General features: G+C 41.0%; 1 long non-coding RNA gene across 1 annotated transcript; it reads right to left on the reverse strand.

Annotated features, from left to right (window-relative positions):
• Positions 1 to 18471: 18471 nt before the first annotated feature.
• On the reverse strand, positions 18472 to 35033 carry LOC114810203. The gene is made up of 2 exons (XR_003757929.2): positions 34802 to 35033; positions 18472 to 18702 (listed from the first exon to the last, which is right to left on the reverse strand). It is a non-coding gene; the product is annotated as an uncharacterized LOC114810203 (long non-coding RNA).
• Positions 35034 to 72089: the final 37056 nt, after the last annotated feature.

Below are 72089 nucleotides of genomic sequence, written 5' to 3' on the forward strand. Positions count from 1 at the left end.
TAACAGATATTTTAATCCTCATTTTACAGATAAGAACACTCAGGCACAGAGAAGTTAAGAGTCTTACCCAGGGTCATATGGAGGGCAAGAGACTGAGCCAGGATTAGAACCCAATTCTTCTGGTTAGTTCTGATATCCTGTTCCACCTTGAACAGGTTACTTACACTCTCTGAGCCTTTGTTTTCTTATCTATGCAAGAAGGATAGTAATACTTGCTTTTTCTTACCTCACAGGGTTGATGCAAGGATAAAATTACAAAATTCTAATGAATGTATTTTGGGAAAATTTAAGTCATTATACTTGATATTCCCCTGGCTGCATTCAGCTGCCACTTTGGGGCACCACTAAGTGCAGGTTACCACTCTGGGTTGGTGGAGATTCTCTAGCATAATCAGCTGGATGAGTCCTATTCTAGCCCCTCTTACACCCCTCTGCAAGGAAGGGCATACAACATCCAGAATGCTCACGTAATCAGTGTTGTTCCAAAGATAGGCTACAGTCCTCTCCATCTCTCTGGGAGAAAGACCCTAGTTAATCAAGATGCCACAGTGATTGGGCTCCAACTATGAGCACGGATCTACACTAGGCTTTGAAAGAGTCCACCAGGAACAAAAGAAATGGCCCCTACCCCCAAGTGATTTATAATCCCTTTTAGGATCTAAGGATATAGCATCTTCAAAACACCTCCTTCCCTGAAGCCAGGTTGCCAACCTGATTTTTTTTAGCCAAATATGAACAAGGAAAAAGATTAGAATGAATGCTTATTACCAATTACGATGGTCACCTTTTACAAATCAAGCAACAGGTACAAGACAATTATAGAGATGAATCCTGGCATCGGAACAGCCCAGACCTCTAATAGGAAATGAGCTGGTTTTAGCACAACTCCTACCTGAATAAAGTGACTGAAGAGAAGCATGGGTTTGCCCCAAAGATTATTCACATTCATACGTCTAAAGTCATAGAAGAAAGAGATTAAAATGAATGTGGTAATCCAATCTCCAAGCACCCTGGTGAATAGGAAAGGTTAGTGATACAAGCCTCATCTTTAGACCAGGGAAATAAGCCACAGAGAGTTAAGTAAAATGGAAGAAACGGCCATTTAGGGTTAAGGTTAGCCCACTCCTCGCCTACTGTCTTTCGTTCTCACATCTAGTCTCCTGTCAAATCCTGCGCATTCTTCCTACATAATATTACACGCATCTGCCCCTTCTACTCAACCCAGATTGCTACCATCCATGACAGAATATTAATAACAATAATTGTAATATTTGTTAAGCACTTACTATGTTAAGAACTGTACTAAGCATTGGGGTAGATACAAGATAATCAAGTCCCACATGGAGTTCATAGTCTACGAGGGGGGGAACAGGGATTGAATCCCCATTAAAGTTCTGGATATTTCATGGGTAGACTTGTGCTGTCGAATCAACTCTGACTCGTAGCGATACCATGGACACATCTCTTCCAGAACACTCCACCTCCATCTACAATTGTTCCAGTAGTGTATCCACAGAATACTGCATCAATATTCTCACTGTTCATTCTGCTCCTCATTCTACAATCCAATCTGTACTACATGCTGCTGCATGAGTCATCCTCCTGAATTGCTATTCTGCCCAAGTTTCTCCACTCTGCAAAATCTACCACTTGGCTTTCTGGGTCTATTTTGTCACCGACCTCTTGCCCTTGACCTCACCCATGTGCTGTCTTGGCCTGGAATGCACTCACTCTTTGTATCCAACAGATAATCACTCTCTTCACCTTCAAATCTTATTGAAGGCACATCTTCTCGAAGAGGCCTTCCCCAAGTAGGCCCTCATTTCATCTTCTCCCATTACCCTCTGCTTCACCCTTGCACTTGGATTTGCACCCTTTATTCACTCTTCCCTCAACCCCACAGCACAGCACTTACGTATGTATCTGTAATTTATTTATTTATATTAACAGCTGTCTCCACATCTAGACTGTAAGCACACTGTAGGCAGGGAACTTTTAACAACTCTGTTATATTGTACTTTCCCAGGTGTTTAGTGCTCAATAAATATGATTGATTGATTATTCATTCATTCATTCAATAGTATTTATTGAGCGCTTACTATGTGCAGAGCACTGTACTAAGCGCTTGGGATGAACAAGTCGGCAACAGATAGAGACAGTCCCTGCCGTTTGATGGGCTTACAGTCTAATCGGGGGAGACGGACAGACAAGAACAATGGCACTAAACAGCGTCAAGGGGAAGAACATCTCGTAAAAACAATGGCAACTAAATAGAATCAAGGCGATGTACAATTCATTAACAAAATAAATAGGGTAACGAAAATATATACAGTTGAGCGGACGGGTACAGTGCTGTGGGGATGGGAAGGGAGAGGTGGAGGAGCAGAGGGAAAAGGGGAAAATGAGGCTTTAGCTGCGGAGAGGTAAAGGGGGGATGGCAGAGGGAGTAGAGGGGGAAGAGGATCTCAGTCTGGGAAGGCCTCTTGGAGGAGGTGATTTTTAAGTAAGGTTTTGAAGAGGGAAAGAGAATCAGTTTGGCGGAGGTGAGGAGGGAGGGCGTTCCAGGACTGCGGGAGGACGTGACCCAGGGGTCGACGGCGGGATAGGCGAGACCGAGGGACGGCGAGGAGGTGGGCGGCAGAGGAGCGGAGCGTGCGGGGTGGGCGGTAGAAAGAGAGAAGGGAGGAGAGGTAGGAAGGGGCGAGGTGATGGAGAGCCTTGAAGCCTAGAGTGAGGAGTTTTTGTTTGGAGCGGAGGTCGATAGGCAACCACTGGAGTTGTTTAAGAAGGGGAGTGACATGCCCAGATCGTTTCTGCAGGAAGATGAGCCGGGCAGCGGAGTGAAGAATAGACCGGAGCGGGGCGAGAGAGGAGGAAGGGAGGTCAGAGAGAAGGCTGACACAGTAGTCTAGCCGGGATATAACGAGAGCCCGTAATAGTAAGGTAGCCGTTTGGGTGGAGAGGAAAGGGCGGATCTTGGCGATATTGTAGAGGTGAAACCGGCAGGTCTTGGTAACGGATAGGATGTGTGGGGTGAACGAGAGGGACGAGTCAAGGATGACACCGAGATTGCGGGCCTGCGGGACGGGAAGGATGGTCGTGCCATCCACGGTGATGGAGAAGTCTGGGAGCGGACCGGGCTTGGGAGGGAAGATGAGGAGCTCAGTCTTGCTCATGTTGAGTTTTAGGTGGCGGGCAGACATCCAGGTGGAGACGTCCCGGAGGCAGGAGGAGATGCGAGCCTGAAGGGAGGGGGAGAGGACAGGGGCGGAGATGTAGATCTGCGTGTCATCTGCGTAGAGATGGTAGTCAAAGCCGTGAGAGCGAATGAGTTCACCGAGGGAGTGAGTGTAAATGGAGAACAGAAGAGGGTCAAGAACTGACCCTTGAGGAACTCCAACAGTTAAAGGATGGGAGGGGGAGGAGGCTCCAGCGTAGGAGACCGAGAATGATCGGCCAGAGAGGTAAGAGGAGAACCAGGAGAGGACAGAGTCCGTGAAGCCAAGGTGAGATAAGGTACGGAGGAGGAGGGGATGGTCGACAGTGTCAAAGGCAGCAGAGAGGTCAAGGAGGATCAGAATGGAGTAGGAGCCATTGGATTTGGCAAGAAGGAGGTCATGGGTGACCTTAGAGAGAGCAGTCTCGGTAGAGTGGAGGGGACGGAAGCCAGATTGGAGGGGGTCTAGGAGAGAATGGGAGTTAAGGAATTCTAGGCATCGATTGTAGACGACTCGTTCTAAGATTTTGGAAAGGAAGGGTAGTAGGGAGATAGGACGATAACTGGAGGGGGAAGTGGGGTCAAGAGCGGGTTTTTTTAGGATGGGGGAGACGTGGGCGTGTTTGAAGGCAGAGGGGAAGGAGCCCTTGGAGATTGAGTGGTTAAAAATAGAAGTTAAGGAAGGGAGGAGGGCAGGGGCGATGGTTTTAAGAAGGTGAGAGGGAATGGGGTCCGAGGCGCAGGTGGAGGGGGTGGCACTTGCGAGGAGGGAGGAGATCTCCTCTGAGGATACTGCAGGGAAGGATGGGAAAGTAGGGGAGGGGGTTGTTGGGGGGAGGGGAGAGGCGGAGGGGTGACTTTGGGGAGCTCAGACCTGATCGTGTTGATTTTCGTGAGGAAATAGGTGGCCAGATCATTAGGGGTGAGAGATGGGGGAGGGGGAGGAACAGGGGGCCTAAGGAGAGAGTTAAAGGTCCGGAACAATCGGCGGGGGTGACGGGCATGGGTGTCGATGAGGGAGGAGAAGAAGCTTTGCCTGGCGGAGGAGAGGGCAGAGTTAAGGCAGGAAAGGATAAATTTGAAGTGTGTGAGGTCGGCTTGGTGCTTGGACTTTCGCCAGCGGCGCTCAGCAGCTCGAGCATAGGAGCGTAGGAGGCGGACGGAGGAGGTGATCCAGGGCTGTGGGTTAGTGGCGCGAGAGCGGCGGAGGGAAAGGGGGGCGAGAGAGTCGAGATGAGTAGTGAGGGTGGAGTTGAGAGCGGAGACCTGATCGTCGAGAGTGGGAAGAGAGGACAGGGCGGCAAGGTGAGGCGAGATGCTATTGGAAAGACGGATGGGATCGAGAGAGCGGAGGTCTCTGTGATTATGTCTCCCCTCATCAAACATGTTCTCCTCACAATTAACTTTCCCCTCCAGCCGTTCATTCATGTATTCCCCTGACTTGGAAAGACTTTCCTCCACAAATCTAATGGACCACAGCTCTCCCTCCATTCAAAGCCCGCATAGAATCCCACCTCCTCCAAAGCTTTCCCTGTTTACTTTTCTCAGCACCCTCAGCCTTCAACCAGCTCTGGCACGTACAAATTCATTTATACCCATTCTCAGAGCTTTGTATATACATTATTCAGTGGTACATTCAGTGGTTTAATTTGACTACTCTTGTGGTAAATATTTTTTGTGTGCCTCCCCCATTAGAGTTTAAGTTCTTTGTGGACAGGTAACTTGCAGCACCATTTTTCTGCCCAAACACCTAGTGCAGAGGGTTTCATGGCCACTTTTTTGTAAATTAGTGTTAGATTTGTTCTACAATGGCCTTTCACTCACCTTGGTAATTTCTCCACCATGTGAGAGGAAACAGACCGTTTGTGTGTTTTTCACCCTCACAAACAGGAGAGGTAGCAGAGGGCCTAAGTGTGATCATAAGGAATTAGTCTAACAGCTGTGCCCTTTTGCTTCCTCTTCCTGGCTCTTGACCCACTCTTCAGAGACTCCTTTGGGGAGTTCTCAGCCCTGAGCATCCAGAGCCGTTTCCAGTTACTGCACTCTTAGGCCATGACGCATGAAACCAAACATGCAGTGAAACCACAGAGAAACAAGGGATTAAGGAAATGAAGCTGGGCAAACTCAAAAACGCCTTCTGCAGCACTTCTGGCAAATGGGAGGTAACGTCTCACACTCTCACCCTCCCCCACAACATCCCATAATTGCACAGTTTACTTTCCACAGTACCCAAACCATGGCGGTACCTTACTTTCTAGATGCAAAGTCCCAACTAGCCTCATTACCCACAGGATCCAGGCTGACTGAGGAGCCCGAGTCCCAGACAACTGTACTGAATCCATCCACGTGCCCGTCCCATCTTCCGCAATGTGAAAAGCCTAATGTGTAAATAATATTCTTTAAAACAGACCTCTGCACCTTGCCCACGATTCAAAGGGTTGGGGAATGAAGGACAAGGAAAGATTTAAAGACAGAATGCAGTCGAGGAGCTGGGGCTGGGCTTAGAGCAAGGAAAAGGTCCAGCTCCGCAAGCTGAGCTGGAAGGAATTTTTGATGCATGCCAGATGTCATGAAGTGCTGCTGAGCTTATAGGGGCTTCTCATCTCCGGGAGCAAATCAGTCAGATGATTTGCAACCGCTCCACCACGCTGCTCTACCCACCCTGACGGAGCAAAGCCAGAGGCCCTCCACCACTGTGGAAGGAGATTATGATAGTGGATGGAGTCACCACTGCAGGGACGAAATGAAGCTGTCTTCTTCTGTGGTAGTGAGAACAGCCCCAGAGCATCTCCAGCCCTCACAGCTGTGGTTTCATGCTCATTACTGCTGGTCGAGTTGGGAATGGTAATAGCAGTGACTAGAGAGCTGTCAAAATATGACCTGCACTGTTAAGGAAGAGAAATTGTTTTCTGAGAGATGGCTGGGAGGAGATAGAACTTAGACCATCTTCTGGCAGCGAATGAGGATGGAGACATTGTAGCAGGAGGGGAACACAGAAAAGAAGAAAGGAAATGAGGACACTGAAGGGAACAGAACTTTTCCCTGGGAAAGACTCCTGGCAACGATTCTTGATCATTCAGAAAATAAATAAAATCAGCCAAAGTCACCCAGTTTAAAAAAAAAAAGAAAAAGATTCCCTGGGAGCTAAAGAGAGGGAGTTTCATGGGACATATGGTTACAGATTGAAATTTTCAGTTTTCTCTCCCTGTAATAGCCCTGGCAGACAGTTAACAAGACAAACATATTGCAGAATGAGTCTTCTCTTCTCTTCCATCACATGATTGGTTTCTGGTAGGGTTTGGAGTCTGTTAAAAGCAAGACATGGTGTAACAAATGGTAATGTATGCTCGAGTGTTATGAGGTCGTACTGCATCTCCATGTCAGGGGCTCATAGTGTCATTCTCTGGGACACTGTAGCTGTTGAGGGAATTCTCTGAAACAGAGACAGTGTAATAGCCAAGTAACTTTTGAGCGCATGGGTCAATTCCCTCCAGATCTTTGAGTTCAGTTGATGAGTATTTTAGGAAAAGTACCAAACTTACATGTCTTTCTGTCACTGTACCTGCTGTCTATAGAGAAGCAGCGTGGCTCAGTGGAAAAGAACACGGGCTTCGGAGTCAGAGGTCATGAGTTTGACTCCCGGCTCTGCCACTTGTCAGCTGTGTGACTGTGGGCAAGTCACTTAACTTCTCTGTGCCTCAGTTCCCTCATCTGTAAAATGGGGATTAAAAGTGTGTGAGCCCCACATGGGACAACCTGATGACCCTGTATCTCCCCAGCGCTTAGAACAGTGCTCTGCACCTAGTAAGCGCTTAACAAATACCAACGTTATTATATGTGCCTGTAGAGAAAGCATCCTCCAAATCCAGGGCACATCTGAAGGAGGAAAGATTATCTATTATGTGAATAGTGGGAAATACTTGAGGTTCCTGTTTGATAACACCTTCATCACCAAATGACATCAACTAGAGGGGAGACAAAATTAAGATACCAACAGCAGGTTGGATCTTGAAAGAAAAACATTCCAACCCTGATTTCAAAGTGTCTTTTCAGGAGTAAAGGATAATACTCCAAACCTGAATTCACTGTACTCTCCTTGGTGCTTAGGACAGTGTTCTGTACACAGTAAGCACCCAATAATGGATTTATTGATTGATTCAAGACAAGACCAGGAATGAAAGAAAGAAGCAGATTTCCCTGAATTAACAATGTGCTCATTGAGATAGCCTTCTGAAGTTGAGGCAGGGTCTGTGGCATATGCTGTATCTTTTGTGAGGTTCTCTTTCCATAATGGATGGAACATACTTCCAATTCTACCTGTGCCGACTTGGAGTGCCTTTTTCCATCCTTAAACCAATTTCTTGGGGCCATGTAGGGACTGTGGGTTTGTTCATCCTGGAAAAGAGTTCATTTTGACCAACTTTATCCACTTATTTAGTGATCCTACTCAGAATGGTATTGCCCTAAAGGGTCATAGCCATTGCTATCAGAATTCCAAGTGACCATAAACTCTAAATCTGCTGCTGTTCAAATGATCGAGAGATCCCCAGTCTACCTAGGGGATTGACATGAGAGCTTTGTCTTTGCCCCTGAAGAGGCAAACAAGGGACAACAAGGACTCACGGCAACCTGGATACTACTTCTTTTTAATTGTATTCATTAATGGTACTATGTGCCAGACACTGTAGTAAGAGCTGGGGTATTCACAAGTTAATCACTGGACACATTCCATGTCCCGTATGGGACTCAGATTTGCATGACATAGTGGATAGATCACAGCCCTGGAAGTCAGAAAGTCATGGATTCCAACTCCAGTTCCACCATATGTCTGCTGTGTGAGCTTGGGCAAGTAACTTAACTTCTCTGGGCCTCAGTTACCTATCTGTAAAGTGGAGATTGAGAGTGAATCCTTTGTGGGACAGGGACTGTGTCCAATGTAATTAACTTGTATCTAACTCAGCTCTTACTAAAGTGCCTGACATATAGTAAGCACTTAACAAGTACCGCAATTATTATTAATCCCCCTTTTTACAAATGAGGTAACTGAGGCCCAGAGAGGTTATGTGATTTGCCCAAGGTCACACAGCAGACAAGTGAAGAGCCTTGACTAGAACTGAGGTCCTTCTGACTCCTAAGCTCATGCTGTAGCCACTAGGCCATGATGCTTCTCTGCAGATCATCAAGTGCCCACTCAGGCCACAAAATTCTGGGAAATCCTAGAAAACCTACAATGTCCCTGTTACAGCAGTAATTTCCCGTACCACTGGGGAAGTTACCATGGAGCCAGGTATGTATTTTTTTTGCTTCTTTGGGGTGTTTATGTTTTTGCTTCTTGTGTTTTGTGTTTGCTATTTCAGATTTGTTTTAGACCATGCCTTGTTCTTCTGTAATAATACCACCTTATGTGTATATAGCCCTTTTTATTTTTCCAAAGTACTTTTTCATTGTTATCCTCATAATATTCCTTTGAGAAGGGGATCTTTTTACAGATGGAAAGAGCACAGGCCCGGGAGTGAGGGACTCTGGGTTCTAATCCCAACTGTCACTTGCTTTGTGTGTGACCTTGTGGCAAGCCACTTAACTTCTCTGTGCTTCCATTTCTTCATCTATAAAATGGGGATTTAATACTTTTTATCCTTCCCCCTTAGATTGTGAGCCCTAGGAAGGATGGGAACCATGTCTGATCTGCACATACTCAATCTAACCCCTCTGTTAGTACAGTGCTTTGCATATAACATATGCTTAACACACACCACAATTATTTCTATCAGATGAGGAAAGTGACTTGCCCAAGATCACCCAGAATAGCAGTAGAGGATCTGGAACAAGAAACCAGTCTTCCTAACTTCTCCCTGTATCTTTTCCACTGGCCACTTTACCTCAAATTCTAAAAACTTAGTTCATTCCTTTGTAAACAATGGATGCCAGTTAATACTCTTGACTATCTGAAGTCAAACTCCACTGGTATAAAAAGAAAATGATGGACCTCAGTTAAACAGACATTTAATGCAGCTGACAAGGAACCTCTCTCACTCACAGTGGAAGAATTTATCTTCTTGTTTAATAAAAACATGCAATAGCACCTTTTCATCTTACAGGCACTTAGCAAGCATTAGCTAATTAATCCTCAAAATACCCTTATGAGGGGATTACAAATGAGGAAACCGAGACAACGGGTTAAGTGACTTGTCGAAGGCCACAAAAGGAGTCAGAGAAAAGATTAGAACTCAGGTTGGGCTGTCTTTCCCGCCTGTGGTCATGCCACTTTCCTTGTCCCTGCAGGCACCCCAGGAGATAGCTTCCCTGCCTTCACGCTTGGCCGGATCCACACAAATGTACAGACAAGCCCCATTATCTTCTTCACGTCTTGATAATAAAGTGAGTATTCAGGAAAAAAAAAAGGTGAATGCTTTAACTCTAGACATATTTACTCCAGTGTCAGCGCACAGACATAGGAACACCAACCCAGTGTGCTGAAACATTAAATTGCACAATGACAAAGGGCACGGTTTGCGTCTTCAGCTTTTCCTGCATTGTTTATTTTCTGGGTGATGATAGGAGCATGGAAAACATCACGAAAAATCTGTAAACAGTTTGGGCGCTTGTGAAAGCCTTAGAAATTTCAACACAGCTGCAGTCAGCAAACAGTTTAAAGTTACTGTTGTCTGGACTGAGGCAGAGAGCTCTTACCACTGTTTAAAGCAAAGGGCTGAGGATTTTGAAAAACAAAATTAAACAGTAGTCACCTGCTTCAGTTTGTTGTCTTTTGTCATTTACCATTGCTGGAAGGAGTATCAGAATTATTTACCTGTCAGAAATATTATTTCACCAAGATGAGGAAGAAGTTTTAGCCTTAGGTTGACTTTTTCTTAAGCTATGGAAAATGTTTGCTTTGTTTTCTCTTCTAATAAGCATCCATGTACGAATGTCTATTGGTTTAGAACCTGGTGCCTTTAAGTGTTTCCAACTGATTGAAACTCCCAAAAGCTGAGCTCGGTTTAGTATAAAGTGACATCCCACTAGGAAATCAAAGATTTGCCTTACAGGTTTGCAATGAAGAAATGAAAATTACAAAAAATAAAATGGGAAGTGTGGACACAAGGCAAAAATATCACTTGATAGATTGTGAGCCCTTCGTAGATCATGAGTGCCTCAGAGGGCAAGAGCAACGTCCAATTATCACCTGTATACTCTTTCCCAGTGCTAAGGACAGTGGTCTGAACACAGTAAGCACTTAATAAATGCTATTACTTCTACCATCACTATTTCAATCCTAATGGGTTGACTGTGTTCCAGGATCTCCTAGTTAATGTTAAGTGTGGTTTGTCAGCAACACTGGTGCAAATGATAACTGTGGTATTTGTTAAGTACTTACTATTATACTAGGCACTATACTAAGTGCTGCTGAAGATACAGAATCATCAGGCCGACACTGTCCCTGTCCTTAAGGGATTCATATTTAACTCCATTTGGCAGATGAGGAAACTGAGCACAAAGAAGCTAGATGATTTGCTCAAGGTCACACACCAGGCATGTGGCAGATCTGGGATTAGAACCCAGGTCCTCTGACTTCCAGGCCTGTGCTCTGTCTATTAGGCAACAAAGTTTCTCAAATTACAGAAACAGGATTTATTTTCTATAGTAGGTATAGAACCTTAAATGTAGTTTGTCTCCTTCGCCCTGTAAGGCAGTCAGCCTAAAGCCTAGCTGACCTTTTGGACTGGTTTCCTACCAGTTTGTCAATTGGAGCACAGTTGGATCATTTACTGCCATGGTAGCAGAAGTTGGTGATTTGAATTGAGGTTCTACTTTTCTGATAAAAGTCTTCATCTACGTATAGGGTTTTCCAGGCATAAATTGTTACATCATTAGTATTTCCTCAAAGTTATTGTGGCCCATAGCATTGTGCTAAGCCTCTAAGAGGTTATCATTTGCGTGTTTTCTTTTGTGTGGCCTTCAAGAACAAAGTCACTTTATAGCAGCTTTTAAGCCGAACCTATTGCCGTTACTGAACCCATGGAATGGTGCAGTGTTTCCTGGATCTATTAGAATATTTACAACCAGCGATTTTCATTCTAGAGTACTATCAACTCGGCTTGAATGCCTACATACTAGAACAAACAGAGTCATAAAATTGCAAGCAGTCAGACGGCACAGGAAAAGCAGAGGTGAGAGTTGCTTGGGCCATCTGGCAAAGGGGCTCCCTCCGTTTCTCTCATTAAAAGTGAGCAGGCATCCCGAAAAATATTCTCTATTCTCTTTTGCTCCCCCTACTTCCTCTGACAGCCCGTGGCACGCCAGCATATGAAGGCGGCACATGACGCCATGGAGGAAAATACACGGTTCTCAATCAGGTCCTCTGCACAATGACTGATGCTTCTCGGTTTCAGGGTTGTGCTACTCCTGCCATTAGCTTGATTTATGGTGCTATTTTCAAAGTTGACAACTAATGGGGAAAAAAAAATCATCATAAGAGGAATTCTTCATGTATTTACCTACCTAGTTTGCTCTCTGATGAACCATATCATCTGGATAATTCTTAAAGCACTCTTTTAAAGACACGGAGAGTGGGATCTCAACATCGATCAAATACAAAGCAATCTGTCACGAGAAGAATGTAGAAGAAAGGAAACTGAAGTATGATCACACTGTCAACAAGGTTAATTTACTACACAGCCAACCTTTGTTATGGTGATTTGATGACTGTAAAAACAGGGAAAACCAGAAAATGGGGCATTTTGTTTTTTTAGTCCTTCTATAATTTTAGCAGCTGTGTGACTTTAGGCAAGTCACTTAACTTCTCTGTGCCTCACTTACTTCATCTCTAACATGGGGATGAAGACTATAAACCCCACGTGGGACAACCTCATTACCTTGTACCTACCCCAGTGCTTAGAACAGTGCTTGATACATAGTAAGCACTTAAATGCCATTATTATTTTTATCTAGACCATAAGCTCATTGTGGGAATGTATCTACCAACTCTGATGTAGTCTCCTTTCCCAAGTGCTTAGTAAGCACATAGTAAGTACTCAATAAAAGTGACTGATCCATTGATTTAATTTCCCAAATATGATCTATTTCCAGCAATGCTGCTTTGGACAATGTGATGAACTCAATCCTGTCCTACTTGCTAAACAAGCCCTAGCAACGTAGTATCCCTCTGCTGCCTCTTCCACTTCTGTTTATTCAAAATTAGAGCCATAACATGAGAGTGATTGTCTCTGCTATGTCCTCCTAATGCCTGATGCGTTAACTCTTGGCTACTGAAGGCCTCCTGGGCTCGGGGTAAAAGAGGCCTCTTTTGCCCCTTTTAAATGGGAATAGGAGAGTTGAGAGCTGTCTAGAGAACTGGGGGCCCTGTTCTTGGCATGCTCCAAATATATAACCTTTTTAAGGTTTATCCAGCTCAGAGCACACAGTTGTGTGTGGGAAGAATGTTTTTTCATCCCTCCCTAATTGCTCCATTCGTATACAGGTCTGTGGAGGTGACAGTCTCAATAATGCTCAGATCTATCCTGGCCCCCCTGCATCCCCCTTGCTTAATCCACTGTCGGTCTCTTATCGTCTCCTTTCAATTATAAAAATCTGACCCACCTATGACCCATTCTTCTCAAAAAAGACCTAAACATTTCCACTAAACACATCTTCGATAAGTGACTCACTTTGACCACACAACTCCATTCAACACAATTCTTTAATAGTTCCCCAATACTTGACATGTCAGAAAGTCAAAGTATTACCCAAAAAGTATCTGTGTACTTTCACACTTTACCCTATTGTCCTTTTCTACCTCCTGCTTCTTTCCTGATCCTTCCTTTCGTTCCATCCAGATCATCTTCATTTCCAACCCTTAGGGATGTCCTTTCATCAGTTGTATTTATTGAGGGCTTACTCTGTGCAGAGCACTATACTAAGCACTCGGAGAGTACAATTCAACGGAGTTGGTAAACACATTCTGTGCCTTTTAGGAGCCTAACAAGAATGCAAATAACAGAAACCTAAAATATATATTGTTTTGATGATGTTGGCTCCGCCATCTGCCTACTGTATAACCTTCGGTAAGTTAACTTCTCTATGCCTCAGTTTCTTCATCTCTAAATAATAACTGATGTACACAAACTAAAATCATTATTATTATTGCAGAGATATACAAGCATGGAAATATTTTGGATATTCTTCAGTGACCTCTATGTGCTGAGCTGCCTTTAGACAATCTATTTAAAGGAAGCATGATTTTAAATGAAACCCAAGATGAATAAAACAACTGGATTAACTAAATTCAATACAATGTTGAAACACAACAGTATGCCCGAAACTTTCTTTTGCTTATTATCCAGAAGAATGATGAAAATTAGTTGGACAAAGAAAGACATGACAATTACATGAATGAAATATCTGGTGATTTTATCATCAATAGTTTAGTTCAAAAATATACTGCACTTGCCACAGTCATCAAAAGAAAAAAGCTGACATTATGAGATGTGAGTCTATTTCCTGAAGTTCATGAGTAGAAAAGGATAATTTAGGAGTTTAACAGAGGGCAGAGGATCAGATTTGTGATCCTGGCACTCTCACTAGCTTTTATGTGGCTTATGGAAAGATGCTTATTTGTATCTTGCCTCTTAAAATCCTTCAAACAAAAATAATAATACAGTATTTTACAGTCCCAATAGAGTTATTGCAAAGGATTCCAGGAATCTTGAAGAAAAAAGATCTATTAAACTAGTGAACCTATAATAACAGATATTGCTACTTGTGATAAAGGGCTTATTATTACCCTTGGAAGCCCATAAGTGACTATTTTTGTAACATAGATTTTGTTGGCCAGGTTTCTTGGGCTCCAATACACTTGATGATGCTCAGCCTGATGTTTGAATTTTCCTCATGAATTATCAAGACTTAACTTCACAGCAAAGCATCGTCCTGCCATTTATCACAGTTCTGAGTACTGAAAAGCAGCGTGATCTTGTAATAATTTCATTGCAAGACCACCTTTGAATAGAAAGTTTCCTAAATGTATTCCTACTGGGTGATATCACACTACAGGCTGCCTTCTTGATTTCCTGCTCACAAAATGTTATTGATTTCAAAATGCTTTCAGCAAAAACTACCAATTTTGGTTTGTGTGCAAAAGTTTAAAGTAAAAGCTGGCTTTAGTGCTGCATCAGTGAACCACCATAATGATTGAGAATAAGGCCATTCATTTCAGCAGGTTTGCCCCTTTGTAAAGATGCCAAAACCTATTGAAAACTTGTAATTAGAGGTATGAAAGTTTAGTATTTATTCAGCATTCCCCAACATTTTTAAATGATTCTGAGTTTGTCAGCAGATTGGACAATATCCAAGTAAGTCTTGAACAGGAGGCCCATGAGGAACAGAACAAGAGAAAGAAAGAAGTTGGATGTTAGCCTCCATCCACAGTTCTCACAATGAATTTGTTGGTCTCTTTCCATTCCCCTTCTACCCCACCCCTGCTGAGTCCGGCTCCTCCGTTAGCTGACTCAACGTTCTCATTTTGCATGCGTCTTCAGATGTTGGACACATTTGTAAACCGGCGAACATAACAGGCAGCAAATCATTTCGACACTCCCAAATATTTGGGGCCCTCACCACTTGCTGGAACAACTGCATGAGGTTTATGGGACCAACAGTTTTATATGAGGAATTTTCAGCACAAAAATAAAAAACAGTATTTATTGAAATCTGCTGGACCAATTACTCCTTTGCAGCATTTCCCAAATTCTCACTTAAAAGAAGGAGGTTGTTTGAAATAATCCCATATTCAATAATTAACAAGTTTTTATTTTCATTCTAGAAATGAATATTTCTGTTGTCCTGAAATAAAATGATTTTATATACCAAAATGAAACAGTGGGGCCTATGGAGCCAAAATTCATTTAAGGGATTATTTTTACCTGGCAACTGCACAAATGATTGCAATGAAATGGGAATAGATATTCTTAAATAAGCAAAAGCTGAATTAGGAAATAAATACCTATTTTTAATTACCAACTTAATGTCTCAGAAATCCTCTGCTGGATTTGGAAATGGACTTGGATTTGTTAGTGAGATCAAGTGCAAAAATCCATTGGACAGCATTTAAAGTGGTCAAGTTCCAATAATATTTCTTCATTGTGAAAGTTCCTATTCAGCCTCTGAAATTGAGGCCATCTCAGAAACAAATAACTGAGCATCACTACGTTAGAAATCTACTCTTAATCAATCCTATGTATTAAGCACTTAACACTGTTCAGAGCACTGCACTAAATGCTTGGGAGAGTACAATAGAGTTATCAGATATGATCCCAGCACTCCAGAAAATTACAATCTAATGGGGGATAAAAAAAACTAAAATTAGTTACACATAGGAGGAAGCAATTGCATTTAACATAGGTGCATGAGTTTTATAGGGAGGGGGTATGTGTATCCAAGTGTTTAGGCGGAGCTAAATGTTCAAGTGGTAATTGGATATGAAATAGGTTATTGAGAAGAGAGATTAGTCTGGGAAGGTCTTCTGGAGGAGATATGATTTCAGAACTGCCTAGAAGGTGGGTAGAGCTAAGGTCTGCTGGATGTGAAGAGGGATGTAGTTTGAGGCCTTAGGAAGGGTGTGAAGAAGAGGTAGGCGATGGAAATGGTGAGAATGAGACACGATGAGTAGTATCGTTTCAGAGGAGCAAAGCATGAACTCTGGGATGTAGTATGACCCTACCCACTGAACATCATGGGCACACATTTCACCCAGAGTTTGAAGCCGGGCCAGTAGAGAGGTTGCCCTGGGCTCCTCCTCCAATAGAAGTACATATTTCATTCATTCATTCATTTATTCAATAGTATTTATTGAGCGCTTACTATGTGCAGAGCACTGTACTAAGCGCTTGGAATGTACAAATAGGCAACAGATAGAGACAGTCCCTGCCCTTTGATGGGCTTACAGTCTAATTGGGGGAGACAGGCAGACAATATTTCAACGAGCAGACTTCTCTCCCCTGCCCAGCATCACTTGGGAGAATTTTCTCTCCTATGGGGACAGGCTATACAGAAGTTGGAGTAGCTTGGGAGGCTGGAAAAGTTGACAAAGACATCACCAGACCAGACCAGGGAAAACTTCCTTTAACTGCTATGTATCACAACTCAAATTATTATCGTCATTGTTGTTTTTATTTTTCTCAATGTGTTATTGTTTGCCTTGGGGGTCTATTGCCACTTATGTATCCCATGTTCAGGGACAAGTCTTGCTGAGCTATTATTACTATTCTTATTGTCATTTTTGTCATAATTATTACCCTTAGCCAGTACTTAGTATAGTGGTCAACAAATGCATTAAATGATAATAATTAGAATCATGGTTAGACTAATGGTTAGAATCATGTACAATTCCGAGAGCAGAGGAGCTTTCCTCGTCTATAGAAGAAGATGGACAAGATGACCTGGAGGTATTGAGGTCAGCCAAGGAGTTTTCCTGGTCCACACATTGTGTGCCAGCAAGGGAAAATGTGATTCCTGGTGCAGGTAACTAGAAATCACACTTCAGAGGACACCAGTCTCTCCTGCCTTTGTCCCTAAAGAGAGTTGCTTCCCTTATAGCCTGTAAGCTCCGCCTGGGCAGAGATTGTGTTTACCATTTCTATTGTACTTCTCCAAGCACAGCTCAGTACAGTGCTCTGCACACAGCAAACACTCAGTAGATTCCACTGATTCATTGATTGGTCGATTAAAGCCTCATCTGGTCTTAAACTCTTAAGAAGAAGAATCTGGACCTTAATGTCACTCTCAAAAGATACAAACACAATCTGTCCTGTTTGCCTCCGAATATCTAAGATCGATTCTCCATCTGTAGACTGGAATAGGTCCATAGATAGCAACACAGCTGCTGCTGCTCAAACCAAAAATGTGGGCAGGGAAGAAGAGGACTCAGAGTAACAGGTAAGTCAGCGGGCATACTCTGGAGGATCCTGCATAAGGAATTTGCTCTTCTGCAGGTAAACGTATTTGTACGCGCTGCACATCTGGGTCACTCAGTACTCTAGTGAAGGGAGGGACAGACTGAAGGAACCTGCAGAGGAATACCTAGTCCCCTTACTTACTGCAGACATAATGGAGCCTCTAATGTCGAAAAGCCAACACTCTTCTAAATGATCTTAGAAGTTTTGGAAGGATAAAACTGGGAAGCAGCATGGGCTAGTGGAATTCAACAATCAGTCATTCAATCTGCGCTGACTGTGTGCAGAACACTGTACTATGTGCTTGGACCTGGGAGTCATAGTATCTAATGATAATAATAATAATGAGAATAATACTTGTTAAGCACTTACTATATGCCAAACCCTGTATTAAGCTCTAGGGAGGGTATGAGATAATCAGGTCACACAAAGTCCCTGTCCCAAAAGGGACTCACAGTATAGAGAGGAAATAGCTGCTGGAAGACCATGAGCAAATCAACTCTTTCCTCATTTGCAAAATGGGGATTCAAGGTCTGATCTCATTCTTAGACTGTGATTCTCATATGGGATGGGGACTTTGTACAAACTGAGTATCTTGTATCAATCCAAGTGTTTAGTACAGTGCTTGGCACATAGTAAATGCTTAATACCATCATTATTATTATTATTGGAAAGACATAGGTCCAGCATAGGATAGACTTAATCCTACCTTTTCTCCCTCTAACCAGTTTCCTAGTGGACTATCTTCCTCTTTTCCACACTCGTCGGTCATTGAAAGATGAAGTTCCCAGCAAGGCAAACTCAACTAGTTTGGAGTTCTTCACCCAGCGGAGATTTAATAAATACTCTTATTAGTAACATGTAGTAGTACATTTAAGATTGAATATTTCCACACTGCAGTGACTTCACTGAATATTACACACACACACATAGCTTTCAGGCTTCATTTTCTAAATGGGAATTTTGAGCAGTTGAAATAAACATACCATTTCCACAATCTTCCTGGTTGTCTGGAATATATAATAATTTCAGCATCTAGACTAGAGGAGGTGGGACACCCCCAGATTCTCCACACTGAAATACAACTCCAATCCCACAGTCCTTCTGCTAGCTCCAGGGGAATCTGACTGCAAAATGGCAGACTTGCCCAAATATCTGTCAGTGTTTAGTAGAGATAATGCATGCCCAGCATTGTACCACAACCTCGATAGCTGCGTTGCAGAATTATTTATCGTTTTCCCATTTGCCGCACGCTGCTCAGTTCACTCCGAGTTGCTATGTAAGATCCCTTATAACAACCACAAGCCATTGAAACCTATGAGACTTCATTTATTATGGCATAATATACACATTACCTAACTTGTGTTAGACCATATGGAGAGCTCTCTGTTGAATTTGGCGTAGTTACTGGGGTGAAACAAGGATGGATTCTGTTCCTCATCCTCTTCAATTATGCTGCATATTGGATCAAGCCGCCAACTCCAGCAGATCATCTGGGCATAGCAATCAGTCCTCAGGACAACATCACTGCTTTAGCCTCTGCCAATAAAGAGTGATATATGAGACACTGAAGGGAATGTGAATGGCAGGGAACAGCATCGATCTCCAGAGCAAATCAATAGCGCTCAGGACTTACATAAAGCTGGGGTGGGGGGGGGCGTTCCTAGGCAAATGTAAAGAGAAATACTCCTTCTGTCTCACTGGAGAGGAACTGTGAACTAGATGGAACCAGCAATGCTCTTCTCTATTAGAACCTTGCAATTAGATATCAACCATTTAAATCAGGTCAGTCTGGGCTTTATGCCTGGGGAAAAGCTGAAATTTGATAAAAATGTGCATTCTGCCATGCATCTTTGGCTCTTGATTAAATATTGCAAAAAGAAGCAATTTTAAAATGTAGGCACTGGAGTGATTATCAAAAATGGTCAATGGAGATGTAACCACAAAACAAGGGGCACACCAATATTTCTGGCCTCGGGTTCCGTTCCTGGCTAGGAATCTATTTTCTTCTAGACTTCTAACAGTTTGGATTCTTTAAGATAAGGGAGGCCTGGAAGACTGGAACACATTTCTCTAACTTAAAAAAGATGCATTTGCCCCCGAGACAAAGGAATTCCACCCACAGAATAAAGGTCTAGATGATCTTAAGAGGACAGAGAACTCCTGGAAATACATGTGATTCTTGTAACCATGCCATTCTATTCCATGGCTAAAATTCCCCTTCCTATATTTAATCAATGGCACTGAAGATTCCATTTTTCCTTGCCTAGGTTGACTTCCAAAGCTTCTCGGAAAATGATCCTCCCTTGTAACATTAAAAAAAGAAAAAGGACACTTTCTGATCTAATCCTGAGAAGAGAAAGAGATGGCAAGTGACTCAAAATGATGACATGATAGCAAAGGACAGCCCCCAAACCCATAGTGCAACAGCCTCTTTCTTCTCCTATCCATGATCTCTCTCACATTCGCTTTTCATTTTCATGGAAAAGAACATAAATAATACAACAGGTCCCAGTGCAAGGCATTATCACTAATAATGAGCTAAGGGGAAAGCCTACCCTGTCCCTTCAAAGGACGAGATTTAGCTGTGCTTATGGTTGATTATCAGAGGATAAAATAAAAAGATTGATGCCCCCCAAAAAAGTCTAATTAGTGTTTGTCTATTGGAGAGGAAGCTGAGCATGCTGCTCCACCACTGCCAAATGAAATTAAGGCCCAATTATTGATAAATGAAGAGTGGTTTGTGCTGGAGCCTGGCCTGAAGTCGAGGAAATACATCTGTCATTTGGCCTGCACAGGAGTCATTCATGTGTGACATAGCATCCTGTGCATTTATCATGCATCTGTAGATTTTTGTTTTAATTCAGTTAGCTGTCTAACTAGATTCGGGGCTGGATGACTCGTACAGAATCAGGATTTGGACTGACAGATGCAATTCTAGTCTGAAATGGTGTGTGACAGGACTAGCTATCCTGCATATTAATTATTATTGAAACCATTATAGGCAAAAGCGTAGGCACTAATGGTCAATTTTGTTATCTGTTCTGTGTTTTCTACATTTAACAATTGCCCAGTTGCTCTAGGGCAGGTAGGAGGGCAAACCGGATCAATGGACCATTGTTGTTAAGCGCACTTACCATTATCATGAAAATTAGAATGGAAGTGCTTGAAAGGCAGTAATGAAAATGCCCCCATGTTCCCGTTATGCAAATTCCAAATTCTATAAATAAGATAAGTGGGGATAAAACATTTTTCATAAATCTTCAGTTGGTAAAATAGTTTATTAATTCCATTGTTAAAAGCAAATGGAAAACAAACCTCTGTTAAGATGATAAAATTCAACTGCCTATGTGATTGCTCTAGTATCACTTCAACGTAGCCAGCTGCAAAATGTACACACAGAAGCTCGCTAAAGTTTAATTTAAAGTTCACGTAATTTCATCATCATCATGTCATGTGAAAAATTGAAAATAAATGTCACCTTCAAACAAAAACAGCTAATGGAGTTTTTCGAAAATTCTGACAAAAAAATTAAAACATTAATGAGACAGACAACAGGGCAGCTAGTGGACCTAAAACTACTGTCCTGTTTTCATTTGCCATTTACATGCATTTCATTTTCCCTCATCAAATGCTGTGGGATCCCCAAATCAACTTTGGCAAGCATTTTGTTTCTGTGTGCATGAGCCAAGTTAATATGACCGGGGTGTATTATGTTTTCTTCCATCAGCAACTCAAATGCAATTGGAATTCTTTGATTAGAAACTTTTGTGCACTGTGCCTTCTGTATAACTGGAATAGTCCTCTCACTCCTTGAAGGCTTTTCAAATTATAGTAGAAGATTGTTTCTAGTTGCTGATAACTTTGCTCAAACTGTGCTAAAATGAAATACCCTTTGACAAAGAACTGATCTAGTTTCTGTGAAGACTTGGACTGTCCTAAACAATTAAAATTTTCCCTCTCAGAATTAATTCCCTTCTACTTATAAAGTTTTAAAAGAAGGCATTAAAGGGAAGCTGGTTCCCCTTAGAAGTGGAATAGGTTGATGATGATATGAGTTATGCAGTTTTAGTTGTTCCAGATCATTTCACATAAAAGTGCAAATTACAAGAAAAAAAAAATCTTGGTGCAAGTAGATCTTAAAATCCAACAGTCAAAATATTCAGGAAGTATAAGTGAATTTTGACTTTCCCGTTTGGAAGCTATTATCATTTTTTCATGATTAGCTGCTCCAATTTACAGTGTTTGCCTCACTGCTTTATTTCTCTCAATAGGTTTTTTATAAGACTCCTAAAATGTAATTATGGCTTATGCAAATATCATTTGAGGGGAAAGAGAGTAATATTTAATCTTTAAAAGCATTGTTAGGTGAAATACTAGGAAAGTTGTTGCACAGATTAAATAGCATTCAGAGGAACAAATGGTGAGAAGGAGGTGATGCTCAGGATGACGTCTCCTTCTGGAGGGCGATTAATACCTTCCCACAAACCACTCCTTTGGGAACCAGATTTCCTAACTTTCCATCAACACTGAACAATTTAGAAACTGAAAGAAACATTTATTCTGCTACTGATGACATCGGGCAAGATTGAAAGCCTTCACTACTTGTCACTCTAAAAACGCTTTTTTCATAAAGAGCCTAGAGAACTAACTGATGTGACATCATTGAAATTAGTTGAAGCTAGGCTATTTGCTTTAAGGGGGAAATGAAAGTTAATTTGAAAAAAAAGTTAAGATTTTTGAGGTCAAGAAGGCTTTAATGATTGGTCTGAGTGCACAGAAAAAAAGCATTCAAGACTTTTAATTTAAAGGTAATGTTTTGAAGATAATTTTATTAGGACTCCTTAGGGCTATGCTTATCAAAAAAAGGTTGCTATGGCTAAATGTGCTGAGGGAAAGGAACCTCCCCTTAACAGACTCTAGAGTTTTCGGGACTGGATGTCTGTATCTTCATAGCCAAAATGATCTAATGATGTAAATAGTGATTTTATTCTGAAGCAGCGTGGCTTGGTGGAAAGAGCCCGGGCTTGGGAGTCAGAAGTCATGGGTTCTAATCCCGGCTCTGCCACTTATCAGCTGTGTAACTTTGGGCAAGTCACTTAACTTCTCTGTACCTCAGTTACCTTATCTGTAAAGTGGGGATTAAGACTGTAAGCCCCATGTGGGACAACGTGATTACCTTGTATCTACCCCAGCGCTTAGAACAGTGCTTGACATATAATAAACTCTAAACAAATACTATTATTATTATTATTATTCAGAGCTAGATGGAAAGAAATTAATTGATCTTATTGGTGATTAGAGATCATTTTGATTTCACTGTGCCAGAGACTTAAAATTGAGATTAATATTGTTTGTAAATCCCCAGGTGTTATTTTCTCCTGGAGAGAGTTGGATGGAGGTGGAAAGGATGGATATTTTTACTTTTTCAATCTCTTGGGTCCCTAGAATGAATGTTTTAATTTGGTTACGATTTCTCATTGTTTCTTTATCATAATAATAAGATGCCACATGGCCTTGGGGAATTAACATGGGCCTGGGAGACAGACAACCTGCTTTCTAATCCCAGCCCAGCCATTTTCTGTTGTGTGACTTTAGTCATTTAACTTCTCTGTTCCTCAGCTGCTTAATCTATAAAATGGGGATTAAGACTGTGAGTTCCATGTGGGACAAAATTGTATCCAACCTGGTTAGTTTGTATCTACTCCATTGCTTAGTACAGTGCCAGACACATAATATTCAATCAATCTAATCAGTGGCATTTGGTGAGGGCTTACTATATGGAGAGCATTGTTCTAAGAGACCGGAAGAGCACAATACAACAGAATTAGCAGAAATGTTGCCTATCCATAATGAGTTTACAGTAGAGGGGGAGACAGACATTACTATGAATAAATAATTTATACTTATTCAAAGATATATCTATATATATCTATCTATATATATAAATGCTGTGGGATTGGGAGTGGGGCAAATATCAACAATCCAAAAGTCACAGATCCAGTTGCATGAACAACACAGAAAGGAGAGTGAGCTGAGGAAAAGAGGGCTTAATCATGGAGAAGATGTGACCTTAATCGTGATTTGAAGGTGGAGAGATTGGCAATCTGGCATATATAGAGGGGGAGAGAATTCCAGGCTAGGGGGAAGATATAGAAAGAGGTTGATGGTGAGATAGACGAGACTGGGGCACAGTGAGTAAGGTAGTTCCAGAAGAATGAACCGTGGGGGCTAAGATGAAATAGGAGGAGATTAGTGAGGTGAGGTAGGGATGTGGCGAACTGAGTGAGTGCTGTAAGGAGATAGTAAACAATAAAAACTATTTGAAGGAATAAACTTCTGAGTCCCTTTTTTTGTACCTTGTGCCTGAGTAATTAAATGTGCTTACCCTGCTGAGCCTTAGTATCCCTCTCTGAGAAGGAGGGGACGCAATTTTTCCTCACAAACATGTTTTTGAATTCTGACAAATTCAAGTCTGGTCCTTGCCCTACCCAGCCTGTAGCTGAATGGACAATAGGTGACCAGTGAATCTGGTCTATGCAATCAATAGTCAGTCTGGATAGTTGAATTCCCCAAACCACTTTTTATTCAAGAGTCTGAGTAAGTCCAACAAAATGAGAATTTTCTGAGTGAATGATTTTCATAATTAGGACTATATAGACCAGGCCCCAGATTATTAGATAAATAAATATGACGAGGTAATAGCCAATATTTTTTTTAAATCATCATGACTGGTCTCCCTGATGGATGATGAATGCAGCCAAACTGAAACATCAACATTCATTTCTCCCACCTGCACTATGACCTGTAACTTTCCATTTGGTTAAGAAAAAAAGACTTTTTTTTCTGCCATAACTACTCTCTGTTTACTAAAGAATATGCAAAACAGCACCAGGTGAAGAACGACTTTTTCACCCCGTCTTGAAACCATCACAAAGAAACAAATTTTGCTGCTTTCACTTTGGGTGTGAATTTTTTCACACAGCTCTATTCATCCTATTAAACAATGGAGCCAGTGTTGCCCGGGCGAAGAATGGTCCTATTCACATGGCCTATACTCTGCACAGTGCCTGCACTTGTTAGCCTTGGAGGCCCTGCATAACTAGCTGCAGGAATGAAAGTTGGGTATACGTTGTTGGATGGTGCATACAAGATAAGAAGTGAACATTGGCAGAAAGTTTCCAAATCACGTGAGAACGTACGAACTCCTTTAGAAAACCCCAGCCTATCCAAACATGGCCTTGTGTGTGGGGATGAGAGGGCTGCAGAATGACAAGGGACCTTTGTTGGCAATGGCCAAGATGGAAAAGGCAGGTGGTATCATTTCTCCCGTTTACTGGCCATCCCCTGCGTATTAGTCCCCAGCCCTCATCGTGTCAGTGAAGATAATGAAAGTCTGGGACTTGTGCTGAGACTGATCCAAAGTCTGCTGCTCTTGCTGGAAATTAAGTGGATTTGAAATCAAAGGAGGCACCAGTGAAGCTATGCTGGTAGAAAACTAGCTTTTTTAGCTGTGCTCAGACCCCTGCATCAGTTAAATGTTTGTAAGGGAGAGAAAAATGTGCCTTGGCAAAAATGCTCACTTCATCCATCTATCTCAAGGGCAAAAGGACAGTATATTCTCGCTTCACATCCTGTTGTCCTCAGAATAACTCTTACAAAGAGATTGCTAGACCATCTTTCTCTACAATATTTTTCTCCTCTATCGCCACAAGATTAGGTTCGGGATATCAACTGAAACCTACTCCTGAATTATGTAATTGAAAATGTCATATAATTCCTGATTGTGTGGGTTAAACACTGCCAAAAGATATGCACAGTTTCAAAAAATCTAAGCAGGAAGAGACGCCTTAGTGTTTGGAAAGGGGATTCATAAGAAGAAAACAGCTTCAGGGATGCCAGATCTAAACAGCATAAAATGAGCTAGAGATGATTATTTGGTGAATGCAGGAAATGTAAATTAAACAACCTAGATAATTCAAAAGTCACTAACTACTTTTACCTCTCAATTATTCAGTTAAGCAGAAGAAAATAGGGCTCTTTGAATTATTCAGGTTTTGCCTACAGTGTAGACCTTGCTTGAAAAGCCACCTTAGAAATGGACTGTTTTAAACCACAGTAATGGATCCTTTATGTTTTATGGCTCTATAAATGAATCCCTCTAGGTACCAAGCTCTAACACCTGTGACTTGGCTATTTACTGTACTTGCTGAGCCAATATGGATTTATTTTCAAGCAGGCCTGAAATTAGCTTGATGCTGAGGCTAGTGTGGGAATAGAAGTATACAGCAGAATAGAAAGGAAAGATTTTTATAGAACCTTAGAATACATCATTTCACTACTCCTTTTCTATATTCAGGTCCATTTTGCTAGGTCAAAGAGTACTTTTATTTTTCCCTTTCATACACCAAATTTGGAATTACTTTGTTGACGAAACCAGGTTATGGAAATGGTCAGACTCCTGTTGGAGGCAAAACTGTAATCAATGGGCAGAATGAAATGCTTTGTTCTTCTGCAAACTACACTTTCCAAGACCCAAAAGGACTGCATTTCCCAGATTCCTTTGGGAAATGGAGCCTTCTGGGAGATGGCTTGCCAACTGAAAAGCAGGACAGGGCCTTTAAATTAAGGAGAAGATAGAGTTCACTGCTCCTTTCTTCTACTCTTATGGTGGTATCCACCATAGGGTAAACTGCGAGTACAAGTGGTAAGGTCTAAAAATGCTGTGTGTTTTTAAGTTTTTGTCTATATTAATGGAAGTTTGTCTTTACTGAAACTTAATGTAAATAGGGAATTTTGAGCCTTGGGTTCTAGGATGCATTTCCTTATTTCTGGTACTAAAACAAATTTCCTTTGTCCCTGAGTTATGTGGTCTATCAATAGCTTTTATTAAGAACTTCTGAAGTGTAAAATAGTATGCTAAAATGCATAGATGAGTACAATAAAGGTAAAAGACAATGACTGCCCTCAGGGATTATAATTATTATTAACATTATTAATAAGATCTTACCATCTACCATCATCAAGCTACAATCATATTTATTGAATCCTTGCTTGGGAGAATATGAAATAGCAGAGTTGGCAGTCACATTCCCTGCTCACAATATGTTTACAATCTACCATTTTAAAATGACATAAAATTATTTCCAAATAGGAAGAACAGAGAATGAAGGCTGTGGAGGTGAAACAATAAATCATAGGTGAAAGAGTAGATAAATCAGCGTGTGCAGAAGTGCTTCAGGTGACTATGAGGAGGTGCATAAGTGCTTTGTTAATAGTTAGGCGAATATGACCTTTGAGAAAAAGAAAAATAATTGTGAATTGCATTCTGGAGGAAGTAAAATTACTGAAGAGCTTTAAAGATGGGAGAGTTGTGATTTGGTGGATATGATGGGAGTCCAGTTGGGAGGCAATGTAATAATAATGATAGTATTTGTTAAGCACTTACTCTGTGCAAAGCACTGTTCTAAGCACTGGGGTAGATACAAGGTAATTAGGTTGTCCCACATGGGGCTCACAGTCTCAATCCCCATTTTACAGATGGGGCAACTGAGGCACAAAGAAGTGAAGTGACTTGCCCAAAGTCACATGGCTGACAAGAGGCGGAGCCGGGATTGGAACCATGACGTCTGATTCCCAAGCCCAGGCGCTTTCCACTGAGCCACGCTGCTTCTCAATGTGTCAGCAAGGGAGTCAAGAATGAGAAACAGTTTGAAGGTGAGTTTTAAGAGGGATGGGGAATGTGAACTGAAGTGGAATAGGAGAAGAGTGTAGCTCAGGAAGAGAGAGGAAATAGATGAAATGTCTTCAATCTAATGGTCAAGAGTTTAGGTTTCATGCATAGAGGACTGGACAATCATTGGTTTTGGGGGAGTGGAGAGACCTATGCAAAATGACATTCTGGAACCATGCCTTCTGGAGGAAATAAGAGGTTTGAAAATGACTGAGCCCTCAACTATTAATTGTAGTTGATGAGCTATCACACAATATTTTATGGATTATAATTGCAATTTTAGGTAACACGGAAGTGTGAGAGGATTCAAAACATTAATAACACCAGTGCTGTTCAGCTTTTGGGACAACTGTCATCCAGATATCCTTTGAGGCCCACTAATGTCACTTGGGTATAATCATCAGGAATCATCACCGATTTTCCCACTTCTCCAGACCCATCCCCATAAATAGCTCTCAACCCCGGAGTCGTCATCAAAGAGCAGCTCAGATGGGAGTGCAGTTGTGAGAGGGATCCCTAAGAAGCAGCTGTAAATTGGCTCTACAGTTTGCATAGTCAGGAAGTAATTTGGAAAAAACCCTTGCATGAACTGTCTTCCTGTCTCTAGGAATTCAGGCTCAAGTATTCAAGGTAGTCTGTCTTGAATTATAAACAAAAATCCTAATTACAAATTTTGATTTCCTCGAATCAAAAATAAGATCACTGCTGCAGTTACCTTAAGTGATATCTACTGAGAGCACTTAGATTGGAAGAGAGGAGATGGAGGAAGCAGGTGTAGTCAACTCTCTCAAGGAGTTTGGAGAGGAATGGTAGGAAGGAGGTGGGGTGATAAATGAAGGAAGACATGGGAGCAAGGGACTTTTCTTTTTAAGGCTAGGGGATACATGAGCATGTTTGAGAGCCAAAGGGAAGAAACCACTGGAGAGTAAGCAGTTGAAGATAGCAGTCAGGAAGAGAAGAAGAGAAGGGATAAGTGTTTTAATAAGATGTGAAATGATGGGGAAAGAACTGCTATGGAGGGAGTAGATTTTGAGTGGAGGTGAGAGTTAAATGACTTTCCTAAGGTGACACATCAGACAGGCTGGATGAGATTTGAACCTGGGTCCCCTGACTCTCATAACTGTGGTCTTTCACTAGGCCATGATGCTTCTCCATGATTAAACATGTCAGTCACCATAAGAGAAAGTTTCACCCATAGAGCTGATATCCTTGGAGTGGAAGAAGAGCTGTTTCAAGAAATGGTATTTATTGATCAGTATATTTATCAATCATATCTACTGATCACTTTTTTATGCAAGGTACTGTACTAATGAGCTTGGGAGAGTACAAAACAACAGAGTTGGTAGACAAGTTCTCTGCTCACAATGACCTCAATTTGCGGGGGAGACAGACATTGGTCGAATCCCAGCTCTGCCACTTGTCAGCTGTGTGACCTTGGGCAAGTCACTTAACTTCTCTGTGCCTCAGTTACCTCATCTGTAAAATGGGGATTAACTGTGAGCCTCACGTGGGACAACCTGATTACCCTGTATCTACCCAGTGCTTAGAACAGTGCTCGGCACATAATAAGCGCTTAACAAATACCAACATTATTATTATTATTATAAATAAATGATTTACAAATATGTATATAAGTGCTTTGGGGTTGAGGTAGGGGCGGGGGAAATAAGGGAAACAAATCAGGATGATGCAGAAAGGAGTGGGAAAAGAGGAAATAAATGTTAAATCAGGGAAGGCCTCTTGGAGGAAATATGCCTTCAATAAGGCTTGGCAAGTGGGAAGAGTAATTGTGGACATTCCAGACCAGCGGCAGGATGTGGGCAAGAGATAGGCACTGAGATAGATTGAGATGGAGGTACAGTGAGTAGGATGGGATTAGAAGAGCAAACTATGCAGGCTGGGCTATAGCAGGAGAGCAGTGAGGTAAGATAGCAAAGGGCAAGATGATTGAGTGCTTTAAAAACTGTGGTAAAGAGTTTCTGCTTGATGTGGAGATGGATGGGTCACCACTGGAAGTCCTTAAGGAGAGGGGAATCATGGACTGAATGTTTTTGTAGAGAAGTGATCCAGGCACCAGAGTGAAGTATGGACTGGAGTGGGAAGAGACAGGAGGCAGAGGGATCAGTAGGGAGGCTGATACAGTAATCAAGTCAAGATTGGATGAATACTTGGATTAACAGGCTAACAGTTTGAGGGAAAGGAAAGAATGGATGTTAGTGATTCTGTGAAGGTTGAACCAACAAGATTTACTGGTAGATTGAATATGTGGGTTGAATGAAAGAGAGAAGTCAAGGATAACACCAAGGTTAAGGCCTGGTGAGACAGGAAGAATGGAGGTGCTGTCTACAGTGATGGGAACGCCAGAGGGAGGAAAGGGTTTGGGTGGAAAGATAAGGAGTTCTGTTTTGGGCATGTTAAATTTGAAGTCTCTGCAGGACATACAAGCAGAGATGTCTTCAAGGCAGGAGGAAATGCAGGATGCTGAGATGGAGAGAGATCAGGGCTGGAGATGTAGATTTGGGAATCAGCCTTACAGAGGTAGTAGTTGAAGTTATGGAAGCGATTGAGTTCTCCAAGAGAGTGAGTGTATATGGAGAATGGAAGTTCCAGCAGAACTGAGCCTTGAGGGATTCCCACAAGTAGAAGATGGTAGGCAAAAGAGTAGCCCACAGAAGAAACTGAGAATGAGTGGCCAGAGAGATAAGAGGAGAACTAGGAGAGGAGTGTGTCACTGAAGCCGAGGTTGGATGATATTTCCCTGAGAAGGGGGTGGTTGACAGTGACAAAGAAAGCTGAGAGGTAGAGGAGGATTAAGGGAATAGAGGCCATTGTGGTTGGCAAAAAGAACATGTGTGGCATTTGAAAAGGCAATTTCTGTGGAGTGACAGAACCAGATTGGAGGTGAGAATTGGAGCAGAGGAACTTGAAACAGAAGATGTAGATAACGCCTCAAGTAGTTGGGGGAGGAATGAAAGGAGGGATATGGGGCAATAACTGGAGGGAACCGTGAGTCAAGGAAGGGTTTTTTAGGGTAGGGGAGACATAGACATATTTGTAAGCAGTGGGGAAGAAGCCACTGGAGATAGAGGTCAGGGATAGAACAAGAGAGGGGTCAAATGTTTTATAAGTTGTGGAGGAATGGGGTCAGACCCAGAGGTGGAGGAGGTGGATCTGAGAGAAGACAGGAGACCTCTTGAGATAGTACTGGGAAAGAAAGATAGGAGAGTTGAAGAAGAGGCAGAAGAAGGGAGGACTGGAGAGGAGCAAGGAAGATTTTATTCAGTTCTTACCCTGCATAACTGAGGTCTCAACAATGCACTTTGACTATCCAGAAATTGCCTGTTGTGTGACCGTGGTCAAGTCACTTTACTTCTCTGTGCTTCAGTTTCCTCATCTGTAAAATGGGGGTTGCATAACTGTTGCTCCCTCCCTGTAGATTATGAACAGTATTTGGGAGGTGCTGTGTCCAACCTGATAAACTTGAAACTAAACCAGTTCTTACTGCACTTTATGGCACATAGTAAGTGTTTAATAATAATAATGTTGGTATTTGTTAAGCATTTACTATGTGCAGAGCACTGTTCTAAGCGCTGGGTAGACAGAGGGGAATCAGGTTGTCCCACGTGGGGATCACATTCTTAATCCCCATTTTACAGATGAGGTAACTGAGGCACAGAGAAGTGAAGTGACTTGCCCACAGTCACACAGCTGACAAGTGGCAGAGATGGGATTCGAACCCATGACCTCTGACTCCAAAGCCCGTGCTCGTTCCACTGAGCCACGCTGCTTCTCAAATACTGCTATCATAATAATTCATTCATTCAATAGTATTTATTGAGCGCTTACTATGTGCAGAGCACTGTACTAAGCGTTTGGAATGAACAAGTCGGCAACAGATAGAGACGGTCCCTGCCGTTTGACGGGCTTATGGTCTAATCGGGGGAGACGGACAGACAAGAACAATGGCAATAAATAGAGTCAAGGGGAAGAACATCTCGTAAAAACAATGGCAACTAAATAGAATCAAGGTGATGTACATTTCATTAACAAAATTAACAAAATAAATAGGGTAATGAAAATATATACAGTTGAGCAGACGAGTACAGTGCTGAGGGGATGGGAAGGGAGAGGGGGAGGAGCAGAGGGAAATGGGGGGGAAAGAGGGTTAAGCTGCGGAGAGGTGAAGGGGGGGTGGTAGAGGGAGTAGAGGGAGAAGAGGAGCTCAGTCTGGGAAAGCCTCTTGGAGGAGGTGAGTTTTAAGTAGGGTTTTGAAGAGGGGAAGAGAATCAGTTTGGCGGAGGTGAGGAGGGAGGGCATTCCAGGATCGCGGGAGGACGTGGCCCAGGGGTCGACGGCGGGATAGGCGAGACCGAGGGACGGTGAGGAGGTGGTCGCAGAGGAGCGGAGCGTACGGGGTGGGCAGTAGAAAGAGAGAAGGGAGGAGAGATAGGAAGGGGCAAGGTGATGGAGAGCCTTGAAGCCTATAATAATATAGAATTAGATGCAATAATTAATATATTAACAGATAAGGTCAATAGTATCGTATAGCAATATATGGGTAATCATAATTACAGTGGTATTGATTAACCACTTACTATTATCAGTAGGCATTTACATTATTATTGTTGTTGTTATCTCAAGATATTGAGCATTGAACATTTTGTTATTCAGAATCACTTGGCTTCCATTATTTGCCAATTTAATGCCTAAAGAGGCCATTTTTAAAAAAATTTCTGAATGACAGAGACTGAGGTTTATTTTGGGGTCTGAATTATCTAGGTAACTTTTTACTGCAGTCCCAGCCCATATATATGCTGCCACTTTCATTCATTAGCAGCAGGGGTAGCAGTGATATTTACTGAGCCCCAAATAAACTCAATTTAATTCACCAAATGTTTGGGAAAGTACAACAGGAGAAAAATACAGGATTCTTGCTTGCCACTGGAAGCAGAGGCACACAAAATCTTTCCAAAGAGTTGGGGCCATAAGAAGAAAATGGGACAACAAACTGGAAGTAGAACTAATATGCCAGGATGAACTATCAGAATAAATAACTGAATGTTCAACTGAAATATACATCCACATAAATACAGACAATGGCTATGAATATAGAAATGCTAGGAGGTAGCTGTTTGGGGCTTGGGAATTAATTGAGGGAAGGCTTCCTGGAGGAGATGGCATTAGGACTTCTTTGGAGGGATGAGATCTGGTGGGTTTGCTCAGAAAGAGAATTCCAAGGTGAAAAAATGAAAGCCACATCATATTAAAAAGAATATGAAGCAGTAAGAGGTAAATGTAGCAAAATTCAAATGTTTAAAGAACACTGAGGCTAAATTGTACACTTAGTAGGTTGGACCTGATTGCTTGAAAGAGTTAATGCAGCTTTCAAAGGTGCCCATTTTACAATCGAGGAATAGTTTACACACTGGGGTATATCCTCAATTATGATCTATTGTTCAACTCAAATATTTTTAACGTCCACTGGATATTGAAAAATCAAAATAGAGACATACTATGCCATAAAAAGGGACTAGATCTTATGAATGGATGATTATGAAATCACCTTTGCAAGTAACACATTTCCTTGGAGTGTGTATTTAGAATTTTATCTGAGAGGTTGCTGATCTGTCTTGTTTACCCAACTTTCTTATCTTAATTGCTAATTGGAACACTGTACAATGTAGAGTAGAATCCGCTAATGGGTTTGTAATGGTGCTTTGTGATTGCCCACTAGCTTTTTTTCTCTCTCTCCTTATTCTCCACTGGATGGTCTTTCCTCCTTGCTCCTACTCTCTGAGTGATCTGAGAACAATATCTGTCATCTTGCCATTTGTTGGCCATTTCTTCAGCAGAGTTGGTGTTGAAAAGCTGTTTTCTTCTGGTTTCTATTTCCCTTGGTTCCCTGCCCAAAACTGATTTGTTTTGACAATAAAGTGACATTTTATTTTAGGACTGGTTGATCAGAAGAAAATTAAGGTGAAATAACTGAGAGTAAATTGTCACGGGCGTTTTCTCGGTTAATTTTCCAATAACACGTCACTAATTCTGCCACTCTCTGCTCCCTCCCATTCATTTAAGCTGCTGAACTCTGACCACTGTATTTGCATTTCTGACTTGCTCCTTCAACACAGAAACAACCTCATCCTCATCTGTAAAATGGGGATGAAATACCTGTTGTCTCTCCAGGTTGACCTTTTCCAGCCACTCTGAGAAGTATACTCATCAAAAAGTTACAAAATGGGTGAGGCCACAGTGGCAGCTGCTTTTGTTGCAGTCTCAAAGATACTCTTGTCTTCAACCACAATCTGCACTTGTGCCAACTGCCTCCCAATATGTACCAATGGGCATGTGGTTCTAGGAGCACTGGGAAAGAGTGGGGATGACTCAGTACAAGCCTTCACTACTAAAACAAACCACTCGAGTCATTTTCCTGCTTGCACTAGGGCATACCTCTCCCCTTTTAACCACTGGTGTCTGAGCAACATTCCCCCTGAATGTCAAGGAACCAGAAAAGGAGAATTACTTTCTTTTCATGGGTACACTGTGCCAGCAGGACACAAGCTCACCATCAGCAACATTATCTTCAGACCAAAAGACAGCATCATACTCAGTTTTAAACTGGATTGCTTGCACATACCCAGAATGGCCACATTTGGTTTTCAGAGGGAGACTGCAGTTAAGGTTTTTTAGCCAAATGAAAGGAGTGATAACATATGCTTTGTCTAAAACAATAAGCTATCTAATAACCTCCTTCTCCAGCTTCTTAACCAGATTGGTTCACGGTGGAGCAAGCTGGGCTTTAACCCTGACAACAGCTGCCTGGTTGGTGTGTCCTTGTGCCCATCCCTTGTACCCGCCTTGACGAAAGCATGAGTCAGTTCATCACTTGCTGGCTGGGACTCTATGAGAGGGCTTGATTTCAGCTGTGCTTTTTACAGAGCAGAGGGAAAAAACATCCTGTCCCAAGGCAACTCAGACAGCGGGGTCAGACCGGGTGGAATTCAACCCTGCCTATGCTTGACTAGCTATGTGAGTGACCAAATGCCTCACGAAAGACTCATCAAATCTGTTCCTTGAATGGACCCCACTTTAATGAAATATTCATCCTTATTAATGTACTGCAGACTGCTTTCTGGAGTGGTGCTTCTAGAGCATGGGAGACAGAGAGGGAGAGGAGGGAGAGAGTGGATACAGAGGGTTATCTTCTCTCTGTGGGGTGGAGAGGGGGAAGAAAGCACATCTAGCAGCCCGTGGTTTGGGGAAAGAAAAACTCTCACTTCAGAGCCTTGAAGCCTAACAAAGGTAAATGGAGGAGCAGTGTGGTTTAGTGGATAGAGCACAGACCTGAGAGGCAGAACAACCAGGTTCTAATCCCCGCTCTGCCATATATTTTGTTGTGTGGCCTCAGACAAGTCACTTCACTGAGCCTCAGTTAGCTCATCTGTAAAGTGGGGATTGAGACTGTGACCCCCATGTGTCCAGCTCAGTTTGCTCATATCCACCACAGTACAGTATCTGGCAAACGGTAAACACTTAACAAATACCACAAAGCAAACAAACAAACAAAAAAGCCAAAGGCCCAAGGCTGCACCAGATTTCAGGGGTGAGAAGAACCAAGTGGACTAAGGCTCAAATTGGACTAAGGCCAGTCCAGCTCATGGCCAACACAGTGCCCTATTAGAGGCACAGTGGGTTCTACTGGTAAGAGAATGAGGCTGGAGTCAGGAAATCTGACCAGGCAGCTCTGCCACTGCCCTGCTGTATGGTGCAGGGACTGTGTCTGATCTGATTATCTGCCCCAGCACTTTATGTGAAGTAAGCACTTAACAAGCACCCTTATATATTAATAAGCATTCATTATTATCATTTTAACTGTTACTAATAATAAAGTTCCTGCACACTCACCTTGCTAGCTGAGAACTGGAAGGAGTCTGAGACAGGCTGTAGCAGCAGCTGGTGAGAGCCTGGCATAGAGGTGATTTAAAACTGCAGATGGCTCCTTGACAGGACTGCTTCCCACCAGCCTCCATCCAGCTCTATGGACCTGATGAGTGTCAAGGGAAAGGGTTCAAGGTGCTCGTTCCACTAAAGGGTAAAGCAGTTGACTTAGTTACAACTGTGTCAATTCAGTGGAATTGAGGGAAGATTGACCCACTGACTTTCCTGCAGTTGGTGCTCATGGATATGACAGTCTGCTTCTGGCAGCTCCTTCCCCTGCTACTGCTGATGGTGTAGATAGTGGCAGGTCTTCCCTCCAGAATTTCTGGGACAGGAAGGACCGAAGAGAACTGAGGAACAACTGGAAAAGAAAACCCCACCCCTCGAGCCCCAAGAGCACCATTCCCATCTCTCTCCTCCCCTTCCTCTTCACTCCCTCTCTCACACCTCTCCTTTTCCCCTTACTTCCTTTCTCTCCCCCTCTTTTTCCTTTTCCCCTCCCTTCTCCCTCCATCTTGTCACGAACGTGGTGTAATGATACACTCAACCTGGAGAATTTGCAAAGGGGACACAGTCCAACTAGATTTGAAATGAACACTTTTGAAAATTATATTTTGAGATTATTATCATTATCCAGCAGATTCTGTTTGCGCTAGCATAGTGAGGAATTTGGGGCATGTTAATCTGGTTACCAAGTATATTTTGTATTTTCTTTGAGAAAAAAATGTTGATGACATTGTGGAGATAAAATGAACTCAAAGGTTGACTGCAGGAGAAATAAGGGGAAATAAGGTATACAATGAAGATGCTACCTGCAAAAGTATCTGAATTTAGTCTTTATTAACATCTTAGTTGTTAATAGAGAATTGTAAACCTGTAGTATTGTTCTGTCTTCAGAAAGAGTGCATCTTGCTACTCTTTGCATTTGAAGTACTTCTCAAAGAGAGCAGTGATATTCAATTTGTGATGATGAATTGGAATCAAGGACTGACATACACCTAGAAACTCACAGGGCCCCAATCGGAAACCTAGCTCAGATGGAGAATCATTAAGGCTAGGGTGAGTTTTTTTTGACATTCCACATCAGAGGCGGCAGGTCATCCTGAGCTGGTGGTCAGTGCCCAGTGCTGCAGCTGCAGCAAGAGTCAGATTAAGGCTTTGGAGGCTTAAAAGAGGGGAAACTGAGGAGGCTGTAAGTTCACTGTGGGCAGAGAATGAGTCTGTTAGATTGTTCTCTCCCAAGCATTTATTACAGTGCTCTGCACAGAGTAATTGCTCATTGCAACTGATGGATGGATCCATCCTCTCCCACCCTTCCTGGTGGGTACCTACACCTGTCTCTGTACTGCCAAAACAGTGGCCAAGGTGGAAGAAATCTTGATAGTAGTCAGGATGTTTACTAAGTGTTTACTATGTGAGGAGCACTGTACTAAGTAATGTTGGTATTTGTTAAGCGCTTACTATGTGCCGAGCACTGTTCTAAGCGCTGGGGTAGACACAAGGGAATCAGGTTGTCCCACGTGGGGCTCACAGTCTTAATCCCCATTTTACAGATGAGGTAACTGAGGCACCGAGAAGTTAAGTGACTTGCCCAAAGTCACACAGCTGACAAACGGCCGAGCCGGGATTTGAACCCATGACCTCTGACTCCAAAGCCCATGCTCTTTCCATTGAGCCACGCTGCTTCTCTAAGTACTGGGAAAGAACACACAGGTGGGAATTATTCACAGTACCAGGCCCTCAGAGAGGTCACAGGAGAAGAGGAGGTGGACTAGAGTTAGGCACATAAGGAGTGATGAAGCAATGAAGCTCCATGACAACATAAAAGACAAGCATAAATACACAGAATAAAAGCAAAAATCAGTAGGGTACTTTGGCTAGAGGAACAAAAATTCAGGCCCTCTGTGGTTGAGTCCTCAGTCATAATATCAGCCACTGAGAGTGCTAAAGCAGCATCCTCCACGGTCTTGATCATGTTGGCAACACCTTATGTCAATCGCCCAAAGTATAAGCACACGCATGCACGTGCATACACAAATACACACACACACTCACACAAATGTTCTTCTCCATTTAACTTTGCCATCAACCAGCACTTAGAACAGTCCTTGGTACATAGAAAGCGCTTAACAAATACCATTATTATTATTATTACTATCACCATTGACAATACCTCTATCTTGTCCCTCTCTGAAATATATTAATAATAATAATAAGGATATTTAAGCACTACTATGTGCCAAGCACTGTTCTAAACTAGTTAGATACAAGACAATCAGGTTGTCCCATGTGGAGTTCACAGTCTTAATCCCTATTTTACGGATGAGGTAACTGAGGCACAGAGAGGTTAAGTGACTTGCCCTAGGTCACACAGGAGACAAGGGGCAGAGCCAGGAATTAACCCACATCCCAAGCCCTTTCTCTTGCCACTAGGCTATGCTGCTTCTAGTCAAGCAAGTAACCTTGACTCCACTCATCTGCCTTATTCATTCTGTTGCCAAGTCACATGGGTATTTTTTTCTATAATACCTTCAGGCTCTGCACCTTTCTCTCAATCCAAACCACCTTTAAATCAGTCCAGGTACTTGGCTTGACTACTGCAGCAACATCTTCAAAAGTCCATCTCCCTCCAATCACTCCATTTCCCAGCTCATACTTCATTCTGCTGCCCAGATTATTTTCCTTAAATGTCATTCCCTTTAATCTCCTCACTCCTCAAAAGTATTCAGTGGCTTCCCATTCTTCCTCCACATCAAGCAGAAGCTAAGCACCATCAAGTTCGAGATACACAATCAGGTTTCCCTACTCCCTTCTCCCACTACATTCCAGCTCATGCTTTTTTATATTTTCCAAGTTAATCCCCTCATTGACCCTTCTTCTTTGGTTTGCCTCTGACTCTTTATTCATACTTCTCTGCCTGTCTGGAATTGCCTCACCCATATAAGCTAGACAACTGCCCTTTCCATCTCAAAAGTCTCGTGAAATCATGTATCTTCCAGGAGCCTTCCATGATGAATTTCTAATCTCCCCTGCTGGATGAAGACTGTTCTAATTCCTCTTCAACACTCAGCACACCTAAAGAAGCAGCATGCCTTAATGGATAGAGCACGGGGCTGGGAATCAGAAGGCCCTGGGTTCTGATCCTGACTCCACCCTTTGTCGGCTGTGTGACCTTGAGCAAGTCATATAACTTCTCTGGGCCTCAGTTACCTCGTCTGCAAAATGGGGATTAAAAGTGTGAGTCCCATGTGGGACAGAGACTGTGTCCAACCTAATTAATCTACCCCAAGGCTTAGAACAGTGCTTGACACACAGAAAGCACTTAACAAGTACCATTATTATTATTATTATTATGCACTTCAGAACTCACACCCTTCAGAAACAAGAACAGGTTTTAATACCTCGGCATTTTGCATCAACCAGGGACTTAAGACCTTGCAACCATCGGTAGCACTTTTATACATTTTTCCTTTCCTTAAACGGTTACCCAAATATCTTCTTTCCTCTTTTCTATATGTAAATTATTTTAGTGTCTGTGAGGCACATTTAATTGCAAATTCCTTTAGGGCAGGGACTGTGCCTACTAACTGTACTTTACTCTCTCCAGAACATAGTATGGTGAACTGCAGACTCAGTATGTAATAAATACCAGTGATTGATTTGCCATCTGCAAATCAGCACAACTGACCATCATTTTCTGAGACATTATTAATGATGCTACACTAGCCTTTTTCATTTAGTTTCATAGGCAACAAAGGTAGCAATATTTATTTAAAACTTTAAGCTCTTTCACTCTCAGAGACCCTTGGATGTTCAAGGATGTAAAGTTTGCCAATTGTAGATTGGTATATGATGGTTTTTCTTAGGATTAATTGTTAGTTCTTAGAGCTTTACTAATTCTGAAGAAAGGTTCATAAGCTTCTGAAATTCTTCAAGGCTTTTGGAAGATATTATATACACTACCTTGATTATAGAACTCTATCCCAGTATCATGTCTTTCCAATTACTTGTTCAGATTCATTTACGTATTAGCATCATAATCAGTGTGTCCCCAATTTGCCCACAGTAGCAGATCTGGGAATAGATTTAATGGCTAAGTTAGCATACCATTCCACATCACAGGATAACAGTTTGTAAAATGTAACTTTTAAGATCAGTCTTCCAAATCAGTGCATTGGTTTTCTTTCTTTTTTTTTTTCTTTAGCACTACATTATGAAAAACAGCCCAAAATTGAAAAGGCACCATCTCCTTGCCACCAGTACTCCCCTTCCCACTAAAAAGAAATTGCTTTTTCTTTATGGCTAAAATTTTAAATGGAAAAATCCAAGCCAGGAATAAATTTTTATGGTTGATTTACAAATCCCCTTTAAAAGTCCCAAGTTTAGTTTTGACATCATTTCTTGTGCACCATAAAAAATAAAATGACTTGAAGAGTCTTTTGGGTCAGACCTCAACCTGAGCACTTCCTATTCGTATTTGGAGTTTCTCATTTTCCTCATCAGCTTTCCTTCTGAAACTGCAGCTCTTGGGAGAAAAGCACACCCACAGTAAACCTCTATTATTGATCATGTACTTACATGGTTGGCAGCTTTTTATGTAAGAGAAATAAATGCTATAGTTGTTTCTATCCATTTAACTATAGTGTTATCAAGGGACTGAAAAACTGCCCTGAACACAGCAATTATTTTTGAGGTTCTGTAATGTTTAAATATAATTGCCTAGTAATCTGCTATTTACTGTGCAACTACAATATAGCATTCTATTCATATTTTCACCTTGTAAAATAAAAAAGGCATTAAGCACATTAAACACTCTAAGATCTTCCTTCATGTCTCTGCCTTTCTCCTTCCAGATTGCTTTATTTTTGCCTGTTTCCTTCTGTGAAACCCTCTGCAGTGGTGACAAATTGAGGCCAGTCACTTTCTACTTTAATCGTTGGACTGGCCTTCTGCCTTGTCCACAGGGATCAGCGACATACCACTTGGTAAGGCCCCTGTGATTTCCAGGCAGAGAAGTGGGTGGGGAGGAGAAGTGGGAGCTGAGGCACAATAGAATCTGCATGATGAGTAGAGCTATAAGAGTTGCAGAAAACGTGTCCAGTGAGCAAACTTCAGCTCTGAGGGAGAACTGATTTCAAGTGGGCAGACTTTCCCGACTTTTTCTACTGCCTCTAGAAAGTACATACAAACTTACCTTTATTAGAGGCCAAGACTGTATTTGTAAACAGTTGTTTCAGATTAAAAGCACTTTAAAAGTCTCTTCCCCCTTCTGATTACAATTTATCCATTCTATCCTGGATGTTCTTTCCTCTTTAAGCTCTGAGTGGTGTGAATCTGAACTTTATCAAGACTGTGGCATCTAGCCTAGACTAAACCTTGGAAAATATCCTGAAGCAAATCATGCTGACCAGGATATGGGTGAGCAAAGTGGACTAGGAGACTGGCTATTCTATCACTATTTCAAGGGTAATTCCACGGTTCCTGGTTGTCCTTTTCTCTAAATGTGTTTTGGTTCTTGGATAGGCACAGAAGAAGAGAGTTTGGGAGAATGGATTTTTCTGTTGTGGTATTTGTTAAACACTTATTATTTGCCAAGCCCTCAACTAAGCACTGGGGTAGATACAATGCAATCAAAGACCCTGTACTTGTCCCATCATGAAGTTTCCTTTCTAAGAGGAGGGAGAAAAGGGATTTAATCCCCATTTTCTACAGGTGAGCGAGTTTAGATGTAGAGAAGTTAAGTGGTTTACTCAAGGACTCACAGCAGACTAGAGGCAGAGCAGGGATTATAACTCAGTCCTTTAGACTGTAAACTCAATGTGGGCAGGGAACATGTCTAACCAACTCTGTTATACTGTACTCTCCCAAGGATATAGTGCTCTGCACACAGTAAACGCTCAATAAAAAAACTTGATTGATTGATTGATTGATTCTGCTGAATCTCAATCCCGTGCTCTTTTCAAACAGATCTGAATTTTATGAAAGCTCTGAATATTCCCAGGACTGACACCACCACGACTGTTGAGCTTCAAATGGAGGACTTTCAAGGAAGGGTGGACATTTCCTATTTTGAGATATAAATTCATCCTGACAAAATATGACATCCCTATATTTGATAATCCATTATACTCACTTCTTTAGCATTTTATCAGTTATTCTTCTCTTGAACTATTCTCATCCCAAGCCAGTCAGTCAATAGTATTATTGAGCATCTATTATATGTGGAAGACTGTAACTAATCAATTACTTAATGATATTTATTGAGCACTTATAGTGTAAAGAAAATTTTACTAAGATCCTGGAAGAGAACAACACATTTGAGTTAGACACCTTCCCTACCCATAAGGAGCAGCACAATGTCATAATGGAAAGAACAGTGCCTGGGAGTATAAGGACCTGGGTTTTAATCCCAGATCTGCCACTTGTCTCCTGTGTGATGTTCTGAAAGTTATCTAACTTCTCTGTTTCTCAGTTTCCTCCTCTATTAAGCGGTGATTCAATCTCTGTCCTCCGTCTCCTCTACAATGCAAGCCCCATGTGGGACAGGGATCATGCCTGATTAATTAACTCATATCATTATTATTATTGTATTTGTTAAATGCTTACTATGTGTCAAACTCTGTTCTAAATGCTAGAGTAGATATGTTAATCAAGTCAGACACAGACCCTGTCCCTTATGGGGCTCACAGTCTTGGTATCTTGTATTTAACTTACATATAACTTGTATCTCTATCTCAGCACTTAGTAGAGTGCTTGGCACACATTACTTAATGAATTAATTATTAATTATCATAATATTAATTGTTAAGGAGCTTACATCATACTAAGTACTTGGGTGATTACAATGGAGAGAAGACATGATCCCTGTCTTCAAGGAGTTTACAGTCTAATGGTGGAGACAGGTAGACAGACATTATTATAATTAGGAGGAAAAACAGATATAACTTCCAAAATATCTGATTCTCATATTATACTTTCTAATCTCCATAAATCTTTTTATAGTTATTTGCTTTCCTTCCATATCAAATTAGAACAATTTGTTTCATTATTAGATCATTTTGATCTCTGTTTCTGCTTCTTCTCAACTTCTATTGCTTCCTCATCTTGTGCTCCTCATCTCCTTCACCTGCTTTAGAGAAGCACCATAATGGCATAGTCCTTGGACCTCTTAACTTTTTTTTAGAATCAGGATGTTCCTTTCAGATCACCATCTAAGTAAGGGGAAACTATGGAACTCTGAGGTTCCGTTGCCCTTTACCTATGTTCAGGGTAGTTTGGATCATCGTGGTTCCTTCAAGAAATCAGCTTCTCTCCTAGCTGCTCCTAGCCTCAGTAAAGAGGGTTGGAGGGTTTTGGGCTCAGTAGAGTTTCCAGGATTCTCACTCAAGGTTTAAAGGAATCAATTTTATCGTGGAAGAACTTCTCTAAAGCCACTGAAATCCCCTGGAGAAGCTGAATTGAAAGTTTCCCCCCACCTCTGGATTCTGATAATTAAACAGGAATTAAGCTCCATAGGAAGCTACTAACTTGAGGGAGTTCCTTCTTATTGCCTCACATCAACCTCTCACACTGGAAGTAGTTCCCAGTTGCCCCAGCCAGGCCGCGGTTCAGAAAAGTAAATCCCGGAAAATGTGAAAAACAGCACGGCTTAGTTGAAAGAAAATGGGCTGGGAATCAAAGGATCTGTATTCTAATCCCAGCTCCATTATGTACCTGCTGTGCGACCTTGGGCAACTCACTCTCTTTGCCTTAGTTCCCTTATCTGTTAAATGGGGATTCAATACCTGTTCTCCCTCCTACATAGACTGAACCCCGTGTGGGACCTGATTATCCCAGATAGATATCCCAGAGTTTAGTCCAGTGCTTGGTACATAGGAAGCACAAATAAATGCAATCATCATCATCATCATCATCATCATCGGTAAGCCCGTCAATGGGCAGGGATTCTGTTGCCGAATTGTACGTTCCAAGCGCTTGGTCCACTGCTCTGCGCATAGTAAGTGCTCAATAAATACTATTGAATGAATGAAACATCATCATCGTGAACTTATCTGAACCTCCACTAAGTAAGCTTCTGGACTTTCATTCATTCAATCGTATTTATTAAGCACTCACTGTGTGCAAAGCGCTGTACTAAGTGCTTGGGGAGTTTACAATATAACAATAAAGATACACTTTGCTTGCGTACAACTAATTTACAGTCTAGCGGGACTGGGGTTTTGGAGTTTTTGGCTGGATTCTACAATACTGCCCAAACATTCTTCGTACCTGTGTCCATCCCTATACTTTAGCAGAACACTAACACTTACTTCTCTGACAAATCACTCCTTCCCCTTCCTCTTTTCTGTCAAGGTCTTCCTTGGTAATTCATTCACTCTTACAGCCTCAGAGTCTTCTTCTCTTCTGACAAACTAAGACAGAAGAAATAAAAACAAGGCAAAATGCCGATTTTGACACAATTATGACACATTTTTTCATTAAATTCTTCCCTTTTGTCTGTTTAATTTAGTTGATAAGCCTGCTTAAGAGGGACCGTTTTGATTGGCACTCAGCATTTTTTAGTCAAGAACAGCAGCAATTGTATTTTTTGGAGAGCATCACTCCTCCTCTTCCATTTATGAAATACTGGCTGCAGCAACGGGAAAAAAGAGAGTAGTATCTGTGGCTGCCTTGGGGAGTTGTGCACAAGGACGGGTGAATTCTCAAATGTGGTTGTGTGTTATGACATAGATCAGATGTTGTTTTCCAATTTTGAAGAAAACCTTGAAGAATCCCATTCTTTTAATTGTATTAAATTATCTGCAACTGCCCTCCTTTCAACTCAAAGTACTTTCATTAGAACATTAGACGCGAGTTGTGTGAATAGAAAAAATCTCCTTCAAGCAATTGTTTCTCTGGTTGTTGGGTTTACCTTTTGGTTTCACAACAAAATAACTTAATAAATAAAAGAGTAGTAGAATTGTTACTATAGCAATCCCCATGGTAACATCAAAATGCCACAAACATTCATCCAGAGTGCAGACTCCATGAAATCCGTTTTCAAACACAGGTTGGCTCCGACAACCTACGGCTTGCTGACATTAAATTAAATACATTTTAATTCTAACTACTGCCTTCCCAAAGAGTCACTGTGATTTTTTTTTTTAAAAAAGGAGTTTCTTGCTCATTTCATCTTTGTCTTTTGCTGGAGTCCTATTAGTTTTCCATGACCACCACAGTATAAAGAAGCTGATTTTATTAGAGTGATTTTTAATAATTTAGTACATCTTTTAAAAATGAAAATTAATGCCAGAGGAGTCTTGTCCTTTAATTTTGATGCTCTTACATAACTTCCATGATTTGAACAAGCAGAATAAATACCCTCAGAATGTAATCCTGTAGATTAGGTGTGACCTTCAAGTATCTTCTGCTTGAGGTTGAAGACTACCTTAGGACTATATTTAAGTGTCACTGAGGGCAAATGAATATATATATATGTTAGATAACTGTGAATACTAATTTTTATGATTCTCTACCAACATTAGCAACCAGTTACTAAATATCAAATAGTATATGCACTGCATATCTTGGTTGTCAGTTAACTAAATCTTGGATTTTAGCACAAACTCCATACGCCCTCAGTAAATTTATAGGGCAATATTATTAAATATAACCCTGCCAGACTAATTGATATTCAGCATCTTGGAGGCTGAGCTAAGTCACACTATTGAGAAGATTTCATAAAGTAAAGGAAGTATAAAGGACAAAGGTGGGAAATAAAAATAGTGTTCATTTATACAGAAAGATGAACTCTGATGGAGGTGACATAAAATACCATAAACATGTACGCATATAAAACAGTAATTAAAGAAAGGACTAAGGGAAAGGAGTGAAACAGAAGGTGTGCTATTGGTTTGGAGAAATTCTTTTAGTCCATAAGCCAATGACTTAAGTGGCTGGATTAGACTTCTACCAATTTGTTAAAGGATAGGATGATACTGCAGTCTCTTTTATAATTAAAACGTCCATATATCTGACCATACACGAGGTTAGTACAAGAACCTCTTGCCAGAAGTTGGCCTAAGGATCTTAGTTGGCCTACTTCTGTCAGAGGGGGAATTCCATAAAAGTGACTAAAAGCCAGGATAAAGTTAAAAGTCTGCAGGTGTTTAGATGGACAGGGTAACTGAACAGCATGATGTCAGCTAGACAGCTGAATTTCTTGGCCATTCTTTGATTAGGAAAATTATCATGATTAATTTTGTCATAATAATCATGAATTTGTCATTTTTTCATTTATTCAGGTGCAAAGCAGCATCACTAACAAACTTTTAACTTTGTGTTCCTCTAAAAATGGGCAGCCTGATCATTTAAAAAATATTTACCTATGAACTCCTGAGCTGTGAGCTATGTCAAGTAATTAGTATATGAGCATTAATATTACAGAAACCAGATTACCAGAATATAGTAAGTTAGCAATACCAATGTATTTATAACTGCTTCTGATTGACTTCTAACAGGATTTGTGAACACTTTTTTTTCCTCCTTTCCATATCGACTTGTTGACCCAATACCTAAAGAACTGACAAGAAACTGAAGTCCAGGGGTTTCTAATCTTCCTGTGTACCAGCCTCAACCCAACTATTAACATTATGGGATACTGTGTTGAAGTAACTTCCTCTCCCTGAGTCTCAGTTTTCTCATCGGTAAATTAGGGCTAATGGAACCTTCCTCAGGGGGATCTTGTTTGGATTAAACGAGACCACGAGAGTGAAAACACTTTGAAAAAGTAAAATTGTTTCACAAGTTCCTTACTGATCTGAAAGCCCTAGCCTCTCTTTTAATAGTAATAGACATCAGTGATAGTTATTGAATCTATACTGATATTATGAAGTGTACTAAGCACTTGGTTCGGGTCTTCCTTTGTTAAGCCGAAGATGTGGTCATTTGTCGACGGGGAACTTGTCGACCCACTCTGATATATTGAACTCTCAGTATAGTACACTGCACACAGTAAACGCTCAATAAATACTACTAATTGATATTTTCTTTTCTTTTTTTCTCTTCCAAATTGAGCTACAAAACACTAGGGTGTCATACATTTCCAAGTGCCATCTATAGAAATCTAACACATCTAATTGAACAAGGTTGAAAGGTCAAATTATTTTGTATTGCTACAAATGAGAAAACTCTGAATTTGAATTCTCAAGCACTGATTTTGCCAAAAGATCTTTACCCATAGATTTTATATTTAACAGCCCTAGACAATTTATCCTAACAAAGGATGACTTTTTTCTGTCCAATTTTCATCAGTTGTCTTAGGGGCAAAATACAGTTTCTGCTTACCAGCTATTCTAATCCAATGAAAAAGTCTGACAAACAATTAGAGTCTAGCCAGAGTGCAAATGCTAAAAGGCCAGTAAATAAAAGTTCAAAGAGGCACTGATTTATAGGAGACCACAACTTCGGGGTGAAAGACTGAGGAACAGACAAATAGATACAGAGATATCCAAGACAGCCTCAGGAAAGAGAAGGAAAAATAATACTGCTCTAAATTTTGCAGAAGGAATAAACAAAATTAAAGGCTTTTTTTTTCTAAAAGCCCCCTGTAGAATTTATGAAATCTCCCTTTCTGTTTTGAGTGTTACAATCAGAAATGCTCTTCTGCAAATCCGGAAGTAGTGAAAACAGGCATTTCATCTTGTTCTATGTTTCATTAGTTAATGATGCCTAAGTTAAGTTCCTCAATTACTAGTAATGAATAATAGCTTCATGAATGCATCTTAAACCAAGTAAATTAGAAAATTGATCATATGAACCAAGGGAACCTCAAACTATTTCAGATAATCATACAAAAAGGGATCTGTTTATTACTCGATTTGATTTGATCATCCAAATCTGGTTTTTTTTTTCAAATTATCTGGTTTGTTATCCTTTGGATAACTGACAGTCAGTTTTTGACTTTGTCCTTCCATAATAATACTTGGAATTTAATAACAATAATAATGATAAGGATGCTAAGAATTTACTATATACCAAGTACTGAACTAAGTTCTGGGGTAGATCCAAGATAATCAGGTTGGGCCCAGTCTGTCTCCCACTTTGGGTAAGCAGACCCAAGGAGAGGGAAGACATATGAGGAAACTGAGGCACAGAGAAATTGTGACTTGCCCAAGTCACCAGTGGCAGAATCAGGATTAGAACCCAGGCCTTCTGGCTTCCAGACCCATGCTTTTTCCAGTAAGGCTATATACAATACAGCTTCAAAAAAAATTGAAAGCACATTTGTATTTCTTATCTACTTTTTCCCTGTGATTAGGAAAGACAATTACCCCATTATCTCCTTGAGGTTTAGAGAGGTTAAGGCATTCACCCAAGATCACCCAGCAAACCAGCCTCAGGACTAAGACTACAACCCAGGTATCCTGGATCCCAGACCCATATCCTTTACACTAAACTACCTTGCTTCCTGTAATTCTATATGTGCAGGAACAATATAGCTAATGATGATTTTCTCCTCAATTATCAGTGTTTGGGGGTTTTTAAAGTGTGAAATCTGATGAAAATGATGAACTTCACTACACAGGGTTGCCAAACTATATAGAGGCAGATATAAATTAGTTTTATTTAAAGCACACACCTCTGTGACTTTCTTTCTATGTAGCTTATGTGTAATACCTGTAAAAGCATCTGAAACTTAAATCAATTCTGATTAGATTTAAATTCTTCTTTAGAGACAGCGCTGTACTTTCAACAAGCATTTCTGACGATCTGCAGCTCGGCAACCTAGACTTTTTGCTTTTGGATTCTTTCTGCTTTGCTAATAGATTTTTTTTTAAGAAATAGAGGGGATGACTGCATTTACTTTTGGTATAACAGTTCCTGCTTTTCTGTCAGAAAAACCTGGTTGCTTTAATTGGGATTTGAACTTTTAGACTCAGGCTACCAAATGCAATTTCATACCTCCACTCCAGGAGAAATAACACTGATAGAATTTCCACTTATCTTTACGCTGACAAATTTTTAAAGTAACACGCTGCTGGAGTGTTGCTCTTTAAGCCCAAATGATGTGGCTTGCAGGTAAGAAGTCACTGGCAATTTTTATTGCGGGCGTAGATAAGTGTTACATTAAGAGAATAGAAGGAGAGTTAGCAACCAAGTGTGCACAGCATTCTCTTTCCCCTCTCTCCCAACCCCCCACCAAAAGACAGAAAAACACTGCTTTTAGTTCTGCAGTTCAAGTGTTCAAAGAGTAAAATGAAAAGTGAGCTGCAAGGGTCAGATCTGGAGAGGAGCCCACATTCTACATCTCCGCATCCGTTCAGGGATAAACTTGGCTCTTAATCAGGGCTGACAATTAGGCTGTACAGTTAATATTTTTACAGCTGTTTTATTAATAACACATACAGTGCATCCAGCCAGGATTTGTTGGAGACACCTCAGGAAAACGAATGATGTAAATAACAGATGGATGTAGAATATTCTTACAAACAGGCATAAAGATATTCTCTTCTTGTTTAAAAGGAATTTAAATAGACAGATTGTAGATAAACAGGCAGACAGAAAGGGGGAGAGAGAGAATTTATGATATTTGGGGGAGATATTGCATACATACACATGGTGCTTTGCATCGATATACATATACAAGCTTGGTATACAAAGGCATACTTAAAATATCTACTTCCAATAAAATCTGTAGAGCGGAGGGTTGAATTACCACATTTTTTGGATTATGGACATTTTAAGCAGATGCTTCCTTTAATAAACACTGTAATTTAGGTCTTAGAGGTTTTACTTGTTCACAGTTTAGGCGTGTCTGAACCCTGCTTTAACACAGAGGGCAGTGTTGGTAATAACCTCTTCATATCTGTGCCAGAATGGCACTAGTACCAGGGCATGGCCTTTCAAATTATGCAGGGGTCCTAGGAGCAGAGATGCTGCCAACTGAAAAAGAAATTCGGGGGGAAAAAAACCCCTCAGGATTTTAATGTCTTTTGTTTTTCCTCCTACGTTTTCCTTTTTCTTTTTGTACTGCCTTTTCACAAGCATGCTGCACTGCGTACCATACTCTGCGACCAGATGGCTCAGAAACGAAGAACAAAGGCCACTAAAATTGGGCGGGGAGAATAGACAAAGTGACAGAGAACTGAAATCGATGGGTTCGGGGGAACAGGAGTGCCAAGCTCCATCGTTTTTAGGTCCTCTTTAGATGAGTTGTCAATCTGTGATTTACAACTTTTCAGGGTGGAGGTGTTAATTTAATGCATGGCCATCTGAAATCACGACCCAGACACCTCTGTACGATTTCATCCCTGTTTCTAACTCCGGAAATTTAGCAATTGTCCTGGGAGAGGATGGAGCAGAGCGGGAGTGACAGCAGGGAGATGAAGATAAATAAATGATTCCTTTCACCCTTGATGCATAAGTATTCACTACTGCCCTACAGTTACACACTCAGGGAAGGGAGGAATCACTAGTGGGGTCTCACAACAATCCTGTCAAAAATCCAGCAACCTTTCCTCTGCTCCTTCAGAAACTTACTTCTGCTTACTCTTTGGTGAGCAAAGGTACAAGTCTTTTTCAGCAGTTTCCAGTGAGAGAGCTGAGTTGATGGTATATTTCCCCCTCTTACTCCATGTAAGAATTCCAGGGTGGATGAAATGACTGCAAAGGAAAGTTCATCTGTGTCTTTTTTCTCTTTCTTTCTCTTTCTCTCTCTTTCTGTCTTTATTTCTCCCTCCCCCCACCAATAGTTAATAAATAATAGTTTAAGAGGTCAGAAATCATTGCCTTTCCAATTTAAACCTAATTGCTTTTTTTTTACTTCCAGACTTACTGGTTTCTTTTATGTCCACGACTTTGTTGTCGAAGGGCTTCTCCTGTTCCCTCTCTATCGTTTTACTTTGTGATCTTTAGCAAAGCAGTTTTTTCAACCCACTCAGCTGTACTTGATATTTTACTTAATCCTGTCAAATTTCTATTTATTACACTGCATTGGCACATACTTCTGGGAAGTTATTTGAACTGTTTTCAAAATTGCCAATTTGTTTATTGATTTTTAAAATTATTCAGGGCTTTGTTAATGCCTCTGTTGTTTGCCTCTTTATAACATTTTGTTTTTCAAAATTTAATAAACAAATCCTTAAAAAAAGACAGAGAAAATTTCCACACAATTGTGGGTTTCAAGATTTTTCTTACACATGCATATAATCCAGCATAATTAAAAACATTTTAAGATACAACATGTTAAATAATTTTTAAACCTGCCTGTGGTCAGGACCAAAAAACCCATCATTTTAAGTGAGCACCCACTGTCATAAACCACATCACTTACTCATCTTTATAAGACAATTCTCACATTCCAAAGTCTCCTCTCAATGACACACATAGCACTGAGACTGAATTAGTCTGGGAGGAGACAACCACAGAGAAATAAAAACTGTCAGGCAGTGTCTTTGAATCCTCATAGACCCAGACTTATTCCAGGGCATACCACTCCAGCAAAGATTAGGTACAGGTAGGTCTCTGAAGCAGGTGTTGCTTTAGGGCAAATGGCTACCAACTAAAGAGGGATACTCCATAAAAGCAAAAACTTCAAATCCTGACCCCAATTCCAAGTGGGCAGTGTGAGAGTTGAACTATCAAGTAGGTCTTCTATCCTTTTTCTGAAATCAGGTCTTACCAAGTAAGACACTGTTTGGCTAATTTTGGCAGTAAAATAGCCTACTTGGATAATTTAGCAGCAAATAATTATCCTAACCAATTGTCCATGTCGATTTGAGCTTAACTCCACTTCTTCCACTTGTGAAGGGAAAAGCGATTGTTGAGAAAATATAGGCCAAAAAAACACTTTTACTTGAACTCTTAGGTTAACCCAGGTAAAAAGATATTTTGGTCTCAATATCAGGATTCTGCTGCACTGGGCTAATGGAGCACTGATCTCTCTCAGAATGATCTTTCTCCTGTTCTTCTGGAATTGCCTCAATTATCCACTTCATTTGGTTAGCATTAGGGTCTATTACAGACAACGCAGTCTTTCATGCTAACTTCTCTGAGGAGAAGGCAGAGAATGGACACAGTGGAATAGGAAAAGGAATATATGCCAAGAGGACATTTAGATTGTGCCTAAAAGAGGTGAACAGTATGTCAATTTGAAAGTACTAAAAAGAATCTGAGTATATAGCAGCATTTTTTTTAATGGAAGCTATAATTCCTGCCTCCTTTCAAGCCAACAGACGAGATCTTGGTAAGTAGTAATTTAGTCACAATTCTTTACAAACTGGGATCGGAAAAATCATCTGGTCTGTAAATGCATACTTCCCTGGACTTGTGATTCTCGATTGATCAGTTGTATGCACAACTGACAGTTTGAAAGATGGTAGGAGTGCTGTTCTTCCCACATATCTAGTGATATTTGGCTTTGAGCACAACATCCAAGTGTGGGCCTATCTGGGGATTGCCTGAGAGCATACAACTCTGTCATTTAGGATGACATTCCGACAGCAGGATTCCCTAGCCCATGAGCCTCAGTTTGGCATGAGATTTCAGTGTGACCTTCTCTGGGGTAAGATTCTTATAAAAAAGCATCAGTCAAGTAACTTTGCAATTGGAGAGGAAAAGTTCATCCTCATCTTTTAAACCTATTTTGTTTCTTAACAGCGTGAATGGGTGCTGTTCCTTTCCAGAAAGGGATTGGTAAGCAGTACAATTTGTCGTACTAATCTAGGATATGTTGAACTTAATTCACAACCTCTGGTTTGAGCTGATGCAGATATGGAGGTCTGATCAAGATACCTTCTAGATGTTGGAGTCGATGTGATTGACAGCCAGAGCCTTTTCCCTGCTCTCTTTACCCAGTAGCTAGTCTGCAGGGACAAATGAGATGATCAGTGGTTAAACCAGGAGAGCAAGCACAGAGACTGGGCAGGGGACTGGAAAAGTCCAGAGTGTAGTCTGTTAATCAAGTGGAAGTGTTTTCTTCATGGTTCTCCCCCATTAGATTGTAAGCTCCTTGAGGACAAGAATCATGTCTACCAACTGTATTGTACTTTTCCAACACTTAGTGCAGACTAATCCCAAAATGAGTGTTCAGTAAACATCTCTGATTGATAAATATCACTGGAAGACAAGAGCAACAAGTTGTTGCGTCCTATCAATCGATATATTTTTTGAGCACTGCACTTTACTAAACATGGGCAGGGAATGTGTCTACCAATTCTGTTATATTGCTTAAGTGCTTAATACAGTGTTCTGCACACAGTAAGCACTAAGGTAGATGGTTGATGGACTGACTGACTGGGGAGAGCTCAAGGAGCTTTTAGTCCATTGTGGGGAACAGGCAGCAAAATAAATTACAGGTTGGTTAGTACCAAATGCTTACATGCTGCAGAAGGCTAATGAGAGAGTAGAAGGAAAAAATGAGTAGGGAAATATGAGAATTATCAAGGAAGGCTTCTTGGAGGAGATGGGATTTCAGGAGGACTTTGAAGATACTTAGAGTAGATGTGAATGGGAGCGGGTTCCAGGCAGAATGGAGGGTGCGAGCAAGATGTTGGCAGTGAGGGATAAATAAGGAGGCAGTTAGTAGGTTGATTTGAGAAAAGAAAAGCTGAGGTGTACTGGGAGAGAAATGAGGATAATAACGGGATAGAGATCTAATCAACTGCTTTAGAGCATTTAAAACATGGTCAGAAGTTTCTGCTTGATGCAGAAATGAATGGGCAACCATTGGAGAAGCAGGATGACAGTGGATAGAGCACAGGCCTGGGAGTCAGAATGACCTGGATTCTAATCCTGACTGCCACCTCTCTGATTTGTGACCTTGGACAAGTCACTTTATTTCTCTCTAACCTCAGATACCTCATCTGTAAAATGGGGATTAAAAATGTCGATCCCTTGTGGGACATGGACTGCATCTAATCTGATTCACTTGTATTTACCCCAATTTTTATTACAGTGTCAGGCACATAGCAAGCACTTAGCAAATAACATGAAAAATGGAGGTTTAGAGTGGGTGGGGAGGAGAAGTGACAAGTGCACAAAATGAACAGTTCAGAACTGATCCAGGTAACAGAAGAGGGAAGCAACTGGAGGAAGGAATGTCTATGAGAAGGCTTTAGAGAAGCAGTGTGGCTCAGTGGAAAGAGCATGGGCCTAGGAGTCAGAGGTCATGGATTCTAATCCCAGCTCTGCCGCTTGTCAGCTGTGTGACTTTGGGCAAGTCACTTAACTTCTTTGTGCCTCAGTTACCTCATCTAGAAAATGGGGATTAAGACTGTGAGCCCACGTGGGACAACCTGATTACGTTGTATCTACCCCAGCGCTTAGAACAGTGCTCGGCATATAGTAAGCGCTTAACAAATACCAACATTAGTTTGCAGTAGTGGAATGGGGATATGACAAGTGCTTGGAATTATGTGTTGGCAGTTTGGATGGAAAAGAAGGGGTGGGTTTTGAGGAGTTGTATGGAAAGAACTGACATAATTTGGTGACTGACTGAATATAGAAGCTGAACCAGAGATAGGAGTCAAGAGATGGTGGGTTTGAGAGATAGGGGGAATGGTTTTGTCATCTCCAGAGATGGTGAACAATCTCAGTGCTTGCTGTACTGTGTTCTGCACACAGTAATCATTCAATAAATATGACTGATGGTGCAAAGCCTGCTGCATGGTCTAGTGGATAGAGCACTGGCCTGGGAGTCAGAAGGACTTGGGTTATAGCTCTGGCTCTGTCACTTCTCTGCTGTGTGAGCTTGGGCAAGTCACTTAACTTCTCTATGCCTCAGTTACCTCATCTGTAAAATGGGGGTTAAGACTGTGAGTTTCATTTGGGACAGGGACTTTGTCTGACCTGATTACTAGATTGTAAACTCACTGTAAGCAGAGAATGTGTCGGTTTATTGTTATATTGTACTCTCCCAAGCACCTAGTATGGTCCTCTGCATACACCAAGTGCTCAATTAATATGATTGAATGAATGAATGAATTACCTTGTATCTACCTCAGGACTTTGACCAATACCTGGCACACATTAAGCACTTAATAAAGAACCATAAACAAAGAGGAGAGAATCAAAGATTTCTGGATCTACTAGACCCAACCTCTAGAGCAGTTTCACCAGCACCTCCTAATAATCATGCTGAACCCCCAAAAGGCAGGGCAAGATGACCAACCAGGTCAGGGAATGGAGTCAACTCACCAGCTCTGAAGCAGTGCTCATAGCGACATAGCTCAAAGAGGCAGGACTTTTGAGAAGAAAGGATGACAGCAGGATACCTAAAAAGTGGTATATGGTGAACTAAAGAGGGCACACCTAAGCCAAGAGGGCAGAATAAATGACAACAAGGCAGACACTAGCACAATCTCAATGTGAAACTAGTGAAATATTGGAAAATCATGAAGGCAAAGCAATCTGGTGTGAAGCAATAGCAAGAGGGACATCCCTTTTTGAGGCATGGTTTTGGAGGATCAAGATATCGAAAGGCACCAGCTCAAGGACAGAGAAGGGGTCCTGTCCAGGGTAAATCCATCGACCTACGAAGGGTCTCTGTTTAAGTGCTTACAATAAGGCAGGGCAGTTGGTCAAGCGTGAGGCATCTGGGGGTGAGTCTTTAAGCCAGTAGTCAGTAATTTCTGTTTCAAGTGGAGAGAAATGAGTAACCCTTGGAAGTTATTGAAGTGGGAAGTTCTACGTTCTGACTGGCATTTTATGAAGAAAATCGTGAAAGTGAGGGTACAATAGACTGAAAAGCGGGGAGACCGGAGGCAGGGAGGCCAGTAAGAAAGCAAATGCAGTAGTTGGGGAAGCATCATGGTCTGGTGGAAAGAGCATGGTCCTGGGATTGAGAATTCCTGGGTTCTAATCCACCGTCTATCACTTGTCTACTGTGTGACCTTGGGCAAGTCACCTAACTTTTCTGTGCCTCAGTTTCCTCATCTGTAAAATACAGCTTAAATACTACTTCCTCCTATCCAAGCTGTGAGCCCAGTTAGGATGGGGACTGTATCCAACCTGATTATTCTTGTAGCTATTCTAGCATTTAGTGCAGTGCTTGGCACATAGCATGTCCTTAGCAGCACCATAATTACTTATTATCATTAATATTATTATCATCACGATCATCATCCGTTAAAATGGAAGTGATGAGGACTTGGACCAGGTTGTGGATTATAAGGTGGAGAGGTAGGAGTGGATTTAAGGAAATATTGCAGAGGAAAAACTGGGAATATTTAGAAACAGGCTGAATAAGGGAGATATGGGCATTTTTTTGTTGCTGCTATTCTACATTTTTTTTGTCTTTTTTTCTTCTCTGATCTCTTCACCCACTCCAAGACAATGTACATTGTCTGGCACTTACAAGCCCGGCTCGTCTAGAATAGGGGCTTCAAATGGTTTCTTCATATCAAGTATTTGCCCGGATTCTAAATGCCCCCATCCTGTTGCTCCTTGTCTCAAACAAATGCTCCAGTAGCAGAGCATAAGGAGAGCCTCGATGCCTGTGTAACAATAACCATATAAACAATCTACTAGACAATCAGAGAAGCAAGAAAATTCACCAGTGGGGTTTCCTTCATTATCTTAAATAAAACAAGGTGCCTCAAGGCAAAATAGCATTAAGACGACCCATTTGGAGCCCACTGTTGAAAAATAGTCCTAAATGGGAAATCCATTTCGTTGGATGGAAGAGACCCCTACCTGCTAACTTTAAACTCTGTGTTGTTTCAGAAGTGAATTTCCTTTTATATTTTCACAACTCACAGCAAAATTAATGCATATTTTTAGATTTAATTTCATTTGGTTGCAGTGAAAATTTCAAAAATCTCAGTATGGAGTTTTCTAATTTGGGAGAAGTTCAATCAAAATTCCCAAATGTCTCCAGTTTTGAGATCTATCATTTGTAGCTTATTAATTCAATAAATCCAGGGTATCTCCGAGAGTTGGCAAGCTATTTGTGAACTCCTGTGCAGCAGGCCCACAAACTGAAAATTCAAATGAAAAAGAAAATGTGTTGCTCTATAGCCTCATTACCTGCTTTTTAAAAACCATAATATTTCAGGCTTTTGTAAATCTTATAACAGACTCTGCAGGAAGCAGCTGTAGTCATTATCAAAAGAACAGACTAAACATGCAATCAGTATGGAAGGGAGTCCTGAGCATGTGCTGATCTTTTTGACCACATTTTTAGGCTGGGAAAATAACAGCATCACTAGCAATGCATTTAATGGCAAATAATAGGGTTTAGTTCAATTTTACCTAGTATCTTATTCCAGTCTTCCTATCCTTTTTAAAAAAAATTGGTTTTAACCGTAAGAAACCCTCAATTTGTTTTTTAATGTGTTTTTTTTAATTTCACTGCAAAAATGGATTTATGTTGATTTTCAAATGTAACCTTAATTCTGCCACCAGTTGACTTAACCTGATTTGGTGCATTGATGTAATAAACTTACAGTATCTCCCAATCATCAACAGAATCAGAAGATATTTTGGAACACTATACTTAGAATGTATGGTCATTTAAATGTATCATAAATACATTTTGAGGGAAAGGGGATATTTTTTCTTTTCCAACTGCACAGTCTAGAGTTTCTGATTTTTCTTGTTTTGTGTTTGCTCTTACTATTTATTCTCATTTATAGAGCCCTCACCTAAAAACAAAAACTTTAATGTTAAATTTGGAATTAGTAGAGTCATCAGACAATCCAAAATTAAGCAAGTTTTTTAAACATTTTGTTTTTCTTATTAATATTTTTACACTGCCTATCCCCATTACAGGGTTAGCTCCTTGAGGAAATGGAACCTGTCTTGTGTGTATAAGGTTTTTTTTTTGAAGTTTCTTATAGTACATAACATTCAGTGGATGTTCTATCATTTATGTTACTGTTACTGCGGGGTTGCTTTTGACATATGCAGCGTGGCCTAGTGGAAAGTGACAGACGATCAGGGTTCTAATCCCAGATCCACCACTTGTCTGCTGCGTGACCTTGGTGAAGTCACAACTTGTCTGTGTCTCAGTTTCCTCATCTGTAAAATGGGGGCTGACTACCCCATATGGGAAAGGGACCATCTCCAACACAATTATCCTGTATCTATGCCAGCATTCAGTACAGTGTCTGGTACATAATAAGTGCTTAAATACCATAATTACTATGATTAATTATTATATGCAAATGATGCAGTACATAAAGGATTCCTGTTTCCAGAGAAACACTTGCCTTGCAGATGCTGTACTTGAAACATAAAAATTAAACACCAAACTCTTGAAATTGAAATTCCTTTGTTGTCCACATTCAAAAAAAAAAATCCAATAATTATCCCCTGAGGTATTCATTTTTTGACTGGAAAAAGCAGTGCCCTCTATATAATGCAATATAAAATGGGGAAATGAAGGATAAAAAGCAACAGGGAAAGGCTGATTTTGAGTTTCACATTTTACCTTGCTTATTATCTCATAAAACTTCAGTAACTTTAAACAGGTCTAGGCTGGGTTGATACTTGACCAAAGCAACATAGCGTGAAGGAGGTCAACTCATGCAAGAAATGGTGCTAGCATTTCTGTCAGCTGAACCAATATCCCTCTGGATTGCATATGAGGTTTAAAACAAAGATCTTCACTGGGCATCTTCATTAGAAATTTCCAGGTATCGTCCATAAAAGCTAGGAAATGAGGGTGAGCAGTGTAATCCTTTGTTTTGACTGAAAATCAACCCAACTAATTGCAGTCTGTATTCCATGCCCTCTGTAGTTCAAACAGACCTGCGTTTTTTCACTTTGCGTGCTAACCACAATGTAGTACTGTTATATATTCTTAAACAGCTAACTAGCAATGCTTAATTTTCACTAATGGATTTATCGATCATTTGGGATCTTCCCTAATCTACACGGTTCTATGAAGTTTCCCATCACTGAAAGCTCCCAAATTTTTTTTTTAACACCCATTAAGATTTGTCATGTTTGTGGCCCTACTTAACCACCAGAGTTATCTTTTAAATAATGTCTCCTTCTATTTATTAGACTACAGATTTCCCCAGCTTCAAATCCTCTTTAAAATCCACCTCTTCTAGAGGCCTTCCATGATTACACTTCACTTTCCCCATTATGTCCATCCAACAGCTTCTCTTAGCCCTTACATTAATACATTAGCACTTATGCACATTCTTAACATATTAATTAACCCTTATTTATTAATCTGTTTAACCTTCCTTATCGCAGTCTCAACAGCTGTACAGTATAGATCAGTGTTCTGCACATAACAGCCACTCAATTAATCCTATTGATCAGTTGATTGATGTAAAAGTGATTTGTTACAGTCTGAAGCAAACACTTTAAATCTGCTCTAATAACGAATAGAGATTTTTTCTCTTAATTCTGTTATTAATATAAATACAAATTATGCTAAAAAAAGGCAACATCTTTATTCTTCGATAAATTTGTTTGCCTCACTTCTGTCAAAAATCACCCACTCTTCACTTGGAAACCATACGCTAGGGCTAAACAGGTTCCTTTCTGCCCTTACCAACTCACACACCATTTCATCATTAACCACCGTAAAACAGGAGTTTCCCCCTGCTTATGAACTTCATAATCTTTAGAGTCAAGCAATCAGTAGAATATTTGAGCATTCACTGTGTGTAGATCACTGTACTAAGCATTTGAGTGGGTCCAATATAGCAGAGTTGGTGGACATGTTTCCTGTCCACTGAAGATCATTCTGTTAGTTTTCTCTTTGCCAGATTGGAAAAACCATGGCTTAGCAGAAAGAGCACGAGCCTGCGAGTCAGAAGACCTGGGCAAGTGACTTTAGTAAGTCACTTATATTCTCTGGGGTTCAGCTACCCTATCTGTAAAATGTGGATAAAATAACTATTCTCCCTTCCTCTTACACTATGGGACAGAGAGTGTGCTTGATTATCTTGTATCTGTCCCAGTATTTTATACATATTAAGCATTTAATAAATACCATTATTATTCCTAGAGGGGAGCGAGGCAAGCGAAGATCACCATACTGTTCTGTGAAATCTTGTTGAGCAAATCTACTTTCAGTCACTGTCGATTATATTTACTGTTCACCCAATGTTTGCAGAGCCCTCTACTAAGAATAATAATAATAATAATGTTGGTATTTGTTAAGCACTTACTATGTGCAGAGCACTGTTCTAAGCGCTGGGGTAGACATAAGGGAATCAGGTTGTCCCACGTGGGGCTCACAGTCTTAATCCCCATTTTACAGATGAGGTAACTGAGGCACAGAGAAGTTAAGTGATTTGCCCAAAGTCACACAGCTGACAAGTGGCAGAGCCGGGATTTGAACCCATGATCTCTGACTCCAAAGCCCATGCTCTTTCCAGTGAGCCACGCTGCTTCTCTAAGAACTTGGGAGAGTCAAGTGGAAGAAAAAAAAAACACTGTCCTGCCCACAAGGAGCTTTCATTATAAAGAGGGAGACATGCAAATACAAAATGTCCATGGATATGGCATGGAAAGAGGAATAAATAAGTAATGTATATAGATAGAGATATTCAAAAGAGTCAAGGGGGATTATCAGGTTACTGGCTGTTATGCTATTTTTAACATTTAATTTTTCTTTGTTTTAGGTTTGTTTTCCCCATTCTCTGTGGGCTCCTTCAGGGTAGGTGTACCCCCCAGTGCCTAGTAGAGCATTACATGCATGGTAGGTTCAAAAATTATTTTGACAGCGATGATAACAACACAAAAATGTCAAAATCACAATGAAATCAGAAGCAAAACAGGGAACACTTGACTGGATCTTAAGAGTGTGAAGCAAAATGAAACACTGAAGTGAAGCCTGAAGTTCCCCCAGGACCACCTGATCCTTGCAGTGGGCATGTCACAGACAGTGTTGAGAATTTCTCTCTTGAAAAGGAATTGTCCCACATGAATGTATTTCAACAATGTTGCCACCCTCTTTCTTTTTTTACTTTGAAATCCAGTTCAATGATTCCCGCTTCTTTGCTTTTCTCCCGAGAACACTCCTCATTTAGTCCTTATGTTCGGAACATGATTTATTTTCCTCCTGAAAACCAAAGGTGGGGTAAGTATGAAGGTTTTATGAAGATCTCAATACCTTTCCCAATGGTTCAATTCATTCAAAAACCATGAGACCTTTAAGACATCCATGAACCCATGGAGGATCCCCAAAGGCTGTTCTTTTATTCTGGAAAATCTTATGCCTGATTTTCCATTCATAATGGGGAGAGTTTTAGCCTCCTGCCCTCTGGGCACAAAAGAGAGAAAACTCTTAAGCCTCTGTCCTAAGGGGAGAAATTACCCAGCTGTTGGTAACTAACTGGCTGCCAACAAAGGAAATTTGCTTTGCCAGGGTCCCTAGGACAGCCAGTGAGGGTCTTCCAGAGAATTTGAGGAAGTGCCTTTAGGTGACTCCCATCATTCCCCAGCCTTGCTGATGGCATTCAACACACATTTACAAAATCCCACTTTTCCCTTTCCCTTTTCCCCTTCCTGTAATATGTACATAGTTACATAGTAATGCTTATTCACACTCTCAGATATATGTATTACATATCTTCATGTGTGTATCATATCTCAAAACGGTTTGGGCATACAAAGTGTAGATTAGAATAAAACCAGAGGACAGAATTTCTATTTATCAGAATGTGCTAAATGTTAAAATGATGAGCCTCTCAAGGGAACAAACAGTCTTCTCCAGAAATTTTGCCAGGTCTATTAGGAACAGAAACTACAGGCCATGTGCAAGGCACAGAATACAATCACGGGTGGCTTTCCTTGGCTGTACATCTCTAGTGATTTATAATTCAGAAATCGTGACGCTTATAACAAAGGGAGTTTTAGAAAGAGGCTCTCAGTTCATCAGAGAGTTTTCAGTTCATTGTAAAGAAGGGAATAAATAGACAGCAATTAACACCAAACTTTATATATCCCAGCTATTATGTGAAGCACATTCATAATTGTCACCGGAGAGACCATCTTGCATCTGAATATACTGTATCCCACTGAAACGATTCTTTCATGGCTTAGGAAAATAGCACTTCAGGAGACGAAGGAAATTACTATTTTTGAGAAAATTATTATTTTGGAAAATCTTAATAAATTAATATAGTAGCAATTTTTCCAGTTTCCCTCTCAAAAGAAAATGTATCCTTTTTTCTGCATGGGATCATGGCTTCCTCAAAGTAGTCCAGCTTCTTGTGAGCCATTCCAGTCCCTTGACTGCTAAGGTACGGTTGTTGGAACTGCTCTGCAATGCAGTGCTTTATAAGTAAAAGTCCTCAATTGGGTAGTGTCCAACATAGGCCTGGACCTTTTTGATTTGGTATCACACTGGTCATGCATGTTTCTTAGCTTGATCTATTGTACTCTACCAAGCACTTATTACAGTGCTTTGCACACAGTAACCACTTAATAAATACGATTGAATGAATGAATGAATCCATATGTCAGTGCAGATATAGACCTTCCTTTGAAATCATTATGAGTGTTAAAATTCCACAAAGGAAAAAATGGAAGCACACTTGGATTTTCCATAACTCCTGGTTTCAATACCTATTTGGACAGACCAAAACTTGGGAACTAAGAAATGTTCTTCTGATGATGGTAGTAGTCATACCAAAACCAAAAACATCTCACTCTAGGCTTCAAGGCTCTCCATCACCTTGCCCCTTCCTACCTCTCCTCCCTTCTCTCTTTCTACTGCCCACCCCACACACTCTGCTCCTCTGCTGCCCACCTCCTCACCGTCTCTCGTTCTTGCCTATCCCGCCATCGACCCCTGGGCCACGTCCTCCCACGGTCCTGGAATGCCCTCCCTCCTCACCTCCGCCAAACTAATTCTCTTCCTTCTTCAAAACCCTACTTAAAGCTCACCTCCTCCAAGAGGCCTTCCCAGACTGAGCTCCATTTCCCTCTGCTCCTTCTACCCCCCATTCCTCTCTCCTCAGCTAAACCCTCTTCTCCCCCCTTTCCCTCTGCTCCTCCCCCTCTGCCATCCCAGCCCCTCAGCACTGTACTCGTCCACTCAACTGTATATATCTTCATTACCCTACTATTTATTTTGTTAATGAGATGTTCCTCACCTTGATTCTATTTATTTGCTATCGTTTTAATGAGATGTTCTTCCCCTTGATTCTATTTATTACCATTGTTCTTGTCTCACCATCTCCCCCAATTAGACCGTAAGCCCATCAGAGGGCAGGGACTGTCTCTATCTGTTACCGATTTGTCCATTCCAAGCACTTAGTACAGTGCTCTGCACATAGTAAGTGCTCAATAAATACTATTGAATGAATGAATGAAAAATAATAATAACAAATGATGATAAAAAAATAATAAAAATAAAGTGTGAAATTTGTTAAGTCATCTTTTAAGCAATGAACCAAGCAGCATGGAAGAAGCAGTGTGGCCTAGTGGAAATAGCACAAGCCTGGGTGTTAAGACTACTTGGGTTCTAATCCGGACTCTGCCCCTTGCCTGCTCTGTGATCTTGAGCAAGTCACCACTTCTCTGTGCTCCATTTTTCTCAACTGTAAAATGGTGATTCAATACATGTTCTTCCTAAATCCTTCACACTTAGATTGTGATCCCCAAGTGGGTAGGAATTGTGTCCGATTGGTTTACCATGTATCACCCTCAGTGTTACCTGCTTAAGCCACCAGTAAGAGAGATTAATTTGTATGTGTTAACTCACTACTAGTCATTTATTCGAAGTAAGTATTACCTTCACAAGATCTTTCTCTTCTTCTATTTAAAGTAATCAACTATGCTAAAAGACGGGGTGTGATAAACTCTGGGGAAACTATATTTGGCTTAAAGTATTCTGCCCTGAAGTAAAGACTTCTCCAACACTGGTGTGTAAAGTGGCAGAGTTGAAAACAAAGACAGGCCAGTTTGGGACAAATCGATCAACACAAGAAAAATCTATTCTTGCTTATAAAAAATACAGGACGATATGCTGTTATTGCACAGCTATCAGCCAGTTTTGAATTTGGTGAGGCTGGCAATAGTTAGGGATTCTTTTCTACCCTCTTCCTCTTTCTGGGTGAACAGAGAAACCTTTAAATGGGTCTGACAACCGGATTTGTCACCAAGACCCATTGCTGCCTCATAAGAGATTGGACAAATAAGATCCAAGCAGGGTTGTTTCTTTGCATAAGACTTTGTTTAAGGTCAGAAAAGGGGCCACTCACCACAAGCAGGAATTTTGTGCTTAAGCTATTTTTCTGGCATAGTTATGGTTTGCAAAGAACCATCTGATCTCATCCCCTGTGACCAGCAGCAGGCACTGCCAGATTGCTGATTGAGACTGGGAGTGCAGTCTGTGGAACTCCTCTACATAGCCTATATAGTGGCAGACATTTCTGGGTCCCCATCCTCTTTTTATGCTATTGATAATAATAACTGTGGTATTTGTTAAGCACTTACTATGTGCCAGGCACTGTTCTAAGTGCTTGGCTAGATACAAGACAGTCCCTGTCCCACACTGGGCTCACTGTCTTAACCCTCATTTTACACATGAGGGAACTGAGGCATTAACTGAGGCATAGAGAAGTTAACTGACTTGCTCAAGGTCACACAGCAGAACGTGGAAGGGCTGAGATTAGAACCCAAGTCCTCTGACTCCCAGGCCCATACTTTTTCCACTAGGCCAGCCATGCTGCTTCTTACTATGTACCAGACACCATATTAAGTGCTAGAGTAGATACAAGCTTGTCAGGTTGGAGACAGTCCCTGTTCCACATGCTGCTCACAGTTTTATCCCCATTTTACAGGTGAGGTAACTGAGACCCAGAAGAAGTGAAGTGACTTGCCCAAGATCATACAGAAGACAAGTGGTGGAGCCGGGTTTAGAACCTAGGGCCTTCTGATTCCCAGGCCTGTGCTCTGTTGTTAAGAGTAATTCTCATTTTTGCCTTGTGAACATGGGGTCCTTGACTTTTTTCTGCCGTTTTCAGAGACCTTTGGTAAGTTAAAGGGTAAGCAAGGCAGAGAGAGAGGAATGAAGAGAAAGGCACAGAGGAAGGGGGGAAAAATAGAGTGGGGACTGTCATCTTGGCAACAGGAAAATAATGCGAAATATAGTCCAGTTGCCTCATATCTGTTGTGATAAATCAATCAATAAGAAAGGATTTTTGGAATGGCAGGTACTTGTCATATAATAAGCATTTAATAAATACCACAGTCGTTATTATGATCTGATAGTCACAGATAGGAGTCAGGTAATCAATCAGAGGGGAATAGACAAGGGTAGTTTTGATTAGCCAAGGAAAGTTAACCACAAGCTGTGGGTAGAAGACCAAATGAGGTGATAAGGAACCCATGGGGTGGCCTGGAGCACACTTCATCTGCACAGTCGATATGAGAGGCTCAGCACAATTGCAGTGGGGAAAGTGCGCAGAGGATGAGGAAGAGAGGGAGAGGAACTAGGCCTCTGGTGCTGCTCACCTGGCATCTGAAGAGGGATAGACAAAGACCTTGTGTGTCTAGATGGGAGAAGTTATCATTATTATTGTGTGCCTGCTATCAGCTGTTAGGTAAAGGGCATGGCTTAGTTGAACGGGCATGGGTTGGGGAATCAGAGGTCCTCGGTTCTAATCCCGGCTCTGCCACTTGCCTGCTGTGTGATCTTGGGCAAGTCACTTCTCTTCTCTGTGCCTCAGTCACCTCATCTGGAAAATGGGGATTGAGACTGTGAGCCCCACATGGGTCAATTTATTACCTTGTATCTATCCCAGTGCTTAAAACAGTACTTGGCACATAGTAAGCGCTTGAAAAATACCATCATTATTATCCTGGGGTAGCCTGAGTAGGATAAGAAACTAAAGACCTCGTATGTGGTGTTTCTTCTGTTCTGACTCTGCAGAGTGAAAATGACTTCTAGAATTGTGGATTAGGTCTCCCCAGTGCAGAGATCAAATCCATATTTAACGCAGGGCTAGAGAGAAGTAATTTCTGCCCATCCAGCTGGGTGACAGGGGCCACCATAATAATAATAATAATAATGTTGGTATTTGTTAAGCACTTACTATGTGCAGAGCACTGTTCTAAGCGCTGGGGTAGACACAGGGAAATCAGGTTGTCCCACGTGGGGCTCACAGTCTTCATGCTCATTTTACAGATGAGGTAACTGAGGCACAGAGAAGTTAAGTGACTTGCCCACAGTCACACAGCTGACAGGAGGCAGAGCTGGGATTCGAACTCATGAGCTCTGACTCCAAAGCCCAGGCTCTTTCCACTGAGCCACGCTGCTTCTCACCATACACATTGAGCATATAGTTGTCGAAGAAAGAGAAGATTTCCCTTTACCCTACGTTGTCAAATTCACTCCGGAGTTCTTCATGGAGAACATTTGCAGATTCAGAATCTCAGTCGTAGATGTCAATTCCAAAAATGTGATTTCTTTTCTAAATGAATCTGGTTGATTCTTTCCTTCAAGTTAGGGAGATTCTTGGTAATTTGTCCTTCACAGCACAGAGGAGAGTCGGACCTACCTCGCTTTACTTTCCTCCCTCGTTCACCGAAGTCTTTAACGGTTTCCTTAACTGTAAGAAAAGAAAGCCTGCTAAATTTAATGAAGGGGTGGTATGGGCTGGAATGTCATGTTCTATAAGTAGTGGCTCCTGTTCTGGTTTCCCCTTCATCGCATCCACTGCCTTTACTTGCCCTCAGGTCTGGGAGACATGCATTTAGAAGATACAGTGCAAGAGAGCAAAAAGACTTTAGAGCACAGGTCTGGGAGATAGAGGACATGGGATCTAATCCCAGATCTGCTATTTGCTTGCTTTATAAACTTCAGCAAGTCACTTACCTTTTCTGTGTCTCAGTTTCGTCATCTGTAAAATGGGGATTAAACACTTGTCCTCCATCTTGCTTAGACTGTGAACCCCATATGGGACAGGGGCCTTGTTCAACCTGATTGTCTTGTATCTTCTTCAACCTCTAGCTTATCTGTTAGCACTTAAAAAATACACGTATCATCTTCATCATCAATGATGGTTTTTTGAGTGCTTTGTTTGTGCAGAGCACTGTAGTACATTCTTGGGAAAGTACAATATAACAATTTTTTCCACATCCTCACTATGAAAACACATTAGGTAGTCCAGTGCACTTAAACATCCTTGCTTCTCCCTAGAAGGAGGGCAAAGTTATTCTGAGAACATTTTTATAAGGGGAGATGAAATGAAAAAACAAATGAAAAACGTATAAAACATGATCTTAAAATAAACCTTGAAACTAAGTATAAAATAAATATATGAAATTGGAGCTTGAGGAAGTCACTAAGGAAGTAGCAATAATAAATGTTTTTCTAACATCAGTCTGCACACTTCTCCCCACTCCTCAAAAACCTCCAATGGTTGCCCATTTCCCACCACAGCAAGCAAAGACTTCTGAACAGTGCTTGGCAAATAGTAAGCACTTAACAAATACCATTAAATAAAATAATAAAGGCACTCAATCAGCTCTCTATCTTTAATTTATTCACTTGGCTCTCCCACTACACCAACTTCACATTCTTAGCTTCTCTCATACCAACCTACACACTACCCTTCATTTTTGTGTTCTCTAAACACCAACCTCTTGTTCCTACCCTTTTTTCTACCTGGAACTCTCTGCCTCTACACATCCAGCAGACCAATGGTCTCCAATCACCCCTAAATCCTTTATGAAATCAGATCTCCCCCAGGAGGCCTTCCCTGAATAATCTCCCATCTCCCCACCTTATTGACTCCTTTACTGTGATGTAAACATTCTGTTCCACCTAAACAATTGGGTATCCTTGCATCCTCCACCCACAGCCCTAATATACATACCTTCATATTTTACAGCTTTAGCTTTCACTGTCCTGAAATTTTAGTACCTGTCTTCCCCACAAAAGGCACTAAAGGTAGGGATCATGTTGGGTACGTGACAGGGGTGTGTGAAGGTAGGTTTGGTTGGATTATGAGGCTGCTTTGGTGCCCCAGGTGATGGGCCTCCACCTAGTTGAAGGGATTGATTAATTATGCACTGAGCCATGTCCTCTGGTTGGTTTCTGCTGATGAGATCTGTATATCTGCCAATCATATAGGGCAATTCACACAGATGGTGGGTGGGCAAACCCCTGCGACCCTCACAACATTGTGTCCCAGTTTCTTGGATTGGGGGTTGCCTCTGTGAGTCTCATTATCTACAGGAGGGACGTTCCCAAGAGCCTTAATCAATCAGCTATTCAATGGAATATTTGTTGAGTGCTTACTGTATGCAGAGTACTGAACTAAATGCTTGAGAGTTAGTAGACTTGATCGCTGCCCACAAGGAGTCTACAAGGGGAGACAGACATTGAAATAGATTAGGGATAGGGGAGAGAATTGGACTATTTACACAAGTATTGTGGAGCTGGGGTGAGCATCCAGGTGCTTAAGGGCACACGGCCTAGTTCATAGTTGACACAAAGAGGAAGGTGGATAGGAGAAATAAAGGGCTTAGTCTGGCTAGGCCTCACACTTGACCTGATAAACACGTCATAGTTCAAAATGACTCTAATCCTTAGTGGAATCATCATGTCTACTTGTCTTATTGTACTCTCCAGGGCTTAGTAAAGTGAATGCACCCAGCAGACACTCAATAAATACTACTGAATGATTAAAGTATCTTTCTTAGCTCCTTTTTTCTATGTTATTTGTTAAGCACTTTCTATGTATCAAACACCATTATGAGTGCTTCTCTGGAGAGTATGTGTGTCCCTGAAAAGGATCTTCCAGACATTCAGGTTATCAATGAATACCACTGCTATCTCCTCAGTAGTCCTGCAGCTAAAATCCTGGAAGTATAAAGGTAAGAAGTTTTCCTAATCTACGTCTGTAACTGTTTTCACCTACATCTAGAAATATCTTCTTTCATAAAGATTTGTTTTCAAGGAGAGCAGCCTCTTCATACATTTACTCCTCTTCAAAAATATGTCCCTGTAGTTTGGCAAGGCATTAACATCATTTGTAATGGTAAACATGGTAATACTGCACTTACTTTCTGAATTTTATAGCCTTCCTTTACTACTGTAAATACAGACCTAAAGGGTACTGAGTAGGAATCACTCTATTAAATAAATCAGCATTTGAGAGAGTATAGTTAAAGATTAAAAGTAGAAGCAGCCCATCTATTCCGTAATATTTACTGATTTGAACAGCTCTACCACACAGACATCTTATTCATAAATTTGACTATTATTATTGTGTTGCCCTTTTCCAAGAAAGGGTAGAGCAGATTTGTAGGAGCACTTAACACATGTAAATCCCCCACCTCTTTAAACCAAAGCACATTGTATTAAATAGCTACATAAATTTTACAAGTATTCTGTCCTTTTGAAATCATGGATTCTTTTTTTCTTTTCAGGCAATTAAATGTGGGCCTCATTGTATAGAGGTTCTTGGGGGTCAGAAATAAAAGACACTTATAAAAAGGAGTTGCTTTTACCAAGATCATAATTGCATTTTGGTTAAATATAGGTGGGAGCCTGAGGCTCAGAGCCCTTTATGAGTTAGGTAGTGTAAGGGCTCTCTCAATAGATAGCTAATTGCTTCATTGATCAACACAGTGTTCTTGAGCTTTATTTACTCCTACACTAAATCTCACCTCTTTTATCTGAGAGATTTTAACTGGAGATTTAGAGATTTGTTCTGTCAAAGAGCTTCAACTAGTTAGAACAATATATCAGGTTTCAAAGGGCATTCACTTCAGGAAGAGATAATTCTTCATTTTCCACATCAGTAGGACAGGTTTTAGATATCTACCAGTGTATCTGGGGACAAACAAGATTAATAAAAACTTCTGAAGTGCCCCCCCACCCAAAAGAATGTCAAAAGTCCTTGAAATTCCTATTGGAAAAATAGCTTCCATGAAACTTTCCAAGAACTGTCTAGTATAACTGGAAAATTCTTTATGAGAAAAGTGCACTGAGGTGTCCATTAGTTTAGTCAGTCAGGCAGTTGTGTTACTGTGGGCAAAGCAATGAACTCCCCTTGGGAGAGTACACTATAACAATAGAACAATGAGCTACAATCCAACTCTATTGGTAGCCTGATCTCAATTCTTTTTGATCACATTTGGGACATCCAAATGATCTGAAATTAGATTTCAAATGCAAATTTGTCTTTCCTTTGGGGCCAAGAATGTGCCAGTTTTGAATTTCCCAGATACTCTTTCATCAGAAGTTTTGCACATGAAATAGGTTCATTTCCAATAGTGGTCATTATCCTCCTGGCATTAGTGTCTGGTGACCCACCCCCAAATGATGGATAAGAAATCATTTTAGTTTTCCTCTGAGATTTCCAGAATTTGGAATTTTTCCAAGTGGCTTATTAGGGTTTGGTAATATTTAATCAATCAGTCAATTATATTTATTGAGCCTTTACTGTAAGCAGAGCACTGTACTAAGAGTTTGGGAGAGTACACTATTACAGAATTGGTAGATGTTTCCTTGCCCACAGCAAGCTATAAAATTTGTTTCTATATTTAGACTGTGAGTATGGACTGGGAGTCAGGGGATCCGAATTCAGTGTGGGCCCTACCACTGATCTGTGTATGATGTTGGGCAAGTCACTTAACTTCTCTGTGCCTCAGTTGCCTCATCTGCAAAATGGAGGTGAGACACCTTTCACGCTTACTCTTAGACTGTGAGCTCCAGGTGGGACATAAACTTTATCCAACCTTGTTATCTTGAATCTATCCCAGTGCTTAGTACAATGCTTGGCACATGGTAAGGGCCTAGCAAATACTACAATTATTATTTTGCATAGATACCTTAAAGGTCTCATAGTCCCAATTTGATTATAGTTGTAGGGGTGTGCTTATATGGTTGCTATCACATAATCCTGCTGTTGTGCTTTACCAGCTCCTATCTATAATAATAAATATAACTATAATTATGGTATTTGTCAAACGCTTACTATGTGGCAGGCACTTTACTAAGCACTGGGGTGGATACAAGCAAACCGGGTTGGACACAATCCCTGTTCCACATGGAGCTCACAGTCTTGATTCTCATTTTGCAGATAAGGCACAAAGAAGTTAAAAGACTGGCCCAAGGTCACACAGGAGACAGGTGGGAGAACTGGGATTAGAATCCATGACCTTCTGACTCCCAGGCCTGTGCTCTATCTACTATGCCTTACTGCTTCTCTGCCTATTCTGATGGAACAAATACTATAGGCTGATGGAACTATTCTGCCTAGTCTGATGGAATTATACCATGTTATAAAATACTTTTGATGCTTTTAATCAGTTAATTACATTAAAGAAAGTAATAGGAATAGTAAATAGACTTCTGAGTTTTTTATAATGATTTCAGTCCAAGATGGAAGGAAGGACATCACTTCTGAACCAACTCTGCTACGTGATAGATATGCTTTTTGAAATGAATGTTAGGATTATTTCTCTACCCAACACGAAGCAAGAGGTAGAGTTGTGATGTCTGCTTTCCAAGACATCTGGCTGCAATATGTGCCTCATTAAGTTACACCTGTAAGTATGGGTCATTGTTTATAACGGTAATGTTAATAATAAAGGGTTCATTGAATAGGATTATTAATGGTGCCAGGTGTAGGATGTGGTATTACTTACAGGTTGGTAGTGTATTGGTTAATGTCTCCTCTCCCCAACAGTTCTGGTTTCGTGTTTATAGATTGAACATGCCAGATGAAGACTAGTAATATAGCCATTCATAAAATGTATTTTCCCCAACTTTCCAACAGCAAAAACCTACACGTGGTAGTTAGTGAATTTAAACTAGGTTTCTGTCCACTGCTCTCCCCATTTAAAATTTATACTTGCTGTATAAGGGACAGGCATTAAAAAGTGATTGGAAATAATTAGAAAATGAATTATAAATTTTCCTGCAAATTTAAATCCACTCGACTCTAAATCCTAGTAATGTCTTTCACCTACTGTCACTCCCCTTTAACTATCCATTCATTTCTACATTTTCCCTTTTTAAGCTACAAATATAAATTCAGGAGAACTCTGAAGAAAATTAAAACTGCTCCTGTGCACAATTTGAGGTAATCCAGATCCTAATATGAGAAGTAAACGGCTGCTCTTGGAAGAACTATCCTGTGTTTAAAGACTCCAGGTGCGAAAATGACTGGCAAATTTAAACTAGCATTTGGGCCGGCAACCATAGAATTTGGGTTACAGCAGTGGGCCAGGCTTTAGGTGGTGTGTAAAGTGTCTAAAGACATACAATTTATAGGGTAACTATTGAAAGTTAATCCAATGCAATCTGAGTAGAAAAAGCCAGTCACACACTAAAAGTAAGTTTCTAGAAGGGGCAACACAGTGCTACAGAAATGAATGTTAACTGGTGGTTATCTGGAATATTATCCTTTCGCCTTACCAGAGATCCCTAGAACATTGTCCTCAGCAATGGAAGAAGTTATCAGGGAGGGAACCCTGATGTCAAAAAGCCTGTAAAGGTTGAGGAATGGACTAGAAGTGGAAAAGATAGGGGAATGGAAGAGAGAAGGTCCATAAGGCTCTAATAATTTTGGAAAAAGCAACCATCTTGCCCTCTCAGCCTTCTCAAACCCAATTTCCAATATCAGGATCATATACTCTGAGTTATTCCAAGATTTATCCTCGGACAAGCAGACATTACAGCTTCCTTTCCTACCTGACATACATCCTATTACAGCAGCATAGTTTAGTGGATAAAGCACGGGCCTGGGAGTCAGAAGATCCTGAGTTCTAATCCCAGCTCTGCCACTTATCCGCTGGGTGACCTTGGACAAGTCACTTCACTTCTCTGGGACTCAGCCCCCTCATCTGTAAAATGGGGATTGAGACTTTCAGCCGCATGTGGGACAGGGATTGTGTCTAACCTGGTTTCCTTGTATCCACTCCAGTGCTTATATAGTGCCTGGCACATAGTAAGCACTTAACAAATGCCATAGTGATTATTATTATTATTATCATGATGGTGTTTGTTAAGTGCTCATTATGTGTCAAGTATAGTTCTAAGCATTCTAAGGGGTAGATACAAGGTTATCAGGTTGAAAACCATCCCTGTTCTACATGGGGCTCACGATCTAAGAAGAGAGAGGAATTTAATTCTAATTTTACAGATGAGGTACCTGAGGTTTAGAGAAATTGAGAGACTTTACCAAGATCACACAATAGGCAAGTGGTGGGGCTGGATTTTATTTCTACTAGGTTTTGTACTACTAAATAATTCAAATTTAGTCCAATCCATTAAATGTTATTGCTTGGCACATGCCATGGCTATACCAACTGTTTTCTTCCAAATTTTACCTTACTT

Source organism: Ornithorhynchus anatinus, chromosome 3, assembly GCF_004115215.2.
Source record: "Ornithorhynchus anatinus isolate Pmale09 chromosome 3, mOrnAna1.pri.v4, whole genome shotgun sequence".
NCBI lineage: Eukaryota > Metazoa > Chordata > Mammalia > Monotremata > Ornithorhynchidae > Ornithorhynchus > Ornithorhynchus anatinus.